Genomic DNA, 61,791 nt, shown 5'->3' with positions numbered 1-61,791 from the left:
AAAATATATATTTGGGCTGCTTTTCCTGGTTTTTACTAAATATTTAGGACGAATTACTAACAAAAAAAGTTAACATTATGGCAGAGAAAAGTAGAAACTTATACAATAAACTCACTGATAATGTATTTGCTTTAATCTACTCAATTTTATTGTAGTTTTTGTTTGGAGCCTGATTTTTTTTTTTAGGTTATTTAGTAATGTGAAGAGGAAATGTATTACGCATTTAATAATTTATAGTTTTAACAGAGAATGTAAGATTCAAGCTGGTTTTTCATTATTTCGGTGGGTTTTACGTTGCATTTGGGCTGGAACCTGTCAGATCTGGCAACCTCAACCGCAGGACTGGATTTCTAATGAATCGTCTTTTTGGTCACAATAAACTTGCTCTCATCAATGGCGAAGTCCCTCTTGATTGAGAGCAAGGTGAGGTTTGATAGTCTGGCCCCATCCATGCAGCCTGGAGAGAGTTTTTAATCAACTTCAGCTGCTGAAACTCAGCATGATGTAAAGGCTCTGATGCGACAATTGGCTCGACGCATTGCTACGGCGTAGGTACGGCGTAGGTTACGCGGCGACGCGCACCCTACGCTGTAGGATCTGGGTTGGTGTAACGCGGACCATAAATCAGCCTTAAACAGACTCCATGTACATGCGAACCCGTGCATGACAGACAGCCACAGACACACGGGGAGAAGAGACTATGTCTTTCATTCCTATTTTTTAACCTTTGTCTGGTGTTAGCTTTCTGTTACCATCTCCGATGTTAACGGGTCGGTTTTGACCCGTGTTTTAAATCAACTCTAAAATACACTAAAAGCAATTATCCATCATCCAATTTGTTTCTCATCTCTTGGTTATATTGTTAGGCTTCCTTATCCATGAAAATATTGGTTTTAATATTTTTGGTGTGGGAACTCTGGGCCTTTTTTTGTCAGTATAGCCCTTGATTTCAATTTAAAAAACTGGTCAAATGAGCCTCAAGAGAATCATATGAATAAATAAAAGGTTGTTGTGTTACCTGGCTATTACTGAGGTTTATTAGAACACATCTCTTAAATAAATTTGTTTCATTTATTTTTTCATTTTAATATTATTAACTATAATAACATCTATGGTGTTATGGGTCAATTTTGACCCATATACATTTACCTCAAGGAAATGGAACAAAAGTATTTTTTCAGCAATAGAACTTTAAAATATTGTCACAAGTGATATTGTGACCCTGCAGGCCAGTAGTCAAATCAAGGACGACACGTTTTCCTTGGTTCTTCTCAGGGATGCCACTCGCAGCTTTGCCTGTGTAAATCTGTAGCTGTTTTTGGCATTGCAGGCTGCCCAGATTTTTATGCCGTACTTCCCTGGCTTACTGGGTATGTATTGCCGGAAGGGGCATTTTCCTGGGAAAGGGAGAAGACGTTCATCCACTGTCACCTCTGGCCCTGGGTTGAACATCAGTGGAAGGAGCTGAACCCATTTCTCCCAGACATCCCTGATGGGGGCAAGCTCGTCAGATCTTGCTCTGGTATCCCTTTTGTCAAATCTGAGGAATCGTGATATAATTCGAAAGGTCTGAAGTGACATTGTTCCCCGGAAAATATTTCTGCCTGTCGATGCATCCCAGAGACTATCAGTGGCCTCATTGCAGGATCTGTACACTCCAGCAAGAAGAAGAACACCAATATAAGCATCCAGGCATTCCTCATCCATGTCTTTCCACATGTCGCCATGGACTTTTTTCCCCTTCAAGGTTTGTCATAGCAATTATGACTCTTTTTATGTACAATGGCATACATAAAACAGGTTTTGATATCACTGACTCTTGTCACAGCAAACCTTGTGATTCCAGGGGTCTTTTTGATGACATTTTCAGCAGCTGCCCTGCCATGTACATGAGGTACTGAGCTCCAAAGTATCTTTCCATTTTTGGACTTTGAATTTTTCAGCAGGATAAGCTTCAGCACCAGTGACCTCCTCGTCAGACTCACCAGATGTGTCAGTATCTTCTGGATGATACTCCACATCGTCTTCCTCCTCAGAAGCCTGCTCCTCTGCATCACTATGCTGCTCATTGTCGTCTGTCTCATTTTTAACAAAAATATAGTCCAGAACTTGGCTTAGTGTAAATCTTCTTCTCATCTTTGCATGCTGCAAACTGGAGATGTGCACTCTGCAAGTGAAATGAGTGAATTGACCTACATGGCTGGACATGCCCGACTTTATTTTCTTTTGTTTATGTGCAGGTAAACTGGAAAACAAAAATCCAAAATGAGAATCCACTGAAGCTCACATGACTGGGAGAGGAGCTGGCTGTCTGACAGTGCACTTATGATTTCAGTTTTGGCTCTAATTATTGCTTTATAAGCATAATTTTATAACCGGGTCGAAACCGACCCTAACCCCACAAAGGTAACAATTTCAACCAGAACATTTTATAATTTAGTGACAAAAATGTTTTTGATATTATTTTGTTGAAATAAAGGTTCCTGACAAAGTCAAAAAGCCTTGATGCAATAAACGGATTTTTGTGGTAGTTTTATGAATTTAAAACCTAAGAACGGGTCGGTGGCGACCCGAACAACAGATGAAGGTTAAACAACTTTATCCTTATGAACGCAAGTGTTATACTGTCCAACTTTCCTTATTTTATTCAGAACACTTTTTTTTTTCCTCTTCGGAGTGGGCCCACCCGGAGCAGTGGGCCCGGGGCGGCCGCCCCCCCCTGCCCCCCCGCCTGCTCCGCTAGTGATCACACCTCATATCACATTTATTACTTGTTTGCACTGGATACAGCATGTTTATATCTCTTTATCTTTGCACATTGAACCTTTGTCTCTGCAGATCAACCTCTGAGCTTCCTCACATTACAGTAACAAGATTTTCAAGTTTCTGTAGTAATGATACTCAGTCGTAGCGATATATACAGTAAACCCTTCATGGCTGAGTTTTGATCGTCATCACTGGTGGCCATCTTACCACAGCGAAGCTTTCTGGTGGATCTGTGGGATCCAACCCTCACCCCTGACTCCAGCTGATCCAGAATGCAGCAGCACGAGTACTGACAGGAATTAGTAGGAGAGACCACGTCTCTCCAGTGTTAGCGTCGCTCCATTGGCTACCTGTAAAATTCAGAATTCAATTTAAAATTTGATTACTTGCATATAAAGCCCAAAACGGCTTAGCTCCACAGTATTTACAAGACCTGATAGTGCCTTATGTTCCTGGCCGAGCTCTCCGTTCCCAGGGTGCAGGTTTACTCGTAGTTCCTAGAGTATCTAAATGTAGATTTGGAGGGCGGGCGTTCTGCTATCAGGCACCATTACTTTGGAACCAACTTCCAATCTGGGTTAAGGAGGCTGACACCACCTCCACCTTTAAAACTAAACTTAAAACCTTTCTGTTTAGTAAAGCTTATAGTTAGTGTTTAGTAAACCTCTAGCTGGTGTTGGTAAATCTCTAGGTAGTGTAAACTCTAGTGTGTTAGAGTCAGTAGTCATAGTTGCAGCTATAGAACAAAACTATAATAGTTAGTCTCAAATATAGCTTCGCGGTAGATATGCTGCTATAGGCTTATGCTGCAGGGGGGACCGACATGATCCGCTGGGCGGTGCCTCTCACCCTTCTTCTCCTCTCCTTTTCCCTGCCTCTCTTCTCCATTACCATTTTTATTTATTATAAATATCTCATAGCTATCATTTTTGTCCATCGTTCCTGTAGTTTCTTGTGCCGGCCCCCCTTTTTTCTCTTTTGTGTATGTTTGCAGGCCGGAGCCTCAGGAGCTGCGTTCTGGCCTGTGTTCCCGGCCCTCCCCCCCCCTCTGGTCATCCCATTGCTGCTTCCACCTGCCTACGTGGATGTCTGCTGTTGCTGCTTCCGCCTGCCTGCACCCCCCCCCCCCCCTCTGGTCATCCCGCTACTCCTTCCACATGACTGTTGTGTGCTGCTGATGCCCCCCCCCCCCCTCTGGTCATCCCGCTACTCCTTCCACATGACTGTTGTGTAGTGCTGACGCCCCCCCCCCCCTCTGGTCATCCCGCTACTCCTTCCACATGACTGCTGTGTGCTGCTGACGCCCCCCCCACCCCTGGTCATCCCGCTGCTGCTTCCACATGACTGTTGTGTGCTGCTGACGCCCCCCCCACCTCTGGTCATCCCGCTGCTGCTTCCACCTGCCTGCTGTGTGCTGTCGACGTCCCTGACTCCCCCAGTCTGGCCTTCGGCAGGAGGGTCCCCCCTTATGAGCCTGGTCCTGCTCAAGGTTTCTTCCCTCCTAAAGGGGAGTTTTTCTTGCCACTGTTTGGCTTAAGGCTTTTCTCCCACTAAGGGAGTTTTTACCTGCCATTGTTTATATAATAATTGCTCGGGGGTTTATGTTTATGTTTATGTTTATGTTCATGTTCTGGATCTCTGGAAAGCGTCTAGAGACAACATCTGTTGTATTAGACGCTATATAAATAAAATTGAATTGAATTGAATTGATTCTTTACTGCAGTCAACAACTCAGAAATATTCAAGAATCACAAGTAAGGGATGTGTTCATGATGGAAGCAGCTGTCACGCCCTGATCAATCACTGATCAATCACTCCACAAGTGACATTTCTGATGACATCACTGATGACATCACTGAGGACATCACACACACTATGGGCCCGATTTACTAAAGGTTTGCGTGTGTTAAAACGTGTGCAAACTTGACAGCACCCGCAAACCAAAGTACCAGCTGATCTACTAACAGCGTGCAAAGACGACTGCGTCTCTGAAATGCGTAAAATTGCACACGCAATTCAGTTAGTACTTTTGCCCTGATGAATAATCAATATGGGGCGTACCTGCCAGAACGCGCTAAATACTGGGAGGGGAAGATGCAAATTGCTCCATTTACCACGCGCAATGAGATTTACCAAGCCTGAAAGTAATTGCGCGTATTGTGATTGCGTCTGTATTTAATACGTTCGAAAGGAAGGTGCTAATCTGCTGCTGCTGTTATTGTGGCAAGGAGGCGAAATCCAAAATCAAAGAATACGCAGAGAGAGAGTCTTTATTCTGCTGCATGCTATTTTAAAAATGGTTGCACAAGTTTTATTAAAGGCCACTTTTTCTTTAGTTCTTCGCCTTATATCTTTGCCACCTTCTTTTATTGTGCCCCCCTCCACTCGCCCACAAGCAGGCCAAGCCTTTGTGCCAAAACTTTGTATTTTATTGATTACTTATCTTATTGAACGTGAAATCATCCTTCGTAAATTACATTTAATTAAAACCCGTGCTTATTAATCACAAAACACAGGTTAAACATCATGACCAAATCCGCTCCGACCCGGTGTCAGTGATCAGCGCAGAGACTGCAGCTTCACCTGAATTATGGTTCTGCGTTAAATCGGCGGCGTAGGGTCGCGGTGCGGTGTGCGTCGCCGCGTAGCCTACGCTGTCGGTTCTGCGTTGGTGTGACGCGGAACCATAAATCAGCCTTTAGTGTGCGCTCTGTGCGCTGTTCTGAACACTTCTCTTCTTTCGGATGATGGTCCCATCTGTCACACATTTACTGTCAGTGTTTGCTATATAATATATAATATTTGCAATATACTGTGGACATCTGAATAAAAACTTAACTCATAAATAGATGAATCAAAGCGCTCTCCAGCTCTGTGTCTGATGTCTTTTTCTCCTCAGATCATGCCGAGCACTGCCGGGTCACGTAAACCCGACCAATTCAATATTAAAATCAAATTCGGTCCTGTGGCCCGTTTTTCTATTTCGTATTTTTGATCTGTGCCTAAAATTGAAATATGAAAAACCAGACGTTTTTCCGTTTTTTGTGTTACCAACTGCATTTATTCTATCGCAGATTTTCTCCCATATTGCGTTTCTTTTGGTAATGTTTAAATTTCTTTGCTGTAGTTCATGAATGTGTTTATTTGCCTCTTCCACTAATATCTCCAACTCCAACTCGTTCAATTTCATTTTGCGCTTGTGACTTGTGACTGTGCTTTCCATCCAGACTCTCCATGGCGCTAACATCAGACACGCAACACCTCATTTAAATACTGCTGTTTGCACCTGTTATCAATTGCGCACGCAATCTTAGTTGATCACCCGCAAACCACGCAACAACTGCACGCGCAAACTTTTTCAGTGCACACGCAATTTAGTACTCTTTATTTAGGATCTTAGTAAATCGGGCCCTATGTCCCAACAGCTGGATGGACATTGTTGGCAGAAACACACAGGAGCCGGAAAATAATGGGACCTAATCTGAACAATGATGAACCAAAATAAATTAATAAACCTAAAAAAATCTCAGATCATTTACTCAATAATTTAGTTTAAATTAATTAACAATCTTCAATATAAATTATCACCTTCATTTTTTAAGTTCAGCCAGAGACTCTTCCTCCTCCTACCTGTCCATCCTCCTCCTACCTGTCCATTCTCCTCCTCCTACCTGTCCATTCTCCTCCTACCTGTCCATTCTCCTCCTCCTACCTGTCCATTCTCCTCCTACCTGTCCATTCTCCTCCTACCTGTCCATTCTCCTCCTACCTGTCCATTCTCCTCCTACCTGTCCATTCTCCTCCTACCTGTCCATTCTCCTCCTCCTACCTGTCCATCCTCCTCCTCCTACCTGTCCATTCTCCTCCTACCTGTCCATTCTCCTCCTACCTGTCCATTCTCCTCCTACCTGTCCATTCTCCTCCTACCTGTCCATTCTCCTCCTACCTGTCCATTCTCCTCCTACCTGTCCATTCTCCTCCTACCTGTCCATTCTCCTCCTCCTACCTGTCCATCCTCCTCCTACCTGTCCATTCTCCTCCTACCTGTCCATTCTCCTCCTACCTGTCCATTCTCCTCCTACCTGTCCATTCTCCTCCTCCTACCTGTCCATTCTCCTCCTCCTACCTGTCCATTCTCCTCCTCCTACCTGTCCATTCTCCTCCTCCTACCTGTCCATTCTCCTCCTACCTGTCCATTCTCCTCCTCCTCTTCCTCCTCCTCCTCCTACCTGTCCATTCTCCTCCTCCTCTTCCTCCTCCTACCTGTCCATTCTCCTCCTCCTACCTGTCCATTCTCCTCCTACCTGTCCATTCTCCTCCTACCTGTCAATTCTCCTCCTACCTGTCCATTCTCCTCCTCCTACCTGTCCATTCTCCTCCTACCTGTCCATTCTCCTCCTACCTGTCCATTCTCCTCCTACCTGTCTATTCTCCTCCTACCTGTCAATTCTCCTCCTACCTGTCCATTCTCCTCCTCCTACCTGTCCATTCTCCTCCTACCTGTCCATTCTCCTCCTCCTCTTCCTCCTCCTACCTGTCCATTCTCCTCCTACCTGTCCATTCTCCTCCTACCTGTCCATTCTCCTCCTACCTGTCCATTCTCCTCCTACCTGTCCATTCTCCTCCTCCTCTTCCTCCTCCTCCTCCTACCTGTCCATTCTCCTCCTACCTGTCCATTCTCCTCCTCCTACCTGTCCATTCTCCTCCTACCTGTCCATTCTCCTCCTACCTGTCCATTCTCCTCCTCCTACCTGTCCATTCTCCTCCTCCTACCTGTCCATTCTCCTCCTCCTACCTGTCCATTCTCCTCCTCCTACCTGTCCATTCTCCTCCTACCTGTCCATTCTCCTCCTCCTACCTGTCCATTCTCCTCCTCCTACCTGTCCATTCTCCTCCTACCTGTCCATTCTCCTCCTACCTGTCCATTCTCCTCCTACCTGTCCATTCTCCTCCTACCTGTCCATTCTCCTCCTCCTACCTGTCCATTCTCCTCCTACCTGTCCATTCTCCTCCTCCTACCTGTCCATTCTCCTCCTCCTACCTGTCCATTCTCCTCCTACCTGTCCATTCTCCTCCTACCTGTCCATTCTCCTCCTCCTACCTGTCCATTCTCCTCCTACCTGTCCATTCTCCTCCTACCTGTCCATTCTCCTCCTACCTGTCCATTCTCCTCCTCCTACCTGTCCATTCTCCTCCTCCTAACTGTCCATTCTCCTCCTACCTGTCCATTCTCCTCCTACCTGTCCATTCTCCTCCTCCTACCTGTCCATTCTCCTCCTACCTGTCCATTCTCCTCCTACCTGTCCATTCTCCTCCTACCTGTCCATTCTCCTCCTACCTGTCCATTCTCCTCCTACCTGTCCATTCTCCTCCTACCTGTCCATTCTCCTCCTACCTGTCCATTCTCCTCCTCCTACCTGTCCATTCTCCTCCTCCTACCTGTCCATTCTCCTCCTACCTGTCCATTCTCCTCCTACCTGTCCATTCTCCTCCTCCTACCTGTCCATTCTCCTCCTACCTGTCCATTCTCCTCCTCCTACCTGTCAATTCTCCTCCTACCTGTCCATTCTCCTCCTACCTGTCCATTCTCCTCCTACCTGTCCATTCTCCTCCTACCTGTCCATTCTCCTCCTACCTGTCCATTCTCCTCCTCCTACCTGTCCATTCTCCTCCTCCTACCTGTCCATTCTCCTCCTCCTCCAGCTCTGATTCATTCCAGGATCAGTTCAGTTGCGTCTCAGTTGGTTTTGTTCTGACTGCAGAATCTTCATCTTCAACTCTTTGGACTGTTTGAACAAACTGTAAGTTTGAACTTTGTTTTTCGGGAACTTTCCTGTTTGTTTCTGGTTGGAGAAGGTTTTCACTGCAGACTTTCATCATGCTACATGATTGTTAGATGACAATATTTGTATTGGATTTATTTTTGATCTGTTGTAGCCATTTTACCTCAATGTGATTTATGTTTAAGATGATTAATACCTTTTGTAAGACTTTGTTTTTATATTTGTTCAAACCAGTGACTAGTCACAAAGCAGAATATTGCATTTCTATTGGCTGCTGTTTGTAGAATAAATATACGGTAACTCAGTGAAAGTTTACACGTCACTGGACCTTTGAGCTACACAGTCTTTTGACTAGCATACTTTATTTTATTCATTAACGTTAAGGATTTGGTTCTGTATTTTGTATGATTTTTCAGTTTTTGAAGTAAACATAGAAAGAAGAACTTTGCGTTAAGACCTTTCCTCTCCGTCATCGGTTTGCTGCGTGTAAAAACCTTTCTGGTCCAGAGCTGGTGAGGCAGCTGCTGCTGCACAGATCAGAGACAGTGATGATCAATGATCATTAGTTTTCTTCATCAATCAAACTGTGAGGTGATTTTATTTCCTGGAATGAATCTGGTGTCTCCAGCATTAAAGTCAGTTTGGTTCCTGGAAGAAGTTGTTCTTTGTTGCTTGTGTAACTACTGAAGACGGCGTATTTTCATCCAGAAGTCTTGACTCAGAATCTCCCAGAGGTTCATGCAGCCGGGTCAGAAACAACAGGCTGATTAACTGAAACATTTTACTGAGAGACGTAAAATAATTTTCTTCTCCAGGTCATAAGAACTTATTAATCAAGACACACTTAATCAAGACTCTGAACTCTGTCAATCATCACACCTCATATCACATTTATTACTTGTTTGCACTGGATACAGCATGTTTATATCTCCTTATCTTTGCACATTGAACCTTTTTCCCTGCAGATAAACCTCTGAGCTTCATCACATTTACAGTAACAAGATTTTCAAGTTTCTGCAGTAAAAACTGTTCACAGAATCACCTCATTGTTGTTTCACACTTGTTCCAGCTAGCTAGCATGCTAGCCCTGGTGGACTGGATTGGTGGAGGACAGGCTGATTACTTTGAGGCCCTTTCCAACATTTGAAAGATAGAAATATAAAAATAGAGCCAAGTGACCTCAACTGCTCAGTAGAAGCAAAAAAACAAAAGAGAGGAACAAATCAGAGCAGGATCAGCTGGTCTGTGAGCAGCACCAGTGATGTGTGTTTCCTCTGCAGATGAAGGTGTGTGTGTGAGCTGATGTGTGTTTCCTCTGCAGGTGAAGGTGTGTGTGTGAGCTGATGTGGACGTGAATTCAGCAGAATGGACCAGTGTGAGGACGGAGAGGACGGAGAGGACGGAGTCCCTCCCTCTAAAACCTCTCTGTGTGGGGGACATGAGAGTCGAAGCAAAGCTCAGAGGTGAGATGAAAATCTCTAACTGTCCCTGACTCTTCTGCATGTCAGAGCTCAAGACTCACATCACCAAACATCATTATTACAGGAATCAACCTGGACCTGGATCTGGACCTGGACCTGGACCAGAACCTGGACCTGGACCTGGACCTGGACCCAGCTGTGTGTCCTTGAAGAGCGACCAGTCAAAGGTCGGGTTAATTGATTTTAAAGGAGACCAAGGTTCTGCTGTAAAGAGGTGAGTGTATCCAAACACTGCCAATGATTTATGTTTAATACTTTTTGAATAGACTAAATATTTTTATCTATATAACTTCTTTTTCATATAATAGGATATGTACATTTTGAACTTTTGTTTTCTGTCAGGATCCATCAGAAAGGAGACTCTCTTGAACCTGGACCCAGCTGTTTGTCCTTGAAGAGCGACCACTCAAAGGGCTGGTTAGTTAACTTTAAAGGAGACCAACGTTCTTCTTCAGATAGGTGAGATGTATTTAAACACATTAAATGTATTTAAATCAGTCCTCCTGTTGGGAAATGTCCACGTTTCTTGTAGATGGTGTAGTCCTGGACCCCTGTGGTCCTCCATCACCTGATGGTGATCTGAGCTTCTTCCTCATAGATCTTCATCTCCTGTCAGGAGCTTTTTCCTCTGGTCGACACATCTGGAGGTCTCACCTTCCAGAGGACTGATCCTGATGATGATCCAGAGTTCCTCTTACTGGTCCTGATGATGGTCCAGAGTTCCTCTTACTGATCCTGATGATGGTCCAGAGTTCCTCTTACTGATCCTGATGATGGTCCAGAGTTCCTCTTACTGATGATGATGATGGTCCAGAGTTCCTCTTACTGATCCTGATGATGGTCCAGAGTTCCTCTTACTGATGATGGTCCAGAGTTCCTCTTACTGATCCTGGTGATGGTCCAGAGTTCCTCTTACTGGTGATGGTCCAGAGTTCCTCTTACTGATCCTGATGATGGTCCAGAGTTCCTCTTACTGATGATGGTCCAGAGTTCCTCTAACTGATCCTGATGATGGTCCAGAGTTCCTCTTACTGATGATGGTCCAGAGTTCCTCTAACTGATCCTGATGATGGTCCAGAGTTCCTCTTACTGATGATGGTCCAGAGTTCCTCTTACTGATGATGGTCCAGAGTTCCTCTTACTGGTCCTGATGATGGTCCAGAGTTCCTCTTACTGATGATGGTCCAGAGTTCCTCTTACTGGTCCTGATGATGGTCCAGAGTTCCTCTTACTGATGATGGTCCAGAGTTCCTCTTACTGGTCCTGATGATGGTCCAGAGTTCCTCTTACTGGTCCTGATGATGGTCCAGAGTTCCTCTTACTGGTCCTGATGATGGTCCAGAGTTCCTCTTACTGATCCTGATGATGGTCCAGAGTTCCTCTTACTGGTCCTGATGATGGTCCAGAGTTCCTCTTACTGATCCTGATGATGGTCCAGAGTTCCTCTTACTGATCCTGGTGATGGTCCAGAGTTCCTCTTACTGATGATGGTCCAGAGTTCCTCTTACTGGTCCTGATGATGGTCCAGAGTTCCTCTTACTGATCCTGGTGATGGTCCAGAGTTCCTCTTACTTATGATGGTCCAGAGTTCCTCTTACTGATGATGGTCCAGAGTTCCTCTTACTGATGATGGTCCAGAGTTCCTCTTACTGATGATGGTCCAGAGTTCCTCTTACTGATCCTGATGATGGTCCAGAGTTCCTCAGCTGCTTCATGTCTCCATCAGTTGTCCGTCTTCTTGATCTCTAACGTTTCTTGGAGCAGAACTGGATCTTGTGAATGTGTGAATGAGCAGGGGCCTCATTTAAAATGGACTGCGTAGGATTCATACTAAAAGTGCACGTACTCTCAAAAGCCGAAAATGCCGTGCGCAAAAAAAAATCCGGATCAATAAAACCATTTGCACGCAGACTTCCACGCAGTCCAGCTGGAAGGTTGCGTAGCTGAATCCGCCCCTTTACACGCCCAGAAATGCATATGGATGAGCCTGCTGAGCATGCGCAGTGGCTTTCTGCAGCCTGTTTGGCGCAGATCCATGGTTTGGCGTCAGATTGAATGAGAAGTAGCAGCCACCGTGACACTGACTTTCACGGAGACCTAGATATGATGTGGAGGACAGGAAAACCACATTATTTGGTGGTCACAGTAAAAGTTAGAATAAGTATATAAATAGTAGGCTATACAATAAAATAAAGCGAGTGAGTGGCAGCACGCCGTTGCTGCGCTAAACGCTGTGAGTTCCCCGGCGCAACAGGGGGACACACGTCCCCCCGTCTTTTCAAAATCATGTATTTGTCCCCCCCACTTTTTACAGTTTAAAAACTAACGGTAGGCTCAGCAAATCATCCAGACACTCGGGACGGCGGCCCGGCAGCCCCCGCTCCCCCTCCTCCCTCCCGTCTCCCCTCAGAGCTGCTCTATGCTGATTTATGGTTCCGCGTTACACCAACGCAGAGCCTACGGCGTAGGGTACGCGGCGACGCGCACCGTACGCCGGACCCTACGGCGTGGGCTCTGCGTTGGTGTGACGCAGAACCATAATTCCGGCTGTAACAACATGAGCGCACGTACCCGTGCATGACAGGCAGACACACACGGGGAGAAGAGACTATTTCTTTAATTTTTTTTTTTTTTTAAACTTTATCCTTATGAACGCAATTGTTATATAGTCCAACTTTCCTTATTTTAATCAGAACACTTTCTTTTTTCCTCTTCGGCGTGGAGTAGTGGGCTCGGAGCGGCAGTCACCCCCCCCCCCGCCGCCTGCTCCGTTATCAGCACTATTTTATTATAAGTCATATATATGTTGTGATATGTGATGACATTATTAAGAGTATGACATGAATCTGGCTTCATTTCACCACCTCACAGTCTGCGTCGCCAGTTCCCCTGTCTTAAGTAAATTCTTACGGGAGGGTCCGAGTTGCCGTAAAGATACGCAGATTTTTCGGTTAGTTTTTTCTTTTTAGATCCGAGACTTTGCGTAGAAGGTGCTTCTGCAACTTTCAGGCGCTTTTTCTGCGCAAGCAAGCTTTATAGATGAGGCCCCAGAGCTCTCACTGAGGTCACATGTTCTCGGTGGATCAGCAGGACTAGTAAACCTTCACCACCACCAGTCCTCTGATGGACTGTCCTCATCCCAACAGGACTTCATGGACCTTCAGCTGCTGTTTGTCTCTGTGAGGACAGACATGATGTGAGCTAATTCTTCCTGGTTCCTCCACAGAGTGGACCAGCAGATCTCAGAGTCCCCCAGCGGTCCGTCTGTCCAGCATCATCAGACCCAGCTGGACTCCATCTTTCAGGTCTGTCCATGAACAACAACTGTCTCCACCTGTTGTCCTGATGTCCATCTGCATGCTGGATCTCTGGAGACCAGTGGACTGTCAGTCTGTCCATCATGTACCTGATGTTTGTCTCCATGCTGGTCTCTAGAGACCAGTGGACTGTCAGTCTGTCCATCATGGACCTGATGTTTGTCTCCATGCTGGTCTCTGGAGACCAGTGGACTGTCAGTCTGTCCATCATGGACCTGATGTTTGTCTCCATGCTGGTCTCTGGAGACCAGTGGACTGTCAGTCTGTCCATCATGGACCTGATGTTTGTCTCCATGCTGGTCTCTCGAGACCAGTGGACTGTCAGTCTGTCCAACATGGACCTGATGTTTGTCTCCATGCTGGTATCTGGAGACCAGTGGACCGTCAGTCTGTCCATCATGGACCTGATGTTTGTCTCCATGCTGGTATCTGGAGACCAGTGGACTGTCAGTCTGTCCAACATGGACCTGATGTTTGTCTCCATGCTGGTCTCTGGAGACCAGTGGACTGTCAGTCTGTCCAACATGGACCTGATGTTTGTCTCCATGCTGGTCTCTGGAGACCAGTGGACTGTCAGTCTGTCCAACATGGACCTGATGTTTGTCTCCATGCTGGTCTCTGGAGACCAGTGGACTGTCAGTCTGTCCAACATGGACCTGATGTTTGTCTCCATGCTGGTCTCTGGAGACCAGTGGACTCTCAGTCTGTCAATCAGGGACCTGATGTTTGTCTCCGTGGTTTCAGTCTGGTTGTGTCCTCATGGGCGCAATTTCCACTGGGGACAGGGGGGACATGTCCCCCCGTCTTTTCAAAATCATGTTTTTGTCCCCCCGACTTTTTATAGTTTAAAAACTAACGGTAGGCTCAGCCTGTAATTGCGAATCATCAAGACACTCTGTGCAAAGGTACTGACGGCACGGCAGCCCCGCTCCCCCCTCCCTCCTCCCCTCCTCCTCCCCTCAGTGCGGCTCAAGGCTGATTTATGGTTCCGTGTTAAATCGACGCAGAGCCTACGGCGTAGGTTACACGGCGACGCGCACCGTACAGTGCGCGTCGCCGTGTAACCTACGCCGTAACCCTAACGTAGGCTCTGCGTCGATTTAACGCAGAACCATAAATCAGCCTTCACAGACAGACAGCCAGGACGCGGCGCAGAAATGAAGAGGAGCCGGCAGCTCAGTTTAAAATCAATTTTTGCAGAGGGACAAAAAAGCAGCAGCACTGCTGTGTTGCAGGTAGGCTGTGCAGAGATGATTAGCCAAATATTACTCAACTTAATATGTTGTAAATGGTTAGGTGATTTTGGTTTGTTTATAAGGAAAGGAAGGAATGAACATGATCCATTTTGATATTTCATAGGAGAAATATGTGGAGACAGGGGCAAGTGAAGAGGTGCAGGCAGGCAGGCAGGAACCCAACCATGTTAGCCCAAAAGTGATTGTAGAACAGCATCCCAGCAACAAAACCTTAAGATCAAGAGAAGTCATACTGTGAATTTCATTGGCTCCATTATAAGGCAAGGCAAGGCAAGGCAAATTTATTTATACAGCACAATTCAACACAAGGTAATTCAAAGTGCATTACATTGACATTAAAAGCGGCAAGGCATAATTAGACAGTAAATAATTCGACATAATTAGACAGTAAATAACAAATATGATTGAATAAGATGATAAGAAAAGAAGTAAAATAATAAAAAGCACAAGCTGTTAAAAATAAGGGCAGTAGAATACAGCAGGTAAGTTTAATTTAGGGGTACGCTTGAGTAAACAGTAATGTTTTTAACCCTGATTTAAAGGAGCTGACAGTTGGAGCAGACCTCAGGTCTACAGGAAGTTTGTTCCAACGGTGAGGAGCAGAATAACTGAACGCTGCCTCACCTTGCTTGGTTCTGGTTCTTGGGACACACAACAAACCAGATCCAGAAGACCTAAGGGGTCTGGGAGCTTCATAGGGAACTAACAGATCAACCATGTATTTTGGTCCAAGACCATTCAGTGCTTTGTAGACCAACAGTAAGATTTTAAACTCTATCCTTTGACTCACTGGAAGCCAGTATAGTGATTTCATGACCGGTGTAACATGGTCCAGTTTTCTGGTGTTTGTAAGGACTCTGGCGGCAGCGTTCTGAATCAGCTGCAGCTGCCTGATAGATTTCTTGTTAAGGCCTGTAAAGATGCCATTGCAATAATCCAACCTACTGAAAATGAATGCATGAATAAGTTTTTCCATGTCTTGTTTAGACAGAATCCCCTTAATTCTAGCAATGTTTTTCAGGTGGTAATATGCAGATTCAGTGATAAACTTTAGATGGCTGTTGAAGTTCAGGTCTGAGTCAATAATTACACCAAGATTTCTGGCTTGATTTGTAGCTGTCAATGACATTGAGCCAAGGTGAGCGCTGATCTTTTCCCTTTCATTTTTAGGGCCAAAAATTATCACCTCTGTCTTTTCTGCATTTAGCTGGAGAAAATTCTGGCACATCCACTCATTGATTTGGTGAATACAATTACTCAATGAGATCAGGGGACTGTAGTCATGTGGTGACACTGAAATATAGAGCTGTGTGTCATCGGCATAAGTATGGTAGGAAATGTTGTGATGTCCCATAATCTGAGCTAGGGGTAGCATATAGATGTTGAATAGAAGCGGTCCGAGAATAGACCCTTGAGGAACCCCACATGTGATCTTGGTTCTCTCAGACTCATGGTTTCCTATTGACACAAAGAAGGCCCTATCGTGCAAGTAAGATTTAAACCATTGAAGCACAGTGCCGGTAAGTCCCACCCACTTTTCCAGTCTGCTGAGAAGAATGTTATGATCAACTGTGTCGAATGCAGCACTCAGATCCAATAATACCAGAACAGAGGATTTACCTGCATCATTATTCAGATGAATATCATTTAGGACTTTGATGAGTACAGTCTCAGTGCTGTAGTGTGGCCGAAATCCAGACTGAAATACATTAAAGAGGTTGTTTTGCATCATAAAAGCATGGATTTGCTGGAAGACCACCTTTTCAATGATTTTCCCCAAAAATGGCAGATTTGATATTGGCCTATAGTTACTAAGTGTTGTAGCATCCAGATTTGATTTTTTTAGAAGAGGTTTTATTACTGCAGTTTTCAACGCCTGGGGAAACTGGCCTGTTTGAAGAGAAGTATTTATTATCTGCAATACATCCAGAGCTATGCAGTTTAAAACTGTTTTGAAAAAGTTTGAAGGCAGAATATCAAGACAGCATGTTGTGGGCTTTAATTTTGAAACTGTTTCCGTTAGGGTTTTGTAATTTAAAACGCTGAACTGTCCCAGCTTTACTAAAGGATAGGAAGGCCAGAGTGTTATCATTCCTGAGGGGGAGCAGCACATTGCTTGTCTTATCTGTAATATTTTGTTTGTGAAAAAGTCAGCAAAGTCGTTACAGGTCTTTTTTGACAGCAGTTCAAGTGGGATTGAGGCTGCAGGGTTTGTCAGTCTTTCTACCACAGAAAACAGTGTGCGAGTATTATTACTGTTTCTATCGATAATCTCTGAAATATATGATTGCCTTGCATTCTTCAGTATCTGGTTATAAACAAGGAGTCAATGGAATCCTATGTTTTTTTCTGTGGCCAAGCTTTTGAAAATGAAAAATCAAGCCTGGCCAAGAACTCTGTTTCTCCAGAGGCCTGTAAGCAAGTAAGCCTGTAAAGCTTGTATACTGTCTTAAGGTAAGAGCTGATTTGTTATGTGGCATGTTAATGTTGTGTTGTGTCAAAAATAAAGGTTGCCCACAGAGAAAGATGTCACAAGATTCAAGACTCTTTTTTATCATTGTATAGCATTAAACAAAAATAATAATAAATACATATATCAGGAAAAAAAGTTAAAAAGTGTCTAAAAAAGTAAATCAATATTAAAATTGTTTGATTGTTCGCATTCACACACACATAGTCTTACAAAGCCACACTGCACATCCATGCTACAGCTACAGGCACAAATTTACCGTTCCTACTTGTGTCCCCCCCACCTCTGAAACTAAAGTTTCGCCCTTGTGTGTCCTTCATGTGGTCTTCTGTTCCAGCTGCTGGAGGACAACATTGTCCTGTTTGTGAAGGACGAGCTGAAGAAGATCCAGAAGGGTCTGAGTCCAGATTACCCAGAATCCGTAGAGCATGTGTTGCAGGGTGAGGATGAAGAGCAGAGGAGCAGAGCTGCGTTTGTGAAGATCACAGTGAACTTCCTGAGGAGAATGAAGCAGGAGGAGCTGGCTGAGCGTCTGCAGAGCAGTAAGAGGATTTTTCTGAACATTTAAGCTGCTGGATAAATGACCCATAATGCCTCAGGAGATGAAAAACATTCACAGATCAGCTGCAACGTGCGCCCCCAGATTTTATTTATATAGCGTCTAATACAACAGATGTCTAGACGCATTTCAGAGATCCAGAACATAAACATAAACCCCCGAGCAATTATTACATAAACAATGGCAGGTAAAAACTCCCATAGTGGGAGAAAAGCCTTAAGCCAAACAGTGGCAAGGAGGGAAGAAACCTGGACCAGGACCTGGACCTGGACCTAAAAATAAAAATAAAGTTTTTTTTATTCTTTGGCGGGACTAATCTTTCAATGTATTGATGTTTTTCCCAATTACAGTCATAAATTGTGATGGGCTAGAATATACCTTATTTTACCTAACAAATACATCCAGGTCAGAATGACATACAGTAACATCGCTGTATTTGTCCTTGATGTCCCTAAGACATGCCTGAAGTTTAACTAACGGTTCTGTTTCATCCGGCTTCATAGACAAGTAGAGCTGCGTATCATCAGCATAACAATGAAAGTGTATGCTGTGATTCTGGATTTTACTTCCCAATGGCTGCATGTATAAACTGAACAAGATTGGTCCTAGCACTGAACCCTGCGGAACACCATAACAGACCCTTGACTGTTCTGAAGAAACCTCATGTACATGAACAAACTGGAACCTGTCAGAAAGATATGATTTAAACCAACGTAGAGCTGTCCCTTTAATCCCAACAACATGCTCTAACCTGTGCAGTAAAATGCCATCTACAGTGTCAAAAGCACCCACAACCCATCAGGGCTGTACTGCCAACATCCTGGTACTAGAAACTCCAGGACCCCAGATGTTTTTGTCACTTCCACGTCCTGAATGTTCAGAAGTGTTTTGGTGTTAAAAGTGATTCTACTCAATATTGTACAGCTCATTGTAACGTTAGAGTCAATCAGTGTCGGTTCACATCCTGATTCTTAAGGAGAATTAAGGTAAACTTTATAAAACGTTCATTGGTTTCTTTTTTCCACTTTTATTAAGGTTCTTTTGCTGAAGTTTGTAAAAAGCGGCTGAAGTCTAAGCTGAAGGAGAAGTACCAGTGTGTTTCTGAGGGGATTGCTAAAGCAGGAAACCCAACCCTTCTGGAGCAGATCTACACGGAGCTCTACATCACAGAGGGAGGGACCGGAGAGGTCAACGATGAACATGAAGTCAGACAGATTGAAGCAGCTTCCAGGAAACTAGACAGAGCAGAAACAGCCATCAGACAGGAAGACATCTTTAAACCCCCACCTGGAAGAGATGAACCAATCAGAACGGTGACGACGAAGGGAGTGGCCGGCATCGGGAAAACAGTCCTAACACAGAAGTTCAGTCTGGACTGGGCTGAAGGCAGAACCAACCTGGACATCCAGTTCCTGCTTCCATTCACCTTCAGAGAGCTGAATGTGCTGAGAGAGGAGAAGTTGAGCTTGGTGGAACTTATTCATCACTTCTTCTCTGAAACTAGAGAAATCTGCAGCTTTGAAGAGTTCCAGGTCGTGTTCATCTTTGACGGTCTGGATGAGAGTCGACTTCCTCTGAACTTCCACAACCATACAATCGTCAGTGACCCCAGAAGGTCCACCTCAGTGGACGTGCTGCTGACAAACCTCATCAGGGGGAACCTGCTTCCTTCTGCTCGTCTCTGGATCACCACACGACCCGCAGCAGCCAATCAGATCCCTCCTGAGGGTGTCTCCATGGTGACGGAGGTCAGAGGGTTCACTAACCCACAGAAGGAGGAATACTTCAGGAAGAGGATCAGAGAAGAGGAGAAGACCAGCAGGATCATCTCCCACATCAAGACATCACGGAGCCTCCACATCATGTGCCACATCCCAGTCTTCTGCTGGATCACTGCTACGGTCCTGGAGAACGTCCTGGAGAACGTCCTGGAGAATGTCCTGGAAACCAGAGAGGGAGGGAGGCTGCCCAATACCCTGACTGAGATGTACATCCACTTCCTGGTGGTCCAGGCCAAACTGAAGAAGGTCAAGTATGACGGAGGAACTGAGACGGATCCACACTGGAGTCCAGAGAGCAGGAAGATGGTGGAGTCTCTGGGAAAACTGGCTTTTGAGCAGCTGCAGAAAGGAAACCTGATCTTCTATGAATCAGACCTGAGAGAGTGTGGCATTGATGTCAGAGAGGCTTCAGTGTACTCAGGAGTGTTCACCCAAATCTTTAGAGAGGAGAGCAGCCTGTACCAGGACCAGGTCTTCTGCTTCATCCATCTGAGTGTCCAGGAGTTTCTGGCTGCTCTTCATGTCCATCAGACCTTCATCAAGTCAGGAGTCAACCTGCTGGAGGAACAGAGAAACACAGAGACTGACCTCTATCAGACAGCTGTGGACAAGGCCTTACAGAGTCCCAACGGACACCTGGACTTGTTCCTGCGCTTCCTCCTGGGTCTTTCACTGGAGACCAATCAGAACCTCCTACGAGGTCTGCTGAAACCAGAACAAAGAAGATCACAGAATCATCAGGAAACAGTTAAATACATCAAGAAGAAGATCAGTGAGGATCTATCTGCAGAGAGAAGCATCAACCTGTTCCACTGTCTGAATGAACTGAACGATCGGTCTCTGGTGAAGGAGGTCCAACAGTCCCTAGAGTCAGGACGTCTCTCCACAGATAAACTGTCTCCTGCTCAGTGGTCGGCTCTGGCCTTCATCTTACTGTCATCAGAAGAAGATCTGGAGGTGTTTGACCTGAAGAAGTTCTCAGCTTCAGAGGAGGCTCTACGGAGGCTGCTGCCGGTGCTCAAAGCCTCCAAGAAAGCTAAGTAAGAACGAACACGGACACAACTGTTTTAGTTACAATCACATGTTGTGTTCTTGGAGGAAACCAGTTAAATTCACTGTTCAACTAAGTTCAGGTTCATGTGGGACCAGTTCTCCTCAATGGTTCATCACAGGAAACTTTACATGCAGAGAAGATAAATACAGGGATCACTATGATCAATACTTATTGATTATTCGTTGAAATAATCAGCATTCATTGATATTATATCCTACATTTCTTTGTTAAATTACATAATCTAATTTTAAATAACCACATGATCTCTCTTTAATCTCCTCTGCAGGTTGAGTGACTGTCACCTCTCAGGGAACATCTGTGCAGATCTGTCCTCAGTTCTCAGCTCTCAGTCCTCCAGTCTGACAGAACTGGACCTGAGCAACAACGACCTGCAGGATTCTGGACTGGAGCAGCTGTGTCCTGGACTGGAGAGTCCAGACTGTAAACTGGAGTCTCTCAGGTCAGAATACACCAAGGGGTAAATCCACAAAAGGATTGCGCGGCCTTTGCGGCCGCTAAACCGGTGCAAATTAGACAAAAAGAGAGCGTCTAATTCACAAAGCACCCGCAAAGGGCGAATTGCATCACAGACTGCGCTGCCAAGCAAATAGTGGCATTGTGCGCCTGTGCCATTTGCATGCATGTAAATTAGGTAATATTCATAAATTCGGCGCAAAATTGCCCCCTTTCTATCCAAATAAGCCTCATTGTAAAAACCGTCTAATTCACAAAGGCCAGGGCTATTTGCCACACGCAAAAATAGTGGAGCAAATACCGTCTTTCAGAAGCGTGTATTAAACTGCGCGCAGTCCCACTGCGGCTCTGTTTCTCTCTCTATTCAATATCATTCCAGCCTGTGTGATACTGAATGATATTAAGGGTGAAATCTACAGTCAGACATGACTGTAGACAGTCAGATCAAGTGGGGTTGTGGACTTATCGGATTTAAAAATAAAAGTAACAGGAGCTCAGGATTCATCCATACAGTAAGGGGCTGCTTTATTACAAACAATTCCACCATATAAACATATAAATCTGAAATGTGTGTGTTTAACAGCTTAATAATGTCATCACATATCACAACATATATCAGACTTATAATAAAATAGCGCTGATCGTGTCCCTGTGAAGCTCAGCGTCAGTCAGGACACTCAGCTGCTGCTGGAGCTGCAGCCGCGGTGAGTGGGCTTGCCACCCGTCCCTTGAAATACGGAATTGTTACGTAATTGGGAATTAGAATTCATATGAAACAGTTTATTCCGTATTTCACAATCGTCCCATGCACGTCTGTCACATACGCACACACTAGTTAAGCCTAATTATGCCTAAATAATGGTCTGCGTTAAATCGACGCAGAGCCTACGCCGTAGGGCTCTGCGTCGATTTAACGCGGAACCATAAATCAGCCTTGAACAGCACTGAGGGAGGAGGGAGGAGAGGGAACGGGGCTCTTCGCACAGTGTCTTGAGGATTTACAGGCTGAGCCTACCGTTAGTTCTTAAACTGTAAAAAAAAAAAAAACGGGTGGAGAGAGACAAAAGCATGAGTTTGAAAAGTGGGGGGGCATGTCCCCCCTGTTCCCAGTGGAAATTGTGCCCTTGCGCCTCACGGCGTTTTATTTTCACTCGCTTTATTTATTATTTCTGCAGTTTTCAGTATGGACCAATCTGTGTGCTGAAATATGGAGAACACTGGAAACAGCTCCGCTCGACTCAGACAAGTGCAAATTGCACTCAGCCGCAAAACGTTATGGGCGTGTTTGCGCTGGTATATCATTAGAGCAAAATCTTTTGTGAATAGGACCTTGAAGCGGGGCAAATTGCGGGTGCAAATGCGCCGCAATTCACAGCGCTATTTGCGGGCGCAATCTGTTCTTTGTGGATTTGGTTCCAAGTGTTCAACTGGTGACCGTTACAACTGTTTGTTTGGTGGTTTTATTCTATCCCCGTTAGCTGCTGACCTTTCACAGCAGTTTCTCTGGGGTCTCGTCAGAATCATCAGCTGAACTGCAACATTATCATTAATTAAAATACATAAACATACATGCTCATAACTCTTTTGAAAGTCAGGATTTACATTTTCTCATCACACTCTCAAACAAAATATTAAGAACAATCAAATGAATAGCTCAATTTAAAAAGAATATAAATATTTTCCATTTTTCAACAACACAACAACTTTATGGACAGTGTGAGATAGAACAAACAATCATGTGTGGTTCACATTTTAACACTCCCTACAGCAAAACTACACACACAAATACAAAATAGATAGAGGAAAAGGAAACAGTGTCAACACAATAAACTGATTAATAGCTCAATTCATAACAGCCCATTTATTCTCCTGAGTAAACAAAAATAACTTGAGCTTCTTCTTAAAGCTTATCATATTATCTAAAGTCCAAAGTTCTGGTATTTCACTCCACACCACCATCGCTCTGTGATTCTTCTGTTTTAAGTTACTTCTACATGGAGGGAACAGAAAACCACCTGCTGATGTTCGCCTCGACAAATTATTGTGTGTGTGACAAAAATGATAATCTTCTGTAGAGTGTTTCTGGTGTTTTAGTCATAACTGCTTTATTGATTAAACTCATCAATGAATAGTGCCTCCTGCATTCTCCACCTAACCAGGATGGATGGGGATTCATTACTTCCACTGGTCTGATAAAGGTGCTGAATGATTGTTCTGATTTACCTGCAGCCTGGCCACGTTACGTTTGGTTGTACTGGACCAAATCACGGAGCAATAATCTACATTTGACAAGACCGATGTGTGTATCACCTGTTTAATCTAATCATTAGGCAGAAACTTCCTGCAGTGTTTAATCACAGCTATATCTCTACCCATCTCTGCACTATTTGGTCAACTTGTCTATTCCAGGACATTTGACTCTACAACATCCCCTAATACCTTCACTTCTGTTACTTGCTCTATCACTACATCACCCGTAGTTAAGCATAGCACAGGGTCATTTCTTAATAAATGTTTTGAACCTAAAACAGTACACTTTCTCTTCACCTTATTCAGAACTTCTAAATAAATTGGGCCAAAATTACACGATTACTTCTGCTTTGAACAATATTTGAACATCAACACTAATCAAAAGGATTGGTGTGTATGTTGGTGTTTTCATCTTAATCTAGTGTCAGACTTGGACCAGAAAAGCTCAGGATGTTCAGTAAAGGTGAACATGTCAGAGGAACAACCAGGAACCCACATCATGGATGTAACAAAAGTGTAAAACCTGTTTTATAAAGTCCAGATACGGTGGTGACCCACATGGACCTGATGACAAAGTTGATATTTGAAGAAACACTTCTCTGATGAGACTGGAACATGTTTTACTTTCTCTTCAGGTTGGTGATGTGCGGTCTGTCAGAGATCAGCTGTTCTTCTCTGGGCCCAGCTCTGAAGTCCAACCCCTCCCATCTGAAACATCTGGACCTGGGCTGGAACAAGAACCTGCTGGATTCAGGAGTGAAACATCTGAGTGGATTTCTGGAGAGTCCAGACTGCAGACTGGAGGATCTGGGGTCAGACATGTTTTAGTTGTGTGTTCAGATGAATCTGATGTGAAAGTTGTGTTGACACTAACCTGCAGACATCAGGCTGATCTTCTACTGATCCACACTGACCATCTGACTGCTCTGAGTTCTTCTTCTCTGCTTTAGTTTCATCTTAAACTTCCTCTTCTGATTCATTACATAAAACTAAACATGTGAATGTGTCAGACAGGAACAAATGAAGAACCAGAGATGTGTCTGAACCTGGAATAAAACATCTGAACAAACATGAGTTAACTGGGAAATTAGACCACCATGGAAAAAATCTCTTTCTAGGTTTTTAATATCATGTCTTAATAATTCTGTTAAGATCATTTCATCCAGGTGACATCAAGACATAAGGTGCAACAAATAATGTATTTTTATGGTTTTCAGTGTGTAAAACTAAATATAAATCCATGTGTGTTGAAGTTAGTAAAGTGAAATAAAGCTGCTGTCTAGACGATGAGTTTCCTTCATCAGCAACAAAACATCCAACAAGAACATCAGAAACTTTGTGTTGAAACTATGTCGTCACTCAATCAACTTTTTCAGAGAAAATGTTTGAAAAAACTCCTAAACAGACAAATATGTTCTGATTGATGAAGAAATGTCTCCTTAAAAACATGGAAATGTTTTTACATTTTACCAAGTTCAAATTTTAACATCAAAACTCAGCTTCAATAAACTTTAACCTTCATTTAATATTTACATAGAAAGACTGATATTTGAATTCAAATTCTATCAAAACTGTTTCTGCCATTAAAAACTACATTAAACCCTGGAGCATCAATTAGTTTCCATATTTTGACGAGTATTTGGTTCTAGTTTCTCTGTAAGGGTTCAGATTTGTACGTTTTTGTACCATCATGCATCTGTTCTTGATGAATCAAATGTTTTAATCAGACAAAAGTTTTCTGCACCAGTTCCAGATCCATCACTGGAGAAGAGATGTCTTTCATGAATGCTGATTAAACACAGACGTCCTCCTGTCCCGAAACTCTTTCTCTGCTCACAAAGTCCTTCTAGGAATGAAAACTTTATCGTCCAAAACATCATTTACAAACAGACGTGTTATTGGGACAGAAACACGTGACATGAATGGACTTTACATGGTCTAGACTGTCGTCCTCATCACTGACTTTATTGAAATCAGCACAAACTCACACTTTTCTGATCATCAAGTCAATAATACTGAAGAGAAATATACGCAGACTATTGATCACATGTGACATCAATATGAACATCAGCCTTCATAAAGTCCATCACCTTTCTAATTCTCATCTGTATGGAGCATGTAAAATGATGATGATGATGATGAATAGTAATGTATCTTTTATTCTTTATTCAGATTGTGGGGCTGCAGGTTGTCAGAGATCAGCTGTTCTTCTCTGGGCTCAGCTCTGAAGTCCAACCCCTCCCATCTGAAACATCTGGACCTGAGTCACAACGACCTGCAGGATTCAGGAGTGAAACATCTGTGTGGATTTCTGGAGAGTCCAGACTGCAGACTGGAGACTCTGAGGTCAGACATGTTTTAGTTGTGTGTTCAGATGAATCTGATGTGAAAGTTGTGTTGACACTAACCTGCAGACATCAGGCTGATCTTCTACTGATCCACACTGACCATCTGACTGCTCTGAGTTCTTCTTCTCTGCTTTAGTTTCATCTTAAACTTCCTCTTCTGATTCATTACATAAAACTAAACATGTGAATGTGCCAGACAGGAACAAATGAAGAACCAGAGATGTGTCTGAACCTGGAATAGTTTAGTTTAGTTTATTTTGGTCATGATATCCCAAAAAAACAATAAAAATAAGACAAACATCAAAATAGCTTTTACAAAATTAAGAATAAAATAAAAATGACAACAAGGAAACGAATACACTGTTCAAAGAAAATCTTACAAAAAAGTTTTCAAGATACAAATAACATCTAGACTGAAAAAGGTGTAGCTGAAGCAAAGCTTATTCATTGCCTTCCCTCAAAAAGATGATTTAAAGTAATGAAATAAAAGCAAGAAGTAAGAGATAAGACTGCCAGTAAAACACATTTCCTCCATGGGGATAACAAAGATTCCTCCAGAAATAAGAAAGAAAAAAAAGGTGCACTCTACATGTTTCCTTCATCCTTAAGTAATCAAACCAAATCACCAATTAAATGAATACCCAAATTAACATACTGAGCATCTTTTTATTCTTTTAATTATTTACTACTTCAAACAATTCATTCTCGTCCACGTCAGTAAAAAATATGGTATTTGGGTTAATATCAATATTCTTTTCACTGACATCATCTTTCATTTTTAGGAATAAAATATCTTCACAAACATTAATGAATTTAACAGCTAATACGTTCAGAAATGTCATCCAGATGTTAATAAACTGAGAGAGTCTGACAGACAATAGTGGACAGACTGAATGTGTAGTCGTCCAATATATGAGTTATAGAGCTCATTTACTAAATAACTTCTTACTGTGGCTGAACTCAGTCAAACTAACGTTGGTTTCCTTTGACTAACATTACATTTCATTTTAACAATTACAAGTTTACCAAATATGAAATTATAAACATGGAAAAACATATTTTTCCATGTTTTTAATATTATTCTTTAATATATCTGTTAAGATCATTTCATCGAGGTGACATCAAGACATAAGGTGCAACAAATAATGGCCGGGTTTCCCAGATCAGTTAAGTAGTTCTTAACAGCGAAAGACTTCTTTCAAACCTTCTTAAGGAGCCTGTGAAAGAAAATCGCGTTTCCCAGAGTTGCTCTTAGCTTAAGTATCTCTTTCATTAAGAAGGAAATGAAAGATGCTGCTGACCCAGTCTTTACAACCATCTTAGTGAACAAAGACTCACAGATCCAGCCGCGTCAGGCAAATCAATATCACACCAAGCAATGAGATATTAAAACAATGCAGCCCGCACAAATTTTGATCTATTTTATACTTTAGATTTATATTGTTTAGCATTTATTGGTGACAGCAAAGGGGGAAAAAAAAAGAAAAATAAGGAATAACAAGTGTGTTCCTGTATATGCTTTATGCGCACAAATAAAACGATCATCAGGAATATCATTTATTTGATAATTTGGCTGCTATACAGCATGTTCTCGCTGAAAATCAACCGCGTCACCGTGCGCGAAGCAGAACTGTTTATATGAACGCATTCGTGCGTCAGCACTTCAGTCCCCTGGACGTGCTGTCGGACCGGGCTGCAGGCAGCCGGGACACCGATCCTCCTGCACCGTGTCCGAGCGCATCTATGTGATGACAGGGAAGCAGCAGCTGAAGAACGAGATCCTTTGATGAATCGTTCATACAGTCTCAAATATAATCAATGGTGTCGGTTTATATTAAAGAATCTTTTTGCCCAGAAGAATAAAGAGCGAAGACAACGACCCATAACTATTTTCTTCTCTTGAAAAAACCCACCTGCGGGATGCAGCAGCATCAGAAGAGCAGGAATACGTGCGTGGCGGGGATGATCTCTGCAATCTGAAGCCCTCTATAATTGTAAAAAGAATTTCACTTATCACGGGTTCTTTTTGGAACATAACCCCTGCGAAAAACCAGGGATTGCTGTAATTCCACGTTGCGATTTGCGAAACTCGCCTTCTCTTGGCTCATGTTTTTGAACGCACACACACGCCCACCCCGTTTACTCCCGGTCTCCGTGTGTGGGGAAAAAAAGCCTCACTGTAGCCAGAAATAACGGAGTAACACACCGTTTGGATGAAAAAGGGTCATTGAATTATATTTATCATCTTAATTTTTCATTATAACGCACAGGCAGCAGTGAATTAGTGCGTTAGGCAGCAGTGCTGCGTGTGAAAATGCACTGATAGTGAGCGGTGATCGATTTGCCTGGCATCGATTGATTTGGTTTCAGAACCGTACAGCTGCTCCAAAGAGCGTCTGAAAGAGCGAAACTAAAGGACGGTGTTAAGAAGTCATCTGGGAAACACCCGTATCTTAGGGTTCTCTCTTAGTTCAAACCTTCTTTGAACCTCTCTTAAATCCTTAAGAGAGGTTGGATCTGGGAAACCCGGCCAATGTCTTTTTATGGTTTTCAGTGTGTAAAACTAAATATAAATCCATGTGTGTTGAAGTTAGTAAAGTGAAATAAAGCTGCTGTCTAGACGATGAGTTTCCTTCATCAGCAACAAAACATCCAACAAGAACATCAGAAACTTTGTGTTGAAACTATGTCGTCACTCAATCAACTTTTTCAGAGAAAATGTTTGAAAAAACTCCTAAACAGACAAATATCTTCTGATTGATGAAGAAATGTCTTCTTAAAAACATGGAAATGTTTTTACATTTTACCAAGTTCAAATTTTAACATCAAAACTCAGCTTCAATAAACTTTAACCTTCATTTAATATTTACATAGAAAGACTGATATTTGAATTCAAATTCTATCAAAACTGATTCTGCCATTAAAAACTACATTAAACCCTGGAGCATCAATTAGTTTCTATATTTTAACGAGTATTTGGTTCAGCACAAACTCAGACTTTTCTGATCATCAAGTCAATAATACTGAAGAGAAATATACGCAGACTATTGATCACATGTGTGACATCAATATGAACATCAGCCTTCATAAAGTCCATCACCTTTCTAATTCGCATCTGTATGGAGCATTTAGAATGATGAAGATGATGCTGAATTGTAATTTATCTGTAAAATGACGAAGATGATGCTGAATTGTAATGTATCTTTCATTCTTTATTCAGATTGGTGCACTGCAGGTTGTCAGAGATCAGCTGTTCTTCTCTGGTCTCAGCTCTGAAGTCCAACCCCTCCCATCTGAAACATCTGGACCTGAGTCAGAACGACCTGCAGGATTCAGGAGTGAAACATCTGTGTGGATTTCTGGAGAGTCCAGACTGCAGACTGGAGACTCTGAGGTCAGACATGTTTTAGTTGTGTGTTCAGATGAATCTGATGTGAAAGTTGTGTTGACACTAACCTGCAGACATCAGGCTGATCTTCTACTGATCCACACTGACCATCTGACTGCTCTGAGTTCTTCTTCTCTGCTTTAGTTTCATCTTAAACTTCCTCTTCTGATTCATTACATAAAACTAAACATGTGAATGTGTCAGACAGGAACAAATGAAGAACCAGAGATGTGTCTGAACCTGGAATAGTTTAGTTTAGTTTATTTTGGTCATGATATCCCAAAAAAACCCAATAAAAATAAGACAAACATAAAAATAGCTTTTACAAAATTAAGAATAAAATAAAAATGACGACAAGGAAACGAATACACTGTTCAAAGAAAACCTTACAAAAAAGTTTACAAGATACAAATAACATCTAGACTCAAAAAGGTGTAGGCTGAAGCAAAGCTTATTCATTGCCTTCCCTCAAAAATATTATTTAAAGTAATGAAATAAAATCAAAATAAAATCAATGTCCCCTCCTTGAACCGCCACCTTACTGTGGTGGAGGGGTTTGTGTGCCCGAGTGATCCTAGGAGCTATGTTGTCGGGGGCACTTTCGCCCCTGGTAGGGTCTCCCATGGCAACCAGGTCCTGGGTGACGGGCCAGACTAAGAGCGGTTCACAAAGCCTACCATGGATAAAGTCAAATCAAGGACCGTTACGTCGCCCGGATCGGCGTCACCGGGGCCCCGCCCTGGAGCCAGGCCTGGAGTTGGGGCTCGTAGGCGAGCGCCTGGTGGCCGGGTCTTTGCCCGTGGGACCCGGCCGGGCTCAGCCCGAAACGGCGACGTGGGCCCGCCTTCCTGTAGGCCCACCACCCGCAGGAAGGACCATGGCAGGCCGGTGCATTGTGGGCTGGGTAGCAGTCGTGGCGGGGCCTCGATGACCCAATCCCTGGACCAAAACCCTCACAGTGGGGACATGGAATGTCACCTCGCTGGGGGGGAAGGAGCCGGAGCTTGTGCGTGAGGTTGAGAGATACCGGCTAGAGATAGTCGGGCTCACCTCCACACATAGCTTGGGCTCTGGAACCAGCTCCTTGAAAGGTTCTGGACCCTCCAGGACTCTGGAACCAGCTCCTTGAAAGGTTCTGGACCCTCCAGGACTCTGGAACCGGCTCCTTGAAAGGTTCTGGACCCTCCAGGACTCTGGAACCCAGCTCCTTGAAAGGTTCTGGACCCTCCAGGACTCTGGAACCAGCTCCTTGAAAGGTTCTGGACCCTCCAGGACTCTGGAACCAGCTCCTTGAAAGGTTCTGGACCCTCCAGGACTCTGGAACCAGCTCATTGAAAGGTTCTGGACCCTCCAGGACTCTGGAACCGGCTCCTTGAAAGGTTCTGGACCCTCCAGGACTCTGGAACCAGCTCCTTGAAAGGTTCTGGACCCTCCAGGACTCTGGAACCAGCTCATTGAAAGGTTCTGGACCCTCCAGGACTCTGGAACCGGCTCCTTGAAAGGTTCTGGACCCTCCAGGACTCTGGAACCAGCTCCTTGAAAGGTTCTGGACCCTCCAGGACTCTGGAACCGGCTCCTTGAAAGGTTCTGGACCCTCCAGGACTCTGGAACCAGCTCCTTGAAAGGTTCTGGACCCTCCAGGACTCTGGAACCAGCTCATTGAAAGGGGCTGGACCCTCCAGGACTCTGGAGTTGCCCCGGGTGAGAGGCGGCAGGCTGGTGTGGGCTTGGTTATAGCCCCTCAGCTCAGTCGCCATGTGTTGGAGTTCACCCCGGTGAACGAGAGGGTCGTTTCCCTGCACCTTCGGGTCGGGAAAAGGTCTCTCACTGTTGTTTGTGCCTACGGGCCGAACAGCAGTGGGGAGTACCCGGCCTTCTTGGAGTCCCTGGGAGGAGTACTGGATAGTGCTCCAACTGGGAGGAGTACTGGATAGTGCTCCAACTGGGGACTCCATGGTTCTACTGGGAGGAGTACTGGATAGTGCTCCAACTGGGAGGAGTACTGGATTGTGCTCCAACTGGAGACTCCATGGTTCTACTGGGAGGAGTACTGGATAGTGCTCCAACTGGAGACTCCAAGGTTCTACTGGGAGGAGTGCTGGATAGTGCTCCAACTGGGGACTCCATGGTTCTACTGGGGGACTTCAACGCTCACGTGGGTAATGACAGTGATACCTGGAGAGGCTTGATTGGGAGGAACGGCCTCCCCGATCTGAACCCGAGCGGTGTTCTGTTATTGGACTTCTGTGCTAGCCACAGTTTGTCCATCACGAACACCATGTTCAAGCATAAGGGTGTCCATCAGTGCACGTGGCACCAGGACACCCTAGGAGGTCAATGATCGACTTTGTTGTTGTTTCATCTGACCTTCGGCCGCATGTCTTGGACACTCGGGTGAAGAGAGGGGCTGAGCTGTCAACTGATCACCACCTGGTGGTGAGTTGGATGCGCTGGCGGAGGGGGAGGTTGGACAGACCGGGCAGACCCAAACGGATTGTGAGGATTGTGAGTACCATGGGCTTGCTGATTGGCCATGGGCTTGCTGATTGGGTAACGTATTGCGTCACGCATCGCGTCACTTCCTGGTGTTGCGGTCTGTGCTGCTGCCGTCTCACGGCGTTTGCAGGCTCAGATCTCTCCCGACTTTTTATCTAAAACTTAGACTGTTTTCTGGTAAAATAGCACTATATCTGGTACATTACTGTCTTTATTTCAACACTCGCTCATTTTCTCTTCCGTAACTTTCACTGTCACCAATCACCGATACATTTTCTGTCCGTTAGCCTCCGTTAGCATCTTAGCATGGCCGCTCCGGCTCCCACCGCTTCACCTCTTTCCTGCTCAGTGTGTGAAATGTTTAGTTATTCCTCTGCCTCCTTTAGTGAAGACGGTAAGTGCTTAAAGTGTAGCTTATTTGCAGGGCTGGAGGCGAGGCTCAGTCAGTTAGAGGTCCGGTTTGGCCAACTAAACCATAGTCCGAGAGCCTCCTCAGCTAACCAGGCTAAGCTAGCGGCGGACCAGCCCGTAGCAGCTGAGCGTAACCGCTCCCCTGCAGCTCCCGAGCAGCCGGCCAGGCAGGGCAGCTGGGTGACGGTTCGGAGGAAGGGTAGTCTTAAAGGGCTCACGGAACACCACCCGCTTCATGTGTCTAACCGTTATTCCCCACTCAGCGACACATCTGTTGAGAAACAGACCCTGGTGATTGGAGACTCTATTGTGAGACATGTGAAGCCGACTCCAGAGACCTTAGTTAGGTGTATCCCGGGGGCCAGAGCGGGCGACATAGAAGCAAATTTGAAGCTACTGGCAAAGGGTAATCGTAAATATGGTAAAGTTATCATCAATGTTGGAGCTAATGACTCCCGTCTTCGCCAGTCGGAAGTAACCAGAATGAATATTGTCTCGGTGTGTAACTTCGCCAAGACCATGTCGGACTCTGTAGGTTTTTCTGGCCCCCTCCCCAATCTGACCAGCGATGACATGTTTAGTCGCATGCTCTCGCTCCGCCGCTGGTTGTCTCAGTGGTGTTCAGAAAACGACGTGGACTTTATTGACAACTGGGAGACATTCTGGGGAAAGCCCGGTCTGATTAGAAGGGACGGCATTCATCCCACCCGGGATGGTGCAGCTCTTATGTCTAGAAATCTGGCCAATGTTATTAGACACTCCCCCTGACAATGCAGGGTCCAGGCCAGGATGCAGAGCTGTAGTTTAACAGGGCTGGAGGCGAGGCTTAGTCAGTTAGAGGTGCCTAGCAAAATAGAAGTGGTTGCAGTTCCCCGCCCTCCAAAAGTTCACCAGGTGCAGCGTTATAGAGGCGTTAACCAAGATAACCTTGTAAAAATTAAAACCAATGTACATTTGGTACCAATTACAGACCTAAAAATTAGATGCGGACTACTAAATATACGATCATTAAGCTCTAAGTCTCTGTTAGTAAATGATATAATTACAGAGAGCAGGAGTGATATTTTCTGCTTAACAGAAACATGGTTACAGGAGGAAGAGTATGTTAGTTTGAATGAATCAACTCCGCCCGGCTACTTTAATCATCACATTCCTAGAAGCACGGGCCGAGGCGGAGGAGTCGCAGCAATTTATAACTCCGGTCTCCAAACAAAAATTGAACCTAAGTGCAACTATAATACATTTGAAAGCCTCATGCTTGGTCTGAAATTTCCGAGCCGGAAATCAGAGAAGCCAGTTGTGTTAGTGGTAGTGTACCGGCCCCCTGCTGGTGCGTATCTGGAGTTTTTGTCTGAATTTTCAGATTTCCTTTCTGGATTATTGATCAGCACAGATAAATTCATCATAGTGGGTGATTTTAACATTCATATGGATGTTGAAAGCGATAATCTTAAATTAGCCTTCGATTCTCTTCTAGAATCAATGGGTATCTCACAAAAAGTGGATAAACCGACGCACTGTTTTAATCATACTCTCGATCTCGTTCTCACCTACGGTGTTGAAACTGATGGTCTGTTGGTGTCACCTGTAAACTCCCTTTTATCCGACCATTACTTAATAACGTTTGAATTTAATTTTGTTGATGTTGAAGTGCAAAATAGGAGGTATTATTTTAGCAGATGTTTGTCTGATGAAGTTATTGTTAAATTTAGGGAGGCCATTGCTTATCTTACGACAGCGCGAAATAGTGATGTAGTCGAGGCCAGTGACCTGGGTTCTACCTCTGCAGATGTTGATTTCCTTGCTAGTAACACTGCTGATTTGTTGCATTCAGCTTTAGATGAAGTTGCTCCTTTGAAAAGGAGGGTTTCTAGCCACAGGAGCTTAACTCCCTGGTATAATTCAGATATCCGCATGTTGAAACAAAACGTGCGTAAAATGGAAAGGAAGTGGTACTCTTGTAGGTCTGTAGACTCTCATCGTGAATGGAAAGATATTCTAATAGTATATAAAAAAGCCATCCGCAAAGCCAGAACAGCTGATTATTCAACGTTGATAGAGGATAACAAAAGTAACCCACGTTTTCTGTTCAGCACTGTAGCCAGGCTGACAAAGAGTCACAGCTCTGTTGAGCCGTGCATTCCTGCAGCTCTCAGTAGTGAGGACTTTATGGGCTTCTTCAACAGTAAAATCGCGAGAATTAGAGAAGAAATCAACCAGCCGGTTGTAGGTGTTTCTTCAGCTTTAGCGACTTCCCTAGGCTCTGACTTGTCTCTAGACTGTTTTGATCCTATAGACCTCCCTGAGCTGACTTCACTCGTTAATAGAGCTAAGTCAACCACATGTATGTTAGACCCCATCCCGACTCGACTATTCAAACATATTTTTTCTCTTATTGGTACGACAATACTGGACCAAATTAACTTATCCCTAATTTTAGGATATGTACCACAGGTTTTCAAAGTCGCAGTAATTAAACCTTTACTTAAAAAACCTTCTCTTGACCCAGACACCTTAGCTAATTATAGACCAATTTCCAACCTTCCATTTGTGTCTAAAATTCTGGAAAAGGCAGTTTCAAGCCAGTTATGTGACTATTTGTATAGAAATGATCTGTTTGAAGTCTTTCAGTCAGGGTTCAGAATGCATCATAGCACAGAGACAGCACTTGTTCGAGTCACGAATGACCTCCTTATGGCCTCAGATAAGGGATTAGTGTCCATACTGGTTCTACTGGACCTCAGTGCTGCTTTTGACACTATAGATCATGGCATTTTACTGCACAGGTTAGAGCATGTTGTTGGGATTAAAGGGACAGCTCTATGTTGGTTTAAATCATACCTATCTGACAGGTTCCAGTTTGTTCATGTACATGAGGTTTCTTCAGAACAGTCAAGGGTCTGTTATGGTGTTCCGCAGGGTTCAGTGCTAGGGCCAATCTTGTTCAGTTTATACATGCAGCCGTTGGGAAGTATAATCCAGAATCACGGCATACAATTTCATTGTTATGCTGATGATACGCAGCTCTATTTGTCTATGAAGCCGGATGAAACAGAACCGTTAGTTAAACTTCAGGCATGTCTTAGGGACATCAAGGACTGGATGTCCAGAAATTTCCTGCTTCTAAATTCAGATAAAACAGAGGTTATCATTCTTGGTCCAGAGCATCTTAGGAAGGGATTAGATGGTGTTGCGATGGCTTCCAGTGCAACTGTGAGAAATCTTGGTGTTATTTTCGATCAGGATTTGTCGTTTAAACCATATGTCAATCAGGTTTGTAAAATAGCCTTTTTCCATCTCCGTAATATTGCAAAGATTAGGAAAATCCTCTCACAGAGTGATGCAGAAAAACTAGTTCATGCGTTTGTATCTTCTAGACTAGATTACTGTAATGTGTTGTTAGCAGGATGTCCAAGTAATTTGCTGAATAGGCTCCAGCTGATCCAGAATGCAGCAGCACGAGTACTGACAGGAATTAGCAGGAGAGACCACGTCTCTCCAGTGTTAGCGTCGCTCCATTGGTTACCCGTAAAATTCAGAATCCAATTTAAAATTTTATTACTTGCGTATAAAGCCCAAAACGGCTTAGCTCCGCATTATTTGCAAGACCTGATAGTGCCTTATGTTCCTGTCAGAGCTCTCCGTTCTCAGAGTGCAGGTTTACTCGTAGTTCCTAGAGTATCTAAATGTAGATTTGGAGGGCGGGCGTTCTGCTATCAGGCGCCACTACTATGGAACCAACTTCCAATCTGGGTTAAGGGGGCTGACACCACCTCCACCTTTAAAACTAAACTTAAAACCTTTCTGTTTAGTAAAGCCTATAGTTAGTGTTTAGTAAACCTCTAGCTGGTGTTGGTAAATCTCTAGGTAGTGTAAACTTTAGTGTGTCAGAGTCGCTCCTGTGGTTTCTTGTGCTGGCCCCCCCTTCTCCTCCCTTTTCTCTCTTTTGTCCATGTTGCAGCATCCTTTGCCGGACACCGGAACCTGCAGTGTGGGAGTGAGGGGGGCAGGGTAACGGCCCCTTTTGGGCGGGGGAGAATGTTCGTCCCTCAAGACTCCTCTCTCTGGCCCTGCCCCTTCTCAACCTTTCCCCGACCCTGCACCCCAACCTGGGACTTGATGATTGGGCCGGAGCTTCAGGAGCTGCGTGCTGGCCTGCGGTCCCCACCCCTGGTCATCCCGTTGCTGGCCCCCCCTTCTCCTCCCTTTTCTCTCTTTTGTCCTGCAGGTGGCCGTGGGTGGCTTGTAGCTTGCATTACGGAGCACAAGTCTTTTCCTGACCCTGCACCCCAACCTGGGACTTGCTGATTGGGCCGGAGCTTCGGGAGCTGTGTGCTGGCCTGCGGTCCCCACCCCCGGTCATCCCGTTGCTGCTTCCACCTGCCTGCTGTGCTGTTGCCGTCCCTGACCCCCAGTCTGGCCCTCGGCAGGAGGGTCCCCCCTGATGAGCCTGGTCCTGCTCAAGGTTTCTTCCCTCCTAAAGGGGAGTTTTTCCTTGCCACTGTTTGGCTTAAGGTTTTTCTCCCACTAGGGGAGTTTTTACCTGCCATTGTTTATGTAATAACTGCTCGGGGGTCATGTTCTGGGTATGGGTCTCTGTAAAGCGTCTAGAGACAACTCTGTTGTATTAGACGCTATATAAATAAAATTGAATTGAATTGAATTGAATTGAGGATTGTGAACTTCTCTCTGTCAGGGACATCTTCAACTCTCACCTCCGAGGGAGCTTCTCTCTGTCAGGGACATCTTCAACTCCCACCTCCGGGAGAGCTTCTCTCTGTCAGGGACATCTTCAACTCCCACCTCCGGGAGAGCTTCTCTCGGATCCCGGGGGAGGTGGGGGACATTGAGTCCGAGTGGACCATGTTCTCTGCCTCCATTGTCAACGCTGCGGCTCGAAGCTGTGGACGCAAGGTCTCCGGTGCCTGTCGTGGCAGCAATCCTAGAACCCGGTGGTGGACACCGGAAGTACAGGATGCCGTCAGACTGAAGAAGGAGTCCTACCGGGCTATGTTGGCCGGTGGGACTCCTGACGCAGTAGATAGGTACCGGCAGGCCAAGCGAGCCGCGGCTCGGGCGGTCTTGGAGGCAAAAACTCGGGTCTGGGAGGAGTTCGGGGAGGCCATGGAGGAAGACTTTCGGTCGGCCTCGAGGAAATTCTGGAGGACCATTCGGCGCCTCAGAAGGGGGAAGCAGTACTCTGCCGGCACCGTTTATGGTGCTTGTGGGGAGCTGTTGACCTCGACTGGGGACATCGTCGGACGGTGGAAGGAATACTTCGAGGATCTCCTCAACCCGACTGACATGCCTTCCACTGAGGAAGCAGAGGGTTGGGGCTCGGAGGCGTGCTCATCCATCACCCAAGCCGAGGTCACCGAGGTGGTTCGTAAGCTCCTCGGTGGCAGGGCACCGGGGGTGGATGAGATTCGCCCTGAGTACCTCAAGTCTCTGGATGTCGTAGGGCTGTCTTGGTTGACACGCCTCTGCGACATTGCATGGAGGAGGGGGACAGTACCGCTGGAGTGGCAAACCGGGGTGGTGGTCCCTCTGTTTAAAAAGGGGGACCGGAGAGTGTGTTCCAACTACAGGGGGATCACACTTCTCAGCCTCCCCGGGAAAGTCTACGCCAGGGTACTGGAGAGGAGATTACGGCCGATAGTTGAACCTCGGATTCAGGAGGAACAATGCGGTTTTCGTCCCGGTCGTGGAACACTGGACCAGCTCTATACCCTCCGCAGGGTGCTCGAGGGTTCATGGGAATTTACCCAACCAGTCTACATGTGTTTTGTGGATCTGGAGAAGGCATTTGACCGTGTCCCTCGTGCCATTCTGTGGGGGGTGCTGAGTGAGTATGGAGTCCGGGGCCCTCTACTAAGGGCTGTCCGGCCTCTGTATGATCGAAGCAGGAGTCTGGTTCGCATTGCCGGCAGTAAGTCAGACTTGTTCCCGGTGCATGTTGGACTCCGGCAGGGCTGCCCTTTGTCACCGGTCCTGTTCATAATTTTTATGGACAGGATTTCTAGGCGCAGCCAGGGGCCGGAGGGGATCCGGTTTGGGAACCTCAGGATTTCATCTCTGCTTTTTGCAGATGATGTTGTCCTGTTGGCTTCATCGAACCGGGACCTTCAGCATGTGCTGGGGCGATTTGCGGCCGAGTGCGATGCGGCAGGGATGAAAATCAGCACCTCCAAGACCGAGGCCATGGTTCTCCACCGGAAAAGGGTGGCATGCTTTCTCCGGGTGGGTGGAGAAGTCCTGCCTCAGGTGGAGGAGTTCAAGTATCTCGTTGTTCACGAGTGAGGGAACGATGGAGCGTGAGATTGACAGACGGATCGGTGCAGCGTCCGCAATTATGCGGTCGATGTACCGGACGTCGTGGTGAAGAGGGAGCTGAGTCGAAAGGGGAAGCTCTCGATTTACCGGTCAATCTACGCCCCTACCCTCACCTATGGTCATGAACTTTGGGTAGTGACCGAAAGGACAAGATCGCGGATACAAGCGGCCGAGATGAGTTTCCTCCGCAGGGTGGCTGGACGCTCCCTTAGAGATGAGTTTCCTCCGCAGGGTGGCTGGACGCTCCATTAGAGATGAGTTTCCTCCGCAGGGTGGCTGGACGCTCCCTTAGAGATGAGTTTCCTCCGCAGGGTGGCTGGACGCTCCCTTAGAGATGAGTTTCCTCCCTTAGAGATGAGTTTCCTCTGCAGGGTGGCTGGACGCTCCCTTAGAGATGAGTTTCCTCCTTAGAGATGAGTTTCCTCCCTTAGAGATGAGTTTCCTCCCTTAGAGATGAGTTTCCTCCCTTAGAGATGAGTTTCCTCCGCAGGGTGGCTGGACGCTCCCTTAGAGATGAGTTTCCTCCGCAGGGTGGCTGGACGCTCCCTTAGAGATAGGGTGAGGAGTTCGGTCACCCGGGAGGAGCTCGGAGTCGAGCCGCTGCTCCTTCACGTTGAGAGGAGTCAGCTGAGGTGGCTTGGGCATCTGTACCGGATCCTCCTGGACGCCTCCCTAGGGAGGAGTTCCAGGCATGTCCCTCCTCCCTAGGGAGGTGTTCCAGGCATGTCCCTCAGGGAGGAGACCCCGGGGAAGACCCAGGACACGCTGGAGAGACTATGTCTCTCGGCTGGCATGGGAACGCCTCGGACTCCCCTCAGAGGAGCTGGAGGAAGTGTCTGGGGTGAAGGAAGTCTGGGCATCTCTGCTGAGGCTGCTGCCCCCGCGACCCGGGAACGGATAAAGCGGGAGAAGATGAGTGAGTGAGTGAGTGAAATAAAATCAAGACGTAAGAGATAAGACTACCAGTAAAACAAATTTCCCCCATGGGGATAACAAAGATTCCTCAAGAAATAAGAAAGAAAAAAAAGGTGCAGTCTACATGTTTCCTTCATCCTTAAGTAATCAAATAACATTTAATTTTCTGTTTACAGTAGATGACGGGGGTGGAACTCTGTACAAGCCCTCTGGGCTTCGTTCCCTCCTTGCACTATTTTTTTTTTTTAAATTGTGCTAAATAAATAAATACAATACAATACAAATCAAATCACCAATTAAATGAATACCCAAATTAAAATAGTAAGCATCTTTTTATTTTTTAAATTATTTTGATTTATTCTGATCATCAAGTCAATAATACTGAAGAGAAATATACACAGACTATTGATTACATGTGTGACATCAATATGAACATCAGCCTTCATAAAGTCCATCACCTTTCTAATTCTACTCTGTATGGGGCATTGATGATGATGATGATGATGATGATGATGATGATGATGATGATGATGATGAAGATGATGCTGAATTGTAATTTATCTGTAAAATGATGAAGATGATGCTGAATTGTAATTTATCTTTTATTCTTTATTCAGATTGTGGGGCTGCAGTTTGTCAGAGATCAGCTGTTCTTCTCTGGGCCCAGCTCTGAAGTCCAACCCCTCCCATCTGAAACATCTGGACCTGAGTCACAACGACCTGCAGGATTCAGGAGTGAAACATCTGAGTGGATTTCTGGAGAGTCCAGACTGCAGACTGGAGAAACTGGAGTAAGACATGTTTTAGTTGTGTGTTCAGATGAATCTGATGTGAAAGTTGTGTTGACACTAACCTGCAGACATCAGGCTGATCTTCTACTGATCCACACTGACCATCTGACTGCTCTGAGTTCTTCTTCTCTGCTTTAGTTTCATCTTAAACTTCCTCTTCTGATTCATTACATAAAACTAAACATGTGAATGTGCCAGACAGGAACAAATGAAGAACCAGAGATGTGTCTGAACCTGGAATAGTTTAGTTTAGTTTATTTTGGTCATGATATCCCAAAAAAACAATAAAAATAAGACAAACATCAAAATAGCTTTTACAAAATTAAGAATAAAATAAAAATGACAACAAGGAAACGAATACACTGTTCAAAGAAAATCTTACAAAAAAGTTTTCAAGATACAAATAACATCTAGACTGAAAAAGGTGTAGCTGAAGCAAAGCTTATTCATTGCCTTCCCTCAAAAAGATGATTTAAACTAATTAAATAAAATCAAGAAGTAAGAGATAAGACCGTCAGTGAAACAAATGTCCTCCATGGGGATAACAAAGATTCCTCAAGAAAAAATAAAGAACAAAAAAGGTGCATTCTACATGTTTCCTTCATCCTTAAGTAATCAAACCAAATCACCAATTAAATTAATACCCAAATTAACATACTGAGCATCTTTTTATTCTTTTAATTATTTACTACTTCAATCAATTCATTCTTGTCCACGTCAGTAAAAAATATGGTATTTGGGTTAATATCAATATTCTTTTCACTGACATCATCTTTCATTTTTGGGAATAAAAAAAATGTCGTCACTCAATCAACTTTTTCAGAGAAAATGTTGATGAAGAAATGTCTCCTTAAAAACATGGAAATGATTTTACATTTTACCAAGTTCAAATTTTTACATCAAAACTCCCCTCCAATAAACTTTGACATGCATTTAATATTTACATAGAAAGACTGATATTTGAATTCAAAGTCTACCAAAACTGTTTCTGCCATTAAAAACTACATTAAACCCTGGAGCATCAATTAGTTTCTATATTTTAACGAGTATTTGGTTCAGCACAAACTCAGACTTTTCTGATCATCAAGTCAATAATACTGAAGAGAAATATACGCAGACTATTGATCACATGTGTGACATCAATATGAACATCAGCCTTCATAAAGTCCATCACCTTTCTAATTCTACTCTGTATAGAGCATTTAGAATGATGAAGATGATGATGAATTGTAATGTATCTGTAAAATGATGAAGATGATGCTGAATTGTAATGTATCTTTTATTCTTTATTCAGTTTGCAGAGCTGCAGTTTGTCAGAGATCAGCTGTTCTTCCCTGGTCTCAGCTCTGAAGTCCAACCCCTCCCATCTGAAATTTCTGTACCTGAGTAACAACAACCTGCAGGATGCAGATGTGAAGCAGCTTTCTGATCTGGTGCAGAGTCCAGACTACCAGCTGCAGCATCTCGGGTCAGTGGAGGTTGGACTCGGTTCTGCTGCTTCCAGCAGTTTTCTACTAAAACCAGTTGGTATCAAAGATCAGTGTTTCCAGTGAAGCTGCAGCTTCTCAGCAGCTGCTTTCCTCATGAAGCTGTGAGAGGAGGATGATGACAGGCTGCAGGATTGGACAGAAACACAGAGGCAGCAGTCGGCCAATCAGAGGGTCCAGATGTTTGTTGTAGACCAGTGTTGTGCTGGTGTTCACGTGTTCAGAAATAAAGGTGTATTCAGCTTCCTCTACAGTAGATGGAGGGATCTCTGCAAACACTCCTTTATCTGCTCTCTTCTTTCTTCTTCCCTCTACAGGTAGAGATGATGAGAGTGACCAGGACGGACGAGTCGTGTCCTGATCGTCCTCAGAGTTGAAGCAGAACCAGTTTGTGTGGACAGACTCTGACTGGACCGTGATGATGATGATGATGATGATGATGATGATGATGATGATGATGATGATGATGGTGATGATGATGATGATGATGATGATGATGATGATGATGATGATGATGATGATGTACATAGTTTCAGCTCAGTTTGTTTCGGTCTTCCAGTGTTTTACAAACTTCTCAGATATTCATGTATTCCAGTGGCAGCTCTTGTAGTTTTCAAAACTGCAAAATAGACATATACCAAAAAGCAGGAAAATTATGTACTAAAGTATCACATCTGTATTTGAATAAATGAAATCAACAATAGCAACATTATAATGACATGCAGTGTTTTATTTTCTGTACATACATTTTGTCACAAATTCATCAATTTAATAGAATAGAGAGATATAAGGGGTATTAATCAGCTTTACAGTATGTTAGAGCCATATATGAACCGAGTGACTATATAATTACATTTTCTAATATTTGATTTAACTGTATGTTGTATGTACGCTGTTTTTAATATCAGTCCGCAAGGTTCTTCAATTCAATTCAATTCAACTTTATTTATATAGCGTCTAATACAACAGATGTTGTCTCTAGATGCTTTTCAGAGATCCAGAACATGAACATAAACATAAACCCCCGAGCAATTATTACATAAACAATGGCAGGTAAAAACTCCCCTAGTGGGAGAAAAACCTTAAGCCAAACAGTGGCAAGAAAAACTCCCCTTTAGGAGGAAGAAACCTTGAGCAGGACCAGGCTCATCAGGGGGGACCCTCCTGCCGAGGGCCAGACTGGTGGGTCAGGGACGTCAGCAGCACAGCAGGCAGGTGGAAGCAGCAGCGGGATGACCAGAGGGGGGGGGGGGGGGGGGGGGGGCAGGCAGGCGGAAGCAGCAACAGCAGACATCCACGTAGGCAGGTGGAAGCCGCAATGGGATGATGGGGGGGGGGTATGTTGTGTATTTTGTTTTGTGAAGCTATGGAACTGAGGGAGCACACTAGTTTTGACTGTGACTTGCATGATAATATTATTTTGTCGTATTATCGCACAGTTTTGGTTTTTTGTAATTGAAAGAAAGGTTTTTCAATAAACTTTTGAAATAAGAACACGGACTGTGACGTTTCATTGAAGTATGCATCAGCTACATGCTTGAGAACTAAAGCTTAGCGTGCTTTACCAGAAATTAGACAGAGCCACACTTACACAGTAAATATGAGGTAATATATAAAAACTCATTATTTTATGTATTGTGTTCATTTAATTTAAGGGTTAATGCAAATTAACATACCACCTCTATAAAAGTAGATGGTTATATTTTATATGGTCTATTCTAAAGCCTGAATTATGGTTCTGCGTTACACCAACGCAGAGCACACGCCGTCGCCGTGACGCCGTCGTGAACCTTCAGACTTCTCCGTCACTCCATTTCTCCGTGGTGCAGTACCCCGCACGACCGCTAGTTAGCGATCTTTTCCTGAATGGTTTATACAACTTTTACGGTCACATGGAATCAAAGACATAAGGAAAACTATTGTGTAAAAAACAAAAACAAAAAAAATCACACATACATGAAGAAAAGAGGCTGAAAGTTCACGACTGATTCACGAACCGGAAACCAGAAATGCGTTGCTACCAAGCGAACCATTCACAGCTCTCCGTCTGCTTTTGTTCTGCGTCGCCTCCATGCGTAGTTACAATTTTTGGGAGGTTTTAATTTGATTTTATTTGGATCCCCAATAGCTGATGTTGGGCCGCACCCAGTGATCATGTGGACTTTTATAAATGTATATTTCAGGATTATGAATTCCAAGTGAAAGCAAGACTTTGGTTTGGTCCTGGGGCCAGAGTTTTATGACTCCAGACCAGAGAACAGACCCCATAGGGTTTACGACACCTAGGAGGGGGGTCAGGCGCAGTATAGCCCCCACAAACCCAGCAGGGTTCCCGCCAGACCTGGAGGAACAAAGGAAAAGACAACGCAAAGGAAAGTTTCTGCCAGGGAAACAGACTCCCTGGGGTTACGACACCATGGGGGTTCAGACGCGGTGGAGCCCCCAGGAAACCAGTGGAGGGTCCTGAAGGGGGGGGGGACTGTCCCTCACAGTAAAACCGCCCCCCAAGCCCAAAAGCGGGGAGCACCCAATCACTTGCCAGGGGCTGGTGACATCACGCAGCCCGCGGAACTCAAAGCCCCCTTCCTGCCCAGCGCTAACTCTCTTCTCTTCTCTCCAGCCAACGATCCGGGACGCGCTTTTGCGGTCCAGCAGCTTTAAGAGCTGTGGGAGGGGGGGTTTCCAGGAGCCGTCCAGGCCCGCACTGACCGGGCACAAGGTCCGGTCCCAAGGTCCGATCTCTGAGCGCTGCGCTTTGAACTCTCTCTCCCTGTCTTAACTCCTTTCTTTTTCCCCCGAGCCCTGTCGTCCATTCAGGACGACGCTCCGGGAGCCGAACCCGCCAGGAGCTCCAGCCTTTGGAGCCCTCGCGCAGCCCGGCGACACAATACGGGACGAGCCGACATTCCGAAGGGAGGAACCGGCCCCACGTGCGCAGCGAGGCGGTGTGCTGAGGACGCGGTCAGGACCAGAGCGAGCCGGTGTGAGGTTTCTCCGGCCACTGTTCACTTTTTCTGTGAAGTTAGGAGAGGAGAGAGACCGAGCGGCCGCAGAGATTGGGGATCCCCGCCAGGAAACTCCTGCAGGACCGCACCCGCAGGCGACGGAGCCTGCAGCTTCAGATCCGGACATCCGAGGACGCGTGAGCTGTGGTCTGGGCGATCAGTCACTGGTGTAGACCTGAATTTATGTTTAATGAAACTAAGGTGTGCATATTACGGTTATTTGTTCATTTGGTGGCGCCGTTTCGCTGTTTATCACGGTTTAAAACACCGGGAGTAACATCCGGTCTAGATTTGCACGTGGCTTAACGAGGACTCCGCCATCTTTAAAAGACCACAGGAGCGCCGTTTGAACTGTAGATGTTCTGTATCTTTGTTATTATTGCTTGATTTCTTTTTTTTTCTCATTCCATGCATTTAACTTCCATTTCATTTTATTGATTGTTGTTTTTCTAGTTAGGTAATGGTTTTGTAATAAGGTAGTTCGCCATCGGGATTTATTGGGTATTTATTTACCATCTTTTGATACCCGTATGTAAATAAATCCTGATTGATTCTTAATGAGTGGTCGTTGTTATTTCATGCAAGATTTGGTCACAAATTGATTTGTTTAAGCAGAGCCTAGTGCTCGAATTTCACCCTTCAATTACTGTATTAGGCATAAACCTTAAAATCATATGAGACTGATTTTCTGCTGTTTAAGTTATCATTTCTCCGGATTAAGGCACGGAGTGGTGTCCCGAGGATTTTATTTATCATATTGGTCATTCAATTTGATAAATAGTCGACTTTATTCATTATTAATAATTCTTGAATAAAATTATTAATAAGTCTTTGATAACTGGACAGCCAAGCTACCAGAGTTGCACAACACTGATGTAGTTTACATCAACTACTCTTCCTGGGGATCAATAAAACAATAAAATAACATGATAAAAATAAAAAATAAGAATACAGTTCAGAAATAACAAACATCACAAAAAGATTTACATAGACAACGTACAGTCTATAAAAGTACCAGCCATTAGCAAATCAGCAAATTTAGCAATTAATTTAGCAAGTAAATAGCAGCAAAGCATAGTCTTAACATCCAATCAGATATGTGACATGTGATTTTGTAGGGGATCATCACACATATACAGTGTCAAAACACACTCAGATACAGCAAGACACACCGTAAATAAATCATTTATGGTTACACTACCTTTTGTGAGCTATGTGTTTCTTCACCTGTTTTTTGAAACTGACCTTGCTCTGGGTTTTAGAAATGTAACCCGGAAGAGAATTCCATTCAGCAACAGCTCTGTAGAGACTGTTGTTTGAAATTTGTTTTTGCTTTTGGAACACAGTATTTACCACTAACTGCATGTCTGGTGGGATATGAGTGTGTGTCAGCACTGAGTGTAATGTTCATATAGACAATCAGGGATTTTCAGATGATAAATGTCTCTCACAAAGGAGATTAGGGATGATTTTAACCTTGCATCTACTTTCAGCCAGCCAAGTTGAACATGCATGCCATTAATGTTAGATCTTAACGTGCAATCAAGGGCAACACCAGCTGCTCTGTTCTGAGCCCGTTGTAGCTTCCTGTGGCAGGGTGCAGGATGGGGGCGTGGTCTGCAGGGGAGAGAGGGAGTGCGGGGGAGTGGCGCACATGTGGCGCGGCTGGTACACAGGTGTGTCTAATCACTCTCTGTGTATTTCTGTGCGGGCTCTGGAGACGGGAGAGGACGGAAGCAGAGCGGAGCGGAGGTGCAGCTCTGCTGACGGTGCTGATGCACGGAGAGCCTCTGGAGAGACATAAAACGTTTGCTCGTAGAAATAAAAACAGTTTCTACAAAGTTCCCTGTGTCTGCTGTCCTGTGTGACCCCGTAGCAACGAGACGTGCTACAGTGGCGCCCAACGTGGGGCACTATGACAGCGGAACGCAGAGGGGAAATGGAGCGGACAGTGGCGTCCCTCGCCCAGATGTTGACGGAGATGTCGACCATGCTCCGGAGCCAGGCCGAGCGGCAGACTGCCACCCTGGATGCGCTGGCCGCTCAGCAGGCAGGCCGGGGGGGTCGCCCACCCGCTCCTTTTGCGGGGGTGGCGCTCCAGAAGATGACCGAGGCGGACGACCCCCTCACATTTCTGGACACCTTTGAGGCGGTGGCGGAGGCCTGTGATTGGCCAGCGGCTGAATGGGCGGTGCGTCACTGGAGGACTACCGCCGCCGTTTTTGGGCGCTCAAGCTGGTGCGGACCGCCCCTTCACCTTCGCCCACCAGCTGCACGACGCGGCGGTGCGGTGGCTGAGACCCGGCGAGGGGGAGGGGGAGAAGTGGCTGACGCAGCAGGTGGTGATGGAGCAGTTCGTGGAGGTGCTCCCCACCCGGATGGTGGCGTGGGTCCGCTGCCATCGCCCGGGGACCCTGCAGGAGGCCGTCACCCTTGCGGAGGACCACCTGGCGGTCCATCCGGCGGCCACAGCAGCGGCGGGACCGGCAACGCGTCCCACCCCTGCGCCGCGCCAGAGGTTCGCCACGGCAGGGTGTCCGCCAACTAATGCTTCTGCTTTTCGCCCTCTCTCTCCCCAGAGCTCACACACGGTTCCGCCCGCGCCAACTGACCCGACGGGGGCCCCTCAAACGCCTGGGCAGGGTTGCTGGCGGTGCGGCCAGCCCGGGCACGTCAGGCGGGAGTGCCCGCTGCGCTGATGGAGGTGGGCCAGGTGATCCGGGTGGCCGGCCCGCCGGCATCCTCCCCGGACTCAGGAGGGACGTACCGGGTTCTGGTAAGGATCCGTGGGGGTATAAACTCGGCCTTGGTGGATTCTGGCTGTATGCAGTCGGTAATTCTGTTAAAATCCTTCCTATTAAAGGATTTATCTTATCTTAATTCACCAAAGCCTGGTGCGACCTGAGGCATTGATGAATGTGTCGTCTTGGATGGAGGTTGTGTGTGTTCACGGTGATGTGCACAAGTACCCCGTGGTGCCCGTGGAAATTAGACACAAGGGGAAAAAGCATAGAATGAAGGCTGCGGTTAGCTCCCGCCTTTTGCATCCTCCTGATTTTGGGACACGATTGGCCGGGGTTTGGAAATATGGTGAGTCAGTGTGTGGGGATGCAATCACGGCAGATGCAGCGCTCACATATCCGCACTTTGCATTGAATAGGGACAGGTTGTATCGAGTGAGCCGTGACACTAAATCTGGCCGGATTATTACCCAGTTGTTGGTAACAAAGAACCGCCGGGAAATAGTTTTCCAGGCGGCTCATTTTAACGCGATGGCTGGTCACGTGGGGTGCGACAAAACACTTGCTCGCATAATGGACCGATTTTATTGGCCGGGCATTTGGGGGGAGGTGCGCCGCTGGTGCGCCTCCTGTCCCGAATGCCAGCTAGTTAATTCCCCGGCTGTGCCAAAAGCGCCTTTGCAGCCGTTGCTATTAATGGAGGTTCCATTTGAGCGGGTAGCCATGGACCTCATCGGTCCATTTCAGCGGAGCGCACGGGGATATCGTTTTGTACTAGTCCTGACGGATTATGCAACACGTTATCCAGAGTAGTGCCGCTGCGCACCATCTCGGCAACGAGTGTGGCGCGGGCGCTGCTTCATGTCATCTCCCGCGTCGGGATCCCGAAACAGACGGACCAGGCCACTCAGTTCATGTCACGAACACTGAGGGAACTTTACGGATTGCTAGGAATTACGTCGGTTAGGACCTCCGTTTACCATCCCCAGATGGATGGTTTATGTGAGCGTTTTAACCGGACGCTTAAGGCCATGATCCGTAAGTTAATTCACGAGGACGCTCGGAATTGGGACAGGTGGCTTGATCCTCTGCTGTTTGCAGTGCGTGAGGTTCCCCAGGCCTCGACAGGGTTTTCCCCCTTTGAGCTGCTGTTTGGCAGAACACCACGTGGGGTTTTGGACCTGGTTAAGGAAAACTGGGAGGATGGTCCAAGCCCCAGTAAAAATTAGGTTCAGCACGTCTTGGAGCTGAGAGCAAAACTCTACACACTGGGGAGGCTATCACGGGAGAATTTGCTCTCAGCCCAGGAGCGGCAACAACGGCTGTACAACAGAGGAGCCAGGCTGAGAAATTTCACCCTGGGAGATAGAGTACTTGTATTGCTGCCCACTTCTAGCTCCAAATTACTCGCCAAGTGGCAAGGGCCCTTCGTGGTCACACGGCGAGTGGGGGACGTGGACTATGAGGTGGTGCGTCCTGACAGGGGTGGAGCGACACAGATGTATCACGTCAACCTCCTTAAAGCCTGGAGGGAGGCGGTGCCGGTCGCTCTAGTGACGCAGGTAAGAGAGAGAGATGAGTTGGGGCCTGAGGTGCCAAACTCGGCGAATCCAGCCTCGCTCGCTTGTGGGGACCAGCTCTCCACGTCCCAGAGGGCAGACCTGGCCTCATTGCAACAGCGGTTTGCTGATGTGTTCACTCCCTTACCAGGACGCACAAACCTCATAGAGCACAACCGGCGGTGACGGTGCGCTCACGTCCCTATCGTCTGCCTGAACACAAACGCAAGGTGGTGAAGGCAGAATTGGACGCCATGCTGGCAATGGGGGTAATAGAAGAGTCCCACAGTGGCTGGTCTAGTCCCATCGTTCTGGTGCGCAAGAAGGATGGGTCTATATGCTTCTGTGTGGACTATCGCAAGGTGAATGAGGTGTCACGTTTGGACGCAGACCCAATGCCTCGGGTCGACGAGCTCCTGGATCGGCTGGTCACGGCTCGCTTTTTCATGACGCTGGATTTGACCAAGGGCTACTGGCAGATTCCCAAGTCTCCAGAGTCTAAGGAGATCACGGCTTTCTCCACTCCGTACGGTTTGTACCAATTTTGCACACTTCCATTGGGCTTGTTCGGGGCACCTGCCACGCTTCAGCGTCTCATGGACAGAGTGCTGTGCCCACATGCTGCATATGCGGCCGCCTATCTAGATGATGTCATCATCTACAGTGACAGCTGGGCGGAGCATGTGCGGCAGGTGGGTGCAGTGGTCAGTTCACTGAGACAGGCGGGGCTCACGGCCAACCCGAAGAAGTGTGTGGTTGGACGGAGCGAGGTACAGTATCTGGGGTACCACTTGGGGGACATGCAGGTGCGTCCCCAGGTAGATAAGACAGCTGCGATTGCGGCCTGCCCAAGACCCAAGACCAAAAAGGAGGTTAGGCAGTTCTTGGGGCTGGCGGGGTATTATCGGTGGTTCATTCCGGACTATGCCGACCTGTCCAGCCCCCTGACTGACCTGACCCAAAAGGGTGCCTCAGATCCGGTCCAGTGGACGGAGCGTTGCCAGCAGGTGTTTGAGAGGGTGAAACAGGCCCTCTGCGGGGAGCCGCTCCTTTATACTCCTGACTTTTCTCTCCCTTTTGTTCTGCAGACTGATGCCTCGAACAGAGGGCTGGGGGCCGTTTTGTCCCAGCAGGTGGAGGGGACGGACCGCCCCGTGCTATACATCAGCCGCAAGCTGTCGGAGAGGGAGGTGCGGTATAGCACGGTGGAGAAGGAGTGCCTCGCGTTACTACCTGCTGGGACGCCCATTCACCCTCTGGTCGGATCACGCTCCCCTCCAGTGGCTCCATCGCATGAAAGATACCAATGGGCGGATCACACGTTGGTATCTGGCTTTACAGCCCTTTAATTTCAGAGTGGTTCACAGGCCGGGGGCTCAGATGGCGGTCCCTGACTTCCTCTCCCGCTCCGGGGGGGAGTTGGCTAGGCCGGACGGTCCCCGGCCTGAGTCAGGCGATGGGGGTATGTGGAAGGGTGCAGGATTGGGGCGTGGTCTGCATGATGGGGGCGTAGTCTGCAGGGTTGGGCGTGTTCTTCAGGATGGGGGCGTGGTCTGCAGGGTTGGGGCGTGGTCTGTAGGATGGGGGCGTGGTCTGCAGGGTTGGGCGTGTTCTTCAGGATGGGGGCGTGGTCTGCAGGATTGGGGCGTGGTCTGCAGGGGAGAGAGGGAGTGCGGGGGAGCAGCACAGGTGACGCGGCTGGAACAGCTGATGCTGCACAGCAGGGGCGGATCTAGGATGTCAGGAGATCCGGGGCTTAGCCCCAGGGGGTGGGGGGCGGGGGTTACTCAGGTGGTGAAAATGTGAACAAAAAGCACTCGACAACAAATTCAGACCGTTTTACTCCGGTGCCATCCTCTTCCGGCGCCGGAGGGGATGGCAGCAGCGGTGATTTGGTGCGTGTTACTTTGTCTCTTTTTATTTAATAATGCAGCTTTCTGCTACGACTCCGATGCTCTTTCACCAGAGAAGAGCTGATGAACATCAGAAGAACAACTCCAGCGGATTTATTTCCCACTTTTCTCCTTCCATCAGTGGAATTATTGGACATTCTAGTCAAAGGTGCGATCACCTTTGTTCACGCGGTGAAGCGCAGGAGGAGAGGTAAACGGGCAGGCGCGCTCGTGCGTCTCCGCCGGCGCGGACGCCGCACACCTTTTACCTGGCATATTTCTCTCCAATGTGCGATCACTTTGCAATAAAATGGATGAACTTCAACTACTAGTGGGGAAGAACAGAGACCTCTCCTCATCCTCCGTTCTCTGCTTCACGGAGACGTGGCTGTGTGGTCTCATCCCGGACTCTGCGCTGCAGCTGGCAGGCTTCCAGCTCTTCAGAGCCGACAGAGACGCGCAGCTCTCCGGAAAAAAGAAAGGTGGAGGAATCTGCTTCTACATCAACAACGGCTGGTGCAAGGATGTGACAGTGATGCAGCAACACTGTTCTCCCGATCTGGAAATTTTTATTATAAACTGCAAACCCTTCTACTCTCCCCGTGAGTTCAGCTCATTCATCCTGGTCGGCGTTTACATCTCACCGCAGGCCCACGTGCAGGATGCTCAGCGCGTGCTCGCCGACCAGATACTGAACGTGGAGCGGACAAACCCGGACTCCTTAGTTACTGTCCTCGGTGACTTTAACAAAGGTAACCTCAGCCACGAACTCTTAAATACAGACAGTTAATTAAATGCCCGACCAGAGAGGGAAACATCCTGGATCACTGTTACTCTACAGTGAGCAGAGCCTATCATGCCGTCCCCCGAGCTGCACTGGACACTCAGACCACCTCATGGCCCACCTGATTCCAGCATATAAGCAGAAATTAAAGCTCTGCAAACCTGCTGTGAGGACTTCAAAGCAGTGGACCAGGAAAGCTACGGAGGATCTTCAGGCATGTCTGGACTCTACTGACTGGGATGTTTTCAGGACTTCTTCCAGCAGCCTGGACGAGCTCACAGAGGCTGTTACATCTTACATCAGCTTCTGTGAGGACAGTTGTATTCCAACACGAATCAGGGTTGTTTATAACAATGACAAACCCTGGTTTTCTTCTAAGCTCAAAAGGTTGCGGCTGCAGAAGGAGGAAGCGTTCAGGAGTGGCGACAAGGACAGGCTCAAAAAGGCACGTTTAGCAAGGAGGTGAGAGCAGCTAAACGTCTGTACTCTGAGAAACTACACCAACAGTTCTCAGATAACGATGCCAGCTCAGTCTGGAAGGGACTGAGACAGATTACAAACTACAAACCCAGAGCCCCCCCCTCCATCAACGACCGACGCCTAGCCAACAACCTGAATGAGTTTTACTGTTGCTTTGACAAACAAAGGGACAGTCCTGATACCATCCCCCCGGACTGCATTCACATTCCCCAGTTCCATTCCTCCAACAGCCCCCCCCGCCTCCCCAGCAGGGGCTGGAGCCTCTCCACCACTTCACACCCCAGAGGCCCCATCCTCCACCCCCCCACACCACTGCCCCATCCTCCACCCCCCACACCACAGCCCCATCCTCCACTCAGCTCTGCTTTTAATACCATCATCCCATCTCTGCTCCAGGACAAGCTCTCCCAGCTGAACGTGCCTGACTCCACCTGCAGGTGGATCACTGACTTCCTGTCTGACAGGAAGCAGTGGGTGAAGCTGGGGAAACATGTCTCTGACCCTCGGACCATCAGTACCGGATCCCCTCAAGGCTGCGTTCTCTCTCCTCTGCTCTTCTCCCTGTACACAAACAGCTGCACCTACACAAACAGCTGCACCTACACCAACAGCTGCACCTACACCAACAGCTGCACCTACACCAACAGCTGCACCTCCAGTCATCAGTCCGTCAAGCTCCTGAAGTTTGCGGACGACACCGCCCTCATTGGACTCATCTCTGATGGTGATGAGTCCGCCTACAGGGTGGGAGGTGGGACCAGCTGGTGACCTGGTGCGGTCAGAACAACCTAGAGCTCAACGCTCTAAAGACAGTGGAGATGATAGTGGACTACAGGAGTAACGCAGCCCCCACCTTCCCCCCTCACCCTGTGTGACTCCCCAGCAGACTCTGTGGAGTCCCACCGCTTCCTGGGGACCATCATATCGGGGCGGCAGTAGCTCAGGTGGTAGAGCGGGTCGTCCAATGATCGGAAGGTCGGAGGTTCGAATCCCGCTCTGTCCCAGTTTGCTGTCGTAGTGTCCTTGGGCAAGACACCTTACCCACCTTGCCTCGTGTGAATGTGTATGAATGTGTATGAATGTTGGTGGTGGTCGGAGGGGCCGTTAGGCGCGATATGGCAGCCACGCTTCCGTCAGTCTGCCCCAGGGCAGCTGTGGCTACAATGTAGTTTACCACCACTGGAGAGAATGTGTATGAATGAATAATGATTTCTGTAAAGCGCTCTGGGTGCCTTGAAGGGCGCTATATAAATCCAATCATTATTATTATTATTATTATTATATCCCAGGACCTCAAGTGGGAGCTGAACATCACCTCCCTCACCAAAAAAGCACAGCAGAGGATGTACTTCCTGCGGCAGCTGAAGAAATTCAACCTGCCAAAGACAATGATGGTGCAGTTTTACACGGCCATCATTGAGTCCATCCTCACCTCCTCCATCCTCACCTCCTCCCTCACCTCCTCCATCCTCACCTCCTCCATCCTCACCTCCTCCATCACCGTCTGGTACGCTGCTGCCACTGTGAAGGACAGGAGCAGCTGCAGCGTATCATCCGCTCGGCAGAGAAGGTGATTGGCTGCAATCTTCCATCTCTCCAGGACCTGCACGCCTCCAGGACCCTGAAGGTGCAGGAAAGATTGCAGCAGATCCCTCCCACCCCGGACACAAACTGTTTCAGACTCTTCCCTCTGGCAGGAGGCTGCGGTCCATCAGGACCAAAACCTCACGCCACAAGAACAGTTTTTTCCCGTCTGCAGCTGTCCTCGTCACCAAGGCCCCGGTCCCCCCTCCCACCGGACTACCACGGACTGTCCCCCCATCCCACTCTACGTTACATTAACGTAAACTCCAATCCTGTAACTTTTGCACAGACTCATATCCGGCACTTTACAAACCTCATTGTACATTTCTGTCTATACTTTTTACCTATCCTAAGTTCCTAAGTCACTTTTGTACAGACTCACCCGGCACTTTAAAACCTCATTTTGTACATTTCTGGTCTACATTTTATTTTACTGTCTATACTTTTTATTGTTTATACATTTCATTCTATTTTATTTTATCTCTTATATATTTGTTTTTATATTTGTATTGTGTTGCACCAATCCCCATAACAAATTCCTCGTGTGAAAACTTGGCAATAAACCCCTTTCTGATTCTGATTCTGATTCTGATTCTGATTCTGAAATGTTACAATAGTCAGCAGCTGCTTGAACTGTTTTTTTTCGTCAGAAAAAGTACAAAACAAAGTTTTTCCGGTCAGGCACCCTATTCCCACTCATTTGGACGTACAGTAGCTCAGAATCAGAATCAGAATCATCTTTATTGGCCAGGTTGAACATTGTCCAACAAGGAATTTGACTCCGGTAATTTTGCTCTTTGGTGATAAAATAAAATAAACAATAAAACAAAACACAGATCGGTTTGCAAAAGCTTTCTACCACTACCAAAAGTTTTCTACCACTTTTAAACACACTTCTCTCCACTTTTGTGCCTTTTTATTGATGTCACGATAGGCCTGCAGTCTCGTCTCCCACAGCTCCTCACAGACGCACAGCATAATTATTTTTTCTTCCATCTTGATTGTCTCTGATCTACAACCCACAAGTTTTTTTTCACCCTCCACCACCTTCTCTCCTATCGGACACCGCCAAGATGTCGTCACACGGTGAAATTTAAAAAAATTCAATTTGGGCGCAGGCAAATATTTTAAGATATTTAGATAATTTTACATATTTTTTGTGGCGCAGTATCAGGCCAGCAGAGATCATTTTAGATGCTTCCCGTGCCCTGAATGCACTAAGTGACGGGAGCATTATTTGATAGGATGTTACTGGACTATGTAATGCTACCCCTGAAATATTGATTTAAAATGGATGAATTGAGGTTGATGAAGCAGCTTGGCCCCCTGCAGGGGCAGGTTGCCCAGTCCTACCTCCTGCAGGGCTTTGAACTAGGACCCAACACCTTTGGGGTTCCTACCCCCCGTGCAGATCCCGACACCTCGGAAGTTGGTTCAAACAGACTTGAATCACGAAAGCACCCTATGGGGTGATTTGGAGGTCTGTGACAGTCATGCCAAATGTCTGATAATGACATTTGGCCCGATTCACATCCGACTGTAAATTACTTTTTGTCTCTCGCCTGATTCGTGTATTCCTGCATCTTGTTGTATAAGAATCTGATTACAACTTCACTCGAGGTCAGCATTTTCTACCAGACCTCTGGTCTGTATAGACGTGCTCACCGCCGGCTCAATAAAACCTCATAAAAACCACAAAGCGGACTTCTGAACTGGTTTGATAAATTCCTCAACAATTTGGTGCCGTTGACCCGGATGACAATAGACCTTCGATGGAAACTCCTGTTCCAGAACAACGGCGCAATCAGCGACTCTATCTAAAATTTTATTGGTAAGGGATCCACTTAAAAATCCCAAATTATTGTTGCTGAGTTGTTGTCGAAAGTCTGTGAATTGGAGTGCCGGAGAATGGTTGACGTCATCCTGAGATTTTAGGTAAGTCCGCTGTGTGGTTGTGAAGGTTATTTTTTATTATTTTGTGTTATTGGGAACGTTATTGTAGAGATGTTTTTAGGAACGCTGGCAATTTCATAACACTTGAATTTGATTGTGTTGTGAGAATGTTCTGCTTCTCCTGCCTTAAGAATCTGACTCGCTCTTCTAAAAAAAAAAGGTTTAATATCTCGGGTAACATTAAAGAGAGAAATGGCCAAGAGCGCCATGGTTGGTCTGGTACCAATAAAAAGATAGTCCAGGGGGACTATTCTTATGCATATGCAGGACGTGGGGTCCGTAAGTGTTGGAACACTGATATATTTGTGAGAAATAGACGTACTGTATGTAGAGGAACTGTTCTTTATTTTATAAGTGGGGATGACACGCTCTCCCAAATGGAGTATATTTCATTTCTGCAAGAATCGACTCGCTCTTCTTTGCATCAACAGGAATGATTTATATGCTCAGGTAGACTGATAGTTGGAAAGTTTTTGGGAAGTTTTTCAGTTCTTTAAATACATGTATGGTAATCACGGTACCGATAGTTTTATTTGTTAGTTTTGTTTGTTACTCAGTTAGTATTAAATATTGTTAAAATAACTAAAAAGCACTTCAAACTCCCTCAGATTTTTGGAGGGATGAAGGTAGACGCCGTAATGCAGAATCTCAAATAGCTTCGCTTACTGATCAAAATAAAAAGCTGATGGCTAAAAGGATTTAAAAACACAACGCAGACGAAAAAGAAATTAGAGAACCGGTTAAATGATAAAATCAAAACCTTTATCCGGTGAAACTGATTAAAGAATCAAATGACGATGACACTTCTGATGACGACTGGATTTTACAAAAATCCAAGATCTGTTGCCTACAAAATTTGGAGCCAAATAATGGTAAGAGATTTTAAATTAATAAACAAAATGGCTAGAGGAAACAGCGGTTAAACTAACTTTGCCACATGATTTGAAAAGTAAAGTACTTGATGCGCAAAGTACTTGATGCTTGTAGAATTCCCTTTTAATCCCACAGCTGTTGCCAAAATCACACCAGAGCAAGCTCAGACCTTTTTTCACAGTATTTATTGCCTTAACAGTTCAAAGGGAAAATTGATAATCCCAGGGAACTTTATGCTAAAACAATTTTGACAGCAAAAGAGAATTGTGGTCTGTCACGAGATCAGATTGATGGATTCCCTCCAGGGTACATGCAAAATATATATTTGCTAATTGCCCTCCACAAAGGGTAGGCCTGGATAACAAAAAAAAAAAAGAATCTGAAATGTATGAAAATACTAATGTCTTTTTCAAAAGTGTTTCCTACACAGGTTGAGCGCTGAGAGGAGGCGCAGAGGAAACAGCCAATGATCGGCTCCCATTGGGGTGAGCCAAATCAGAACATCCCAATTTACATAATCTCTCTCCTGCCTATGGTAACTTCATCATGTAAGTGCATGGAAATCTGTCTGTGACCCAACTATAGAGTCTCTGAATGCATGTATAACTAATCTCTAACTAGAGGTGTCAAGTAACGAAGTACAAATACCTCATTACCTTACTTAAGTAGAACTTTTGGTTGTGTATGCTTCACTGGAGTAATTATTTTTCAGACGGTTTTTACTTTTACTCCTTACATTTTCACGCAATTATCTGTACTTTTTACTCCTTACGTTTTAAAAACAGCCTTACTCTATTTCATTTCGGCCTTTAAAAAACTATCCAGTTAAATTGTGCCATCCGGATAGAGTGAATTTGGTTGTGGTTGGATGAGAAGTATAAACATATTTGGTTTGTACGTGTCTGCTCTCTGAAACACATGTTAATGCTCAATAGTGCACATATACGGTTCTTTAATATATTTGCATTATACTAAGATGCATTCATTTTCAATAGCTTTTAGCCTTAATGGTTTTTCCCCGCTTATATTACTTTTACTTTATACTTTAAGTACTTTTGAAACCAGTACTTTATACTTTTACTTGAAAAAAAAAAATAAAAAAAAAAATAAATACATTTTGAGTTGATACTTCAACTTCTACAATACTTCAACTTCTACAGGAGTATTTTTGAACTCTAATATCTATACTTCTACCTGAGTAATGAATGTGAATACTTTTGACACCTCTGTCTTTAACACTCGTCCTGACTTTTCCCGTTTTCCTCACTGACGGCTCTGCTTATAAAAATGGAATACCAAACGCAGGTTATACAATTTGTGATAATTCTTAATTGTTGAAAGCGCCCTCCTCCTCCAGCTCCACCCAAGTAGATGAAACTATATACTGATCAAAAGGTAAAACGGTTACAATCTATACAGATTCCAGATATGCTTTTGGTTGTGTATATTGTATTTTATAGATTTTATATATTGTGGGCGAACCAAGGATTTATTTCATCCTCGGAGATAAATGTGGTTAATTGATTGGTGAACTGTTACAAGCCTGTCAACTACCTTCATCTATTGCTTTGTTAAATGTGAAGCCCACACCCAGTCCAACCCTGTTTTCACTAGGCAATGCTTCAGCTGACCATGCAGCAAAAGAAACTGCCAAATTTGGCTTACCTGTCTATGTAAAACTTTGCCCTTCTATACCCGCTAACGACCTGGTTTCTCCTAATGATGTAGCTCTCCTACAAGAAGACTACTGAGGTGAAGAAGCACAGATTGTAGCATTCCCATGGTTGTAAAAATGTAAATAATTTGTGGGTCAGCAACGACGGCCGCGTTGTGACACCCACATCCTTGTACCCGTGAATAGCACGCATGTCGCATAGCTGATCACAGTTAGCAATCACAGATGAGCAAAAGGGGGAATGTGTCAGATAGTGTTGAAAGACTGATAAGCTCCAAGATTTGCATCCTATAAAAATATTGCAAACATTATCAACACTTCCCCCCACCGTGACTTTTTTGAAGCTCTGCAAATAGACATTATGTGAGGGATATGAAATTATTCTTTGTATGAAAATGTTCATGTATGAAAATGTTTTTGTATGTGCAGAGAATTTTAAACTGGACTTAAATGGACAATGTTGACACCTGTTAACACCCATTAGGAAGCACAAAACTCACGCCTCATGAAAGGATTATGGGTAGACCTATGACCATACAAAGCAATTCAGTTCTGTATATATGAAGAAGATGGACTTCCATGCCATGGATGAATCCATGGTATCATTCTGTTGTACTCTAAACTTCTGCTGTTCAGTCAATCCACAGAAAAGTAAAAGCTGTCCAGTCTCTTCTTAGTGGCAAACCATGCCACAACCCGGAGACTGGGTTTGTGTCGGAGAGGGCCTCGGTGGTCCAGGGCTCAACACGTCCTGCACCACCGACACTCAAGGGTGGGGGGCGCTGGCCTGGTTCCACGCGTCCCACTGCGGGAGCATAGCTCCTCGACCATGCACCGGAGACCGGCCGATTCCTTCTTCTTTCTGTGGTACCCCGTCGGAGCCATTGAGGGGAGCAACGCGGGCAGGAAAGCCCAGCTCCAACACCCAGGACCTCCACGACTGGTGGAGGAGCGGAGGAGCAGAGGAGCAGAGGAGCAGCACAGGCCCCGCAGACCCCCACAAGCGAGACAATTATGGTGTAGCATCGAGATGTGACTCCACATACTCTCCTTCTGAAGAACCGCTTGTTAAGCCTAAAACAAGCCAAAAACCACTGCCCGATTCCATTGAGGATTCGGCAAGGACCGCAACAGGGGGCATGCCGATGCTCTCACGGGAGATGGCTGCTCTAGGGATGATGGCCTTGCGGAATCGTGCTACATTGGACTACTTACTATCTTCTCAAGGGGAACTTGTACTGTCATTAAAACTGAATGTTGTACATTTATACCCGCAATGCCACAGTCCAAGAAATAACGCATCACTTGAAAGACATTGCTAAAACGTTACATACAACTGTCGCAACTAGTTTTTTGATTGCTTTAAAGAACAGTTAGGACACGTTGGTTACTCGATATTTGAATTTGTTTTGTTGGCCTGTTGTTATTTGACTTCTGATCACATGTTTAAGGTTCACTTGCAAAATATGTATCACTACTCCACTGTAATTCAACAAAAAAAAAAAAAAAAAAAAAAATTGTGAATTGATGAAGCAGCTTGGCCCCCTGCAGGGGCAGGTTGCCCAGTCCTACCTCCTGCAGGGCTTTGAACTAGGACCCAACACCTTTGGGGTTGCTACCCCCCGTGCAGATCCCGACACCTCGGAAGTTGGTTCAAACAGACTTGAATCACGAAAGCACCCTATGGGGTGATTTGGAGGTCTGTGACAGTCATGCCAAATGTCTGATAATGACATTTGGCCCGATTCACATCCGACTGTAAATTACTTTTTGTCTCTCGCCTGATTCGTGTATTCCTGCATCTTGTTGTATAAGAATCTGATTACAACTTCACTCGAGGTCAGCATTTCTACCAGACCTCTGGTCTGTATAGACGTGCTCACCGCCGGCTCAATAAAACCTCATAAAAACCACAAAGCGGACTTCTGAACTGGTTTGATAAATTCCTCAACAAGGTATAAGAATGCTGAGATTCATCCTGCAGTGGCAGTGAGGTGATTAGTATCTTACCTGAATGCATTAAGTGACGGGAGCATTATTTGATAGGACGTTACTAGACTATCAAATGATGCTACCCCTGAAATATTGATTTAAAATGGATGACATGGGATGTTGAGTATTTGATCCTTCAAAATACACGATCCATGACATTAATTGCATTACACTTTGTGAACATTATACGATAAAGAGAAAAAAAACAATTCTATCGCTTTATTTTATATTCATTAAATCATTCTCCTTTATTTAAGCAGGCAGGTCATTAATAACACTCTTATTTACATTGACGACCTGGCAGGCGACAAGAACCACTTGGGGGAAAGGAAGTGGGCTAGGGAGTAAAACACAGTAAAATTGTCGCTCTGCAAAAGGTAGAAAACCATTAGGGAACTTTTTCTGATAGGGTAGCAAAAATTGACAGATAGACGCTATCGCTTTATGCGGCGGTAGCATTTTTTGACGAAGCAGCAGAAATCGACAGAACACCGGCTCGGTCTGCGCATGCGCCTAGAGCGAACACTTCACCACCGAGCTCGGCGGCGCGCGAGACGGCACCTGCCGCGGTGTTTGCGCCGCACCTGCGCCCGAGTTCAACATTTAGACCAGACTATTTTTTTTCCTTTGTTTTGTTATTTCAGATCCGTGGCTTTTGGAAAAACATTCAGGGTTTGAGCCCAAGTAGCCACCCCCTAGATACACCTCTGGTGCACAGGTGTGTCTAATCTGTGTATTTTAGTAGTGTGCGGGCCCTGGAGAGAAGAGAGGAAGGACGCAGAGCAGAGCTCTGCTGAGAGGAAGGAGAGCTGCTGAAGGTTCTGGTGCACGTGTGTCTGCAGTGAAAGAGAATAAAAACGTTTCCTGCACGAAACCCTGTGTCTGCTGTCCTGTCTGGTGACCCCCGTAGCACGAGCATTGCTACAGTCTTGTAGCATTATTTCATAATTGAATAGTATTTTTTAAATTAATGCTCTTGTTGCAGGTCTTACAGATGCTGCATATCGTCAGTTTCCATGGTGGATGTGTGGCAGACTGGGGAGAAGAATCCGGAGAGTCGTTCCATCACATGCAGTTAACAAAATAAGAAATGTCTACCCTGAACCAAGTGGAATCTATACAGGGTTTGAGGATGTAGATATTGATATTGGGAAGAATCCAAGATGGCAGCATGTCAATTGGCTGCTCAATGTCTCTCTGGATTATTTCGCTCTTAATAGTTTTTTAGTGACTTTTAAACCTTTTAAATAAGTTGCACTCGGTATTTGTGATATCATTTTACGTGTTTTTAATGGCACAGTGGTCCTGAGATAAGCCAAATAGTTCTAAACAAGTTTACAAAACCTGTCCTCTCAGTTAACCTGGAGGTAAGCTAACTGGCCTTTAGCTTGAGCTTGCTAGCCTAAGGTTTCCTGCTGCATCCTCCTGAAACCAAGTAATCTCCCCCTGGATTCAAGTTTGAGCCTGCTTCATCCATCTGGTCCCTGTGGTTAATCTGAGGCATCCTTCTGGAGCCGAGCAACCTAGCTTGGGCCTGCACATCCACCAGGAGTCTGGGCTAGCTGCCTTGGGAATGTAACACCTCACCTGGAGCCCGAGTGGGCTGGCCTAGACCTGCTCTATCCAGTTGAAGCCTTAGCTGGGGAACTTGGGCCTGCTACATCCATCTGGAATTCGAGCAGCCTGGTTGGTAAACACTGAATCCATCTGGAACCTGAACTAGCTGGCTTGGATTTGTCTACCTGGAGCGCAGCTAGCTGGGTTGGGTCTGGGTCTGGAGACCTGATGCTGCTAAAACATCCTCAAACCTGGCTAACTAGGCCTGCTACCCTCTCCTGGAATATCTGTAAGATCTCTAAACTTTTGATTCTTGCTCCACTGGTTTGTAAAAAG

At 45.7% G+C, this 61,791-nt stretch overlaps 2 protein-coding genes across 3 annotated transcripts; both read left to right on the top strand.

Annotated features, from left to right (window-relative positions):
- The first annotated feature begins 8,490 nt into the window (after positions 1 to 8,490).
- On the top strand, positions 8,491 to 42,587 carry LOC133464925 (NACHT, LRR and PYD domains-containing protein 12-like). 2 transcript variants are annotated; one of them, XM_061747131.1, is made up of 14 exons: positions 8,491 to 8,567; positions 9,871 to 10,012; positions 10,095 to 10,244; positions 10,373 to 10,489; positions 13,257 to 13,335; positions 17,411 to 17,615; positions 18,668 to 20,453; positions 20,754 to 20,927; positions 23,827 to 24,003; positions 25,364 to 25,537; positions 28,760 to 28,933; positions 39,700 to 39,873; positions 41,168 to 41,341; positions 41,678 to 42,587. In XM_061747131.1, exons 2-14 carry the CDS (start codon positions 9,915 to 9,917, stop codon positions 41,679 to 41,681), a joined length of 3,486 nt encoding a protein of 1,161 aa, XP_061603115.1. In that variant the 5' UTR covers positions 8,491 to 8,567; positions 9,871 to 9,914; the 3' UTR covers positions 41,682 to 42,587. The 2 variants fall into 2 exon arrangements, with proteins under 2 accessions (XP_061603115.1, XP_061603116.1); XM_061747132.1 differs by lacking the exons at positions 8,491 to 8,567; positions 9,871 to 10,012; positions 10,095 to 10,244; positions 13,257 to 13,335 and having other exon boundaries at positions 10,452 to 10,489.
- LOC133418311 (uncharacterized) lies at positions 30,506 to 32,641 on the top strand. The gene has a single exon (XM_061706886.1). It carries the CDS (start codon positions 31,730 to 31,732, stop codon positions 32,600 to 32,602), a length of 873 nt encoding a protein of 290 aa, XP_061562870.1. The 5' UTR covers positions 30,506 to 31,729; the 3' UTR covers positions 32,603 to 32,641.
- Positions 42,588 to 61,791: the final 19,204 nt, after the last annotated feature.

The sequence above is a fragment of the Cololabis saira genome, chromosome 18, assembly GCF_033807715.1.
Source record: "Cololabis saira isolate AMF1-May2022 chromosome 18, fColSai1.1, whole genome shotgun sequence".
Taxonomy (NCBI): domain Eukaryota; kingdom Metazoa; phylum Chordata; class Actinopteri; order Beloniformes; family Belonidae; genus Cololabis; species Cololabis saira.
This window is presented reverse-complemented; position numbering and strand designations above follow the sequence as displayed.

Coding starts and splice junctions, on each gene's coding strand:
- LOC133464925 (XM_061747131.1), top strand. CDS start 9,915: ATGGACCAGTGTGAGGACGGAGAGGACGGAGAGGACGGAGTCCCTCCC. Junction 10,013..10,094: donor AGTCGAAGCAAAGCTCAGAG/GTGAGATGAAAA, acceptor TCATTATTACAG/GAATCAACCTGGACCTGGAT. Junction 24,004..25,363: donor TGCAGACTGGAGGATCTGGG/GTCAGACATGTT, acceptor TTCTTTATTCAG/ATTGTGGGGCTGCAGGTTGT.
- LOC133418311 (XM_061706886.1), top strand. CDS start 31,730: ATGGCCGCTCCGGCTCCCACCGCTTCACCTCTTTCCTGCTCAGTGTGT.